Here is a 71,568-nt window from a genome sequence, read left to right on the forward strand (position 1 = left end):
TCCCCCCTTCCTCCCTGCTAATTCTGGGTTTGCATGGGGATAGCCACCGAACCAAGGAAGCAGAGGCCAAGGCAGAGAAACTGCTTCTAGAAATCAAACAACTAAGAGACACACTTATTTGTCTAAGAATTAATTACCTTCCCAGTAGATGCCTAGGTACATCTAATTTTCAGATGGTGGATGGTGTTCTTTTGTATCCTGAGCGACAGGTTTATCCAGTCCTCACCATTGCCTTGAAGGTCATGTTGAACTGTCCACTCGGGCCTTGGTTCTGCTCCAAGGTTTTCTCTAAACCCAACTGTATGGTTTTAGAAAAGTCTTTTAACCAGTATCTCAGCACCCAGCCCATGGCATCCCATAGTCCTCTGGTACCATCCCTGCTTATTGCAATTAATCTGTTTATAATCAGTCTGCCTGGCTAGGCTGGCTCCCACATGCTTGTATGCTTGGAACTTAATTTTAACAAAGGACTTGGCACAGGCTAGGCTCTCTATAAATATTAAATGGGTTTAAAATGGAGATTTAATTCTTGGCTTGAATTCATCTCGCAAAACATTTACCAAGTCTGTACTATGAGCCAGGACATTATGATAAATCAGCCAGTCCTTACTTTCAGGGAATTAGTATTTGCTTCTAATAGATTTAAGGAAAAGAAGAAGAACTGGCTTTTCTTTTTTCTTTTTTCTTTTTTTTTTAGGATCAGGCACTGTGTTAGGCGCTTTACAAGTGTACCTGAGTTATTATCACATTTTACAGGTAAAACAACTGATACACTAATGGGTTAAGTAACTTTGCTGAGGTCAGGAGGGGCAGAGCAGGAGTTTTAGCTCCAACGATCTGACTCCAGGAACACTTGCTCAACTATTAGATCGAGAGGTGCCATGTAAATTCACAGTTCTGCCATTAACTGAGTGGAGGTCCTGTATCCAGGTTATCGAAATTGTGGCATTTATTTTAAAGTGGAATAAGTTAATATGACCAACATGGGGAATATTTATGTTCTTTATTAGCCAATGAGGATGGGGGAACAGAGATGCATTGGCTTTCAGTTAAAGCAGAAATGAATCTCGGTTTGGCTTTAGAGCTGAAAAGCATTCAGCCAATAACATTTTATTGGGCTCCCACTGTGCGCAAAACAGGTGCTCCCTCGACTTCCTCTGCTCCCCACGCCCCGGAGGAGGGAGTGGAAGTGAGGACGGGATAGAAGGCAGAGAGGCGGTGCGGGCTGGGCCGGGGAGCATCCCGGGCGCCGGGCCACACCCCTCAGCCTCGCCCTCGCCCCCAAGCCCACTTTAAACTCCCGCCCCCTCTAAATAAAGACCAATGCCCGGCCGGGGAGACCGCAGGAGGCTGCGGATTGGCCGGCGCCGCGGTTGCCGAGGTGACGGGTGGGCCCGGCAGGGTCCCAGAGCAGGGCGGGGGCTAGGGTGCCAGGCGGTTTCCGCCGCGCCCTGGCCCGCGCGCGCCCGGGGAGGGAAGGGGCGGCCCCCGCGCGCCCCCCCGGGCCCCGCGCGCCCCCCGCCGCCCTGCGGCTCCGGACGCGCCGCCCTCCGCCTCCGTCTCCGCCCCCAGGACCCGCGGCCGCCAGCTGCGAGCGCCGCTTCCCCGGCCGGCGGCGCGATGGGCTGCGGGAACTCCACCGCCACCAACCCGGGCGCGGGCCGAGGTGAGCGCGCTGCCAGCCGGGGCGCGGGGACGGCGACCCGGGGGCGGGGGGGGGGGGGGTCGGCCGCCTCGGCTCGAGAGGTCGGGAGGAAGGCGGCGGGAAGGAGGGGTGCAGGGAGCCGCAGAGGGAGGGCTTGCAGCCCCCCTGTGCCCGTCCCCATTTAGGGACCGGAGCAGACCGCCCGCTTTAGGAACCACTGAAATCTGGGCATTTCCCCCGCGCGGGGGCGGTCACGCCTGGGCGAGGAGAGCCTGCCGGGCGGTCCTGCGGACGGAGCGCGGGGAGGACCGGCGGCGGGGCGCCCCTGCGCCGGGCGGGCTGGGCATTCTCCTGGGGAGGGGTCCCCAGCGGTGGCCCGTGCCCTCTGCTCCAACACCAGCCCCCAGGCCTTGCCCCCAGCCCCTCGGGAGCCAGACGCTGCACCTGGGGAAGTGCAGCAGAGCAATCCAGGACTTTCTCGGTGGTGCTGGGGGGTGCGAGTGGGGTTGAGAGCTGCACGCAGGGCTCTGGAAACTCATCCGAGTCGGTCTCGAGGCTGAAGACCTGCCGGGCTGTTAGGGTTTCTCAGGGAGGCTGCAGTGCGAAGGAAGCTTTAGATGTGTGACAGAGTTTTAGTATTAGCAGAAATCTGTCCCTGTATTTTTCATTAAAAGATAAAAACAAACCGAAACTTCTTTTTACACCACTTCGTGTTGTTGATGGGCAGGTGAGGTCTTCTAGATTCTCCCAGCCACTCAAGACTTTGTATCAAGTGACTTATTCCAAAATTCAACCCGTCCCTTTGATCCAGCCAGTGCCTCCCCATTTAAGAGTCTGAATCTGTTTTGAATAATATCTGCTGCCCTATTCTAGTGTCCGTTATGATAAAGAACTTGTATCTCCTCCAACTGAGATCAATCAGATGCCACATCCTATCCCAACCAGCAAATGTAAACAGCGGTCTGATGCTGCAGTGTTTCCCAGGGGGGGCTGTGGGTGTGTGTGGATGCCCTGTCAATGACTGTGACCTTGGGCCTGTCACTTCCCTTAACTCAGACCTGACTGGAAGATGCAGTTTAAAATCCAAACCTTATTTGTTTTATTTTAAAGTTTATTTTGATGCTAATGTACTGGGATCAGATATGGAAATCTGCTCAGTTAATTGGCCAAGTTTGTTCTTCCTCTTTGGTTGTCTGTAATCAACACATATGGAATATTTTAAGAGAAGGTGCTAACATATGTGAGGTTCTAATCATAGAGCTGTGAATGAACCCAGGTAATGATTAATTGAAAAGTTTATCTCTTACAGGTAACCTTTATTATCTTGAATTAAATTCCTAGCCTGGTAACATGCATAGGGAGCCACCAGGAAACGAATCTTTTCAATTCATATCACAGCGACATACATAGGTTAGTTAGCGCCTGTGCTAAGGAGGCAAGTACAGGATTCTCACCTGAGAGTGGCCTATGAGCTCTGCATGGAAACCTGGAACAATGTCAAGGCCACATTCTGCATCGAATACACCCACTCTACTTTACAAAAGGGTTGAGGACAATTATCCACATTAGAAAAACACACACACCACTGTAGGAAGGATTTGTAACAGATTTTCCTTAAAAGTGGAACCAGTTTAGTTCATTTACATTTTTATTACTGAACTGCTTATCATGTGTGAGAACCGAGGGAGGAGTTCCACGGCTAAGTCAGAATAACAAGACAGCTTTGAAATGGTAATGTACGAAAATGGGAAAATCTGATTCTCCTTACACATATCTGGGTGATCTTTTCCCTCCTCTAGGAGCACGCTCCGTAATACATAAAGGGAGGTATAGTTATGTTGGAAAAACTCATGCCTTTTTGATGAGTAGCCTTACTTTTGTTTTTGGTGGACAGCTCATGCAAGAGCATGTTATTCTGTCTGCAAGCTTGCTCTTTGCTAAAAATTACTTTATGTTCAGAGAGGAGCAAGATAGCTAGTGCAGACTGTGAAACATTAAGAAGAAAACATCATGAACAGGGAGTTATTGCATCACCTCCTTGAAGGACCTGCCCTTATCTTTGAGAAGTCATTGTCCAAACATTTCCCTGTGGGAGAGTCCAGCTGTCTCACTCAGGGATTTGGTTATTGTTATTTTGAAATTTTCTGTTAGCTGGTGGTAGGCCGTTAGTTTCAGAAAGGAAATGCATTAGGATAAGAGATGTCAGGTTAAACAAATAAACCAGAGTGCAAACGTACTTCAGTTTCTTTCAGTTGTGAACTTAGACATCAGTATCATTGACCGAGCTGCAGACCTCTAGGACTCAACCCAAGCCCACAGAAATGTGTTAACTAGATGTCCCTGTGTTCCAGCGAAGATACTTACAATGTGCAACTTCAGAAATGTCCCAGGATCATACAGTTCAATTGCCATACTTAAGCTTTTCAGCAAAAAAAAAAAAGTAGAGAGAGAGATGGTAGGAAGAATCCTGACCTTGAGCCTGGAGAGTGAGGGTTAAGCTTGACTTTGGCACTGTGCTGGTTGTGTTACCGTGGTCTTTTCATTTCACCTTTTTCGGAGTTCCAGATTGAAAGCACTCTGTAGTGTAATCATGTTAGAGAAGTAGAATATTACCATGTTGAAGGTGAAATGGCTTTCCCTGAATATTTTTCTGTAAGAACATGGCAAATCCACTTTCAAAGGAAGTATTAGTACATTGTAGTAATGCTCCCGAATCTGAAATCTCCATTATAAGCCCTGTTTTACTCCCTAAGTAATTCAGGGAAAACCAGGTCATTGTTTCTCCTTTCCCTGAGCTATCTGGACAACTGCCTTTCTTGGCCTTTGTCTGGTGGAATTGGTTAATATGACACATTGGTATTTAGTAGTGTACTTGAGTAAATTTGATTCTGTATGTCCACTACATAGAGAAACGGATATGCAGTGAAATGGTCAACGGCCAGAAGAAATCAGCTCCTAGATCCGTCAGACCCTAGATCATTCAGGTTCGGTTTCCTTCACAGGAGATTTCTGACCGTGAACTTACCCCCCATGTGCAGAGCCCTGTACTCTACTAGGAATTTAGGGCGAGGGTCGGGGCAGCCAGCAATGATGGTTGTAGAATGAAATCCAGCTTTCTTGCTCTTGAGAAACTAATAATCTAGGTAGGAAGATTAACCATGAGAGAACAGTTGTAAAGCAAATAGAGTGCACATTGAACATGCATGTGGCCAGGAGACGTTGAATAATATAGTTCAATCAGAGAAGGCTTCCGGGAGGAGTTCGGCTATCAATCTAGATAGGACCGTGAGAACCATTTCAGTTACACAAGAGCTCTCTCCGTTTTAATGTTTTACTAAGATCACTCTCTCAATGGAGGAATTTGGTTTTTCCCTACGGAGAACCAAGAGCGGGAGGACTTCTTGTATTTTCCATTCAGCAAAGATTCAGTACATTTTCCTGCATCATCTGGAGTCTAGACCCTAAAGTATAGAGAGACATCTGGAATAAATAGTCCATTTTTAAAGGGTTGCATTTACTAGAAGTCAGGGAGCTTCTACTCTCTGTCCCCCCACCCCCACCTCTCTGTCTCAGCCATCAGATTCTCTATCCCTTTGTTTTCCTTTGAACATGTTCCCTAATCAGGCAGAGAAATGAGCCAGCCTGCATTTGAGCTAATGATTTATAACAGATCAGTCATTCCCTCTTATATAGTTATACATACAGATTGTTAAGTGAGTCTGTAACGTAAACCAGAAGTCCTTTAACAGTTTGGATGGTTCCAAATATCTACAATAGCCTATTTCCATGCAGACTAAGGCTGTAGAAATTATTTGCAGCACAATTACTTCAGACGTATTCTGCTCTTGATAGTTGACTGAATTGGTTAGTTGTAGTTTTTCTGCCAGAGGTATGTAACTGGCAGCTGTCTAACCATAACTTTGTTGGCAGTTTATTATCAGAATGTTTCTATCATGGGTCTTTTGCTAGTTACATAACAACAGTCTGAGGAGGAGGAGTTTAATAATTATTTATTCCATTTTATCAGTGTCCCCAGGGAGTTAAGATAATTCTCTTGGGTCCAATTATTTAGATTAGTCACTCTCATCCCCAATTAGATAGATAATTGCATTCTCCTTTGGTGTAGCTGTATAATCCAGCTTTAATATATACCTATAAATGCTTTGGTAGTATTGAAATGCTGCCACCTTGCTTAGTTAGCATTAGTCCAGGCCAAATAGTGGTGGAAATACTGTACAATTTTGTTGATATCATCAAGAAGTCCTGTTATCTTGTGCTGCCCAGTGCACTTAGGCCCCAGCCTTGCCATCCTTTCTTTTCTTTAAACCTGCTGAATTCTCTTGTTTTCTCTCTGAAACACTCTGCTGGAGAGCAGATTTGTCGTCTTTTGTGTTCCCCTCCGCCAAATGTAGGCCTTAAGAGAGCCTCATGCATCTTGTTCACAACTGTACCCTCAGCCTCTGGACCAACAGCCAAACTTTCAAAGAAATTTTTTGACCCTCAAAAACTTTTTGTTGTTGAATGAATGAGTATATTTGGGGGGGGAAAAAAAGACAATACAAAATTAACTCCTAAATTGTGTGGGGACACTGTGACTGATGTAGCCATTGCGAGAACAAAATAAAACCTCGGGCAGTCTGGGAAGCCTCCTTGGAAGAAGTTGGACTTGATTTGGCTTGAAAAATAGGTAAGAATTGGATAAGCAGAAACAGGAGGGAGGGCGTTTTTAGTGCTGTATGAAGTCAGAGGGACGGAAATGGGCCTGGTGCATTTCAAGGCACTGAGAAGTCTGGCCTGCCTGGCTTTCCTAGTGCATATTGGTTACAGGGTGTTGGGAAGGAGGTAGGAATGGTCAGGATTGGGGCAAGGAGTACAGAGAGGCTTTTGTTATAGTAAATCCTGCTTTTGTCATTGATCAGCTGCATGACCTTGGGCAGCTTGCTTCAACTGTCTGTACGCAAGTTTCCTCAACTGTAAAATGGAACTGACTCCAGATGAACTGAGCTAATGTATGTAAGTGCTTAGAACAGTGCTTTGTATATTGTTAAGTACTCAACATGCTATTTATTATTAATATAGGGAAAGACATTCGTAGCTGGGGTAGAAGGAGAGCGCGAACATACAGGGTGACATAAATTAACGCTGCTGTCTGGGATCAGTGACTTGACCAGGGCCTGGAGTGGTGGAGGCGGGGATATCGGAGACCCCCAGAGGACAGCCGGGCTGAGGGTGGACTTCATGTCAGGGAGGAAGGTGGAGGGCGAAGTGGAAGTAAACCCAAACTGTTAAAGCCTGGGCAACTGGAAGGAGATGCTGCTACTTCTCAAGGGGAGGTAGGAAGATGCAGGTGATCAGTATCCTCTTGGATGCGCCTCCTTTGAAACTGATGGTGAGAGACAGGAGATGTGGAAATACCTCTCTGAGGCATCACCCCTGGGCCCACAGAATCAGGAGGTTCACTCGTTCCAACTCCCAGAATTGACCTTGCAGCCACGCGAATGGTTCATAAAGGGGACCTGAGTGAATGATTCAGTTCTGCCATGAGCTCCTTATAGCTCAATACAGACATGCCTTAAGTTATAGCAGCTAAATGTCCATGCGTTGCTTTAGGTCTGTACTTATATGGTTGCGTTTCTTTATTCATTTTTACCTGCCTAAGGTGTAGCCACTCAACCAGGAACACCGGTGAGCAAGAGATTTCCTGTAAGAGCATGCACATTCATTAACATAGTTTATATTTCTGGGACACATTGACCTGAATGTGTTTTCTCCATTATTGAACAAGTGACTTATGAATCTGTTTCTTTTGTTGGCTTCTTGAAAAGTAAACATGGCTTTGGGTGAACTGAAGAGCTGCTGTTCTCCTTTGGGCCAAACTGAGACTATGACATAGTTTTAGAACTATTGTGGGTCAGAGGAGACCTAGCAGGCTGTCAGAATTAAAGAGAATTTTGTTTATTTTTCTGTAGTCATGCTTCTGCGGTTCTCAGAGGGGCTCTTTCATAAAGCAAATAAAGAGTAACACATTCCTGCATATTTTTATTATTTTCCATAAGAGCCATCATCATTTATGTTTCTTATCATTTATAGTGAAAGAAGACTGATTTTATAAATCTTGAGTACTTTTTAGAAATTCTTTATGTATATAATTTTATTTTTTGGTGTGTATGTTTAAATGATCACCACTTAGTCTGAAGAAAGAAATATGGTTTAATATGTAATTTAACAGTTCATTTATTTGTGTGAATATTTCTACTATGATTACATCAACTCTATAAAGTGCAGATAGAGTAGTGATGAAAAAAGGCATTAACAAACTATTCTTTCAAATGCATAAATGTATGAGATCTTTCTTTAAAAAAGATAAATATTTTTTTTATATTAGAACTTGGCATGTGTGAGGAACTCTTAACAATAAGTATATGAGTCTGAAAAATGTTAAAAATATACCGGGAAGTATGGCTCACTCTTCTTGACTTATAAGACTGATGAGCTGAAAAGGGACATCTATAGGAACCAAGATGAAAATTACTGACCTGATGTAGTATCTTGCAGCTGGCTTGTTTTATCATTCATTAGGAATAAAATTTTGCCTCTGTTTGTGGAATGTATAAGTTATATAAAATTTAATTCTCCCCCAAATATCAACTTTGTGACACATTTCTGTTCAAAAAGAGAATATGTTTCGGGAGGGGTGGGGCAGACAGGGCTAAGAAGGTCTAGGGGTTGAATGATAACCTCTGAAAAGGTATGGCCACGTCCTAATGCTGCAGTGGGTAAGTGTTATCTCTTTTGGAAAGAGGGCCTTTGAGATGTGATGGAGTTAAAGTGTTCGAGATGAGGTCATCTTCGATGGTCTGGGTGGGCCCTGCATCCGGTGGTGAGGGATCTTACGAGAAACCGAGAGGAGGAGACGTACAGAGAGGAGAAGGTGGTGTGAGGACGGGCCAGCGAAGGGGCGTAAGCTGAAGAATCTGAGGGGTGCTCACTGCCCAGATGCCAAGAGGCGGGGACGGGGTCTTCCCTAGAGCCTCGGGAGGGCCCGGGCAGCTGCTGACACCTTGACTTTGTCCTCTGGCCTCACTGACCGCTTAGTTTGTGGTGATTTGTCACAGCAACCATAAGAAACTGGTACAGGAGGTTGTTCTGCAGTTGTTTGGGAATGGAACCAAAGACAAAATCAGAAAATATCATCAAAAAACTCTTATACCCTGAATGTAAGTAATTATTTGTTGTAGTTCATACAGCACGATCGCATCTTGGTGTGATTCATAAAACACTTCAAGGTAGTTCAGAGCCTCACGTATTAAGATACCAATTTTTAAAAAGATTTTTAATTGATTTTTAGAGAGAGAAGGGAGAGGGAGAGAGATGGAAACAGATGTGAGAGTGAAACATCAAGAGGCTGCCTCCTCCAGGCCGTAACCGGGCATGTGCCCTGACGGGGAATCCAGCCAGCCACCTTTCAGTGCTCAGGATGACACTCCCACCAACTGAGCCACACCGGCCAGGGCAGGGGACCACCTTTTTATAAAACATGTTATAAGACGTGAAGAACATCCGAGAGGTGTTTTCCCTCCTGATACCACGCAGTCCTCCGACACCAGCTGGGTGTGCCACAGTTCAGTTCAGGTCTGACACTAACTCCATGCAGTGTCAGTCGCCACGGGTTTCAGGACTCGGTGCCACAAGATGCCCATACTCGAGACACCAGTCACAAGTATTGGGTCCCCAGGTAACTTGCACCTTTGGGGGGTTTCCACAGCCCCCTCCTCAGATTTCATAATTTGCTAGAAAGGCTCACTGAACTCAGGAAGGAATTTTGCTTTCCAGTTTAAACTTACCGGTTTCTTGTAGACACAAATGAACGTCCTGATTGAGAGGTACAGAGGGTGAGGTCTGGAAGGATCCTGAGTGCGAGACTGTTGCCACGGAGCTGGGATGCGCCACCCTCCTGGCACATAGATGTGTTTGCCAACTCGGACGAAATCTGGTGGTTTTTATGGAAGTTTTGCTAGGTCGGCATGGCCGATTAAATCAACGGCCATTGGTGATTAACTCAGTCTTCAGCCCCTGCCTCCCTCCTGGAAGTTGGGGAGTGGGGCCGAAAGCTCCAACCTTCTAACCAGGTGTTGGCTTTTCTGATGATCAGCCCCCATCCTGAAGCTGTTTGAGGTCTTGCCGAGAGTCACCTCATTCAAAGGAAAAAGGCTCCTATCACCCTTATCATTCAGGAAATTCCGAGAGTTTTAGAAGCTCTGAAAGCTAGGAATGGGGAATAAAGACCAAATATCTTTGTATGATTCCACAATATCAGATTACATTTTTGAATGTCTGAATACGTAGGATTTGCTATGTGTTTGTAAGTAACGGAGACTTTGACTTTGAGACTCATGGATAAAATATTAAAATCTTTTGAAGTGTGTCAAGTGAAAGGTGAAGTGGAGTGAAAGTGTGAACAACCAGCAGTGTGTACTACCTGTTAAAGAACCAGAACGCCTCCTTGCTTCCTTACGTCCCCTAACCATTTACAGTTACCTTTTGTCGCTACAACTGCATATGAGACTTTTATGAAAGCAAACCTCCCCCCTTCTACTTTTTAGGAAGATATTTAAAATTATGATGATCATTTATACAGTTGGAAAACAGTCATTAACTCTCTTGACCCACAAAAATTCTAATGGTCTGTATAATTTGTGGTGCTTTTATCCCACAAGAAACGTCATTACCTTGTTTCCTCTCTATTTCTTGGGAGGCCATTATGTTAACGCACCAAGGCTGTGTTTAAAATTGGAGTCATTTTGGCAGGAAATGAAGTGGTGCTAACTGGGATGATTGCTCTGTCCCCAGGGTTTGTAAAGAGGTAGACACACCACTATAAATATTTGTTTAATAAATGACAAATCACGTGAACCATAAACACAATTTAATGCAAATGGGATTTTGCCAACATCCAAACAGCTGTAATCAAAGTGTTTTTTTGCATAAATTCAAGACCTCCACCTGGTTAATTATGAACAATATTTAGGTGAAGTGTGATTAAAATGTTGCAGTGAGGGTAAGGATATTTTTTTCTTCTATTTATAATAATTTTATGATTTTATACTTTTTTTTTAATCCTTACCTGAGGATATTTTTTCCATTGATTTTTTTAGAGAGAGAGAAAGAGGGGGGGGAGGTGAAGGGGAGAGAGAAACATCCAAGTGAGAGAGATGCATTGATTGGTTGCCTCCTGCAGATGCCTCAACCGGGGCCAGGGATCTAACCAGCAACCCAGGCAAGTGCCCTGGACTGGGAATCGAACCCGAGACCCATCAGTGCACAGGCTGATGCTCTAACCACTGAACCATGCTGGCCAGGGCATGATTTTATACTTTAGCTGAGCAAAGATATTTCACATTTTATATTCCTAGATATTCTGAGAGTTTTGCCGAGGGTTTCCACCAGCTACAATTTTTTTTACTCTGAGAAGTTGTGTGTTGGAGAGTTATGTCCTACCTGCCCTTATAAACTTATTAATACCATGTTACCCTGTTTCAAGGATGCACATTTGCTATCCTTAGGAAAAAAAAATACAGCACCCTAGCTGTTTTGGCTCAGTGGTTGTGGTTAGAGCGTCGGCCCCTGGACTGAAGCGTCCCGGGTTCGATTCCAGCCAAGGACACACACTTTGGTTGCAGGCTCGATCCCTGCTCCAGTCGGGGCATGTGCAGGAGGCAACCAATCAGTGTGTTTCTGTCACATTGATGTTTCTCTCTCTCTCTCTCCCTTCCTTCCACTCCCTGAAAAGCAGTGGAAAAAATGTCCTCAGGTAAGGATTAAAAATAAAAATAGAGCACATATTACAATCATATGTGTGCACTTGATGTGGTGTTTCTGACTTCTTTGCACTCTTTGCCACTATTAAATAGATGGTGACCTAAATAAGGGACGTTTGAGAACAAAGAAACGATCTCTCTGACTTCCTTTTGGGGAGGTAGCGCCAGGCATCTGCCTTGGGCCTGCTGGGATGTTAGATGGTGAACCCGGCTGGGCGCCTGGAGTCCGGTGCAGTCTAGGTGGAGTGGATGGATGGAGGGCTCCTGGCGGCTGATTAAAATAAGTACTGATTAGACAACAGGTGCTGTTTTGAAACTAATTTCACACACATTATTGAGCTTTGTCTTCTCAGCTGCCTTTACCGGCTCCGTGTTAGAAACTGAAGCACAGTGATTTATTGGGTGTTAGACAAATAATGGGACAAGGACTTGACCGGGGCCTTCTGCCTTCCAATTGCATGGTGTTCCTTTCCTAGCACCCTGCTTGCTGCGCTGGAGTGGGATGGTTCCTGGCCCCTCCGCTCCCCCTGTGCATTGTCCTAGTGGCCCTTCATTGCTGAATGGACTCATGGTTCACGTTGTGGTCCCCTCACTCTTTCCCTTGCAGCCCTTCACGGAATCGAGTTGCTGACACATAATCTGCTCTCCCCTCCCCTGACCACAGCAAACCCTCAGACCTTCCCTGTCCTTTTCCGTGAAAATGAGAAAATATTATTTTCATTCTAGACTGTCTTCCAGAATCTCATACTTGTTTTGACTTTGAAATAAAAATGTTCATTTTCACGGGTTTTTGGTGGCACTAATCCTTTGTTTATTTTTTTCTTTCAAGATGCTCCGCTGTTGGCAGTGTTTCTTACGTTAAAGATTTTTTTTTTAACTTTTAGGATATTTTTGCTTTTATAATCTCAGATTCCAAAGCAGTTTTTATTTATACAGTATAATTGAATTGGTAGTTTGGGCACAGAAATATTACTCTTCTCTGAAGAAAGGAACTAAACTTGTTACAAAATTCAGGTTTGGTCCAAGCCTTAAAAGTATTTGTTTGAGACGTAGTCTTCATTATCTGTGTGCTCCGCTGTGACTCTGCAGATGACAGGTCCTGAATTAGGATCAGAGTTGCAGTGACTTTTCCTGCAGACTCGCTTGCTTGCTTTGTAGCACGTCTTTCTTTCTTTTCATATTTCTGTGACTTGTGCCAAAGTTATTTTAACTTTCCATTTCTTAGATACGGAAATTGAGATATTAAGTGAAATGTGACTGCTTATAATAACAACTGAGCTATTTTTGTGGCCAGACTTCGTGCTGTGTTTACATGTATGGTTTTTTGTTTTTTTAAATCTTCACAGCCTTTAAAAGAAAGGTACTCTTATTACCCTCATTTGTCATATGAGGGAAGTGAGGCTTTAAGAGGTGAAGGGACACTTAATGTTATGTGGATAGTAAAGTTGGAGGCAAGTTCTGTGGCGCTAGATGAGGGTATTAGGAGAAGGAAGCGTGGAGATCGGACTGTGTTGTGGGCAGGGAACCTGTGATGAGTTATAAGAATGGGGTCCAAAGGGGTGGGTGTTTCTGGCACATGAGTGGGAAGGGGAAATGAGAGGGTTCAGTAGCAAACAGGCGCACAGTTATGAACATGTGTAACTCCTTTTGGAACCAGGCTGGTGTCCTTGACGCTTCCTAATTCACCTAGGACATTACCTCCTTTTTGCCTCGTGACTTGGCTTTACTTTGTGACTAGTGCAGAGTGTGACATATAACAATACCAGGTGGACAGACACCAGCTTAGAAGGGGTATGGTTTAGCAAAGAAAATATTTCTCAGATGCATCAGTGTCTTTCTCTGTAAAATGAGAAGATTGGATTAGGTGATCTGCAAAACCCCTTCAGAACCAACACCTTGTAATATATAGGAATTGTTAAAAATGAGCAGAATATCCCGGCAGGCGATCATGGTTCGATTCCCGGTCAGGGCCCGTGCCCGGGTTGTGGGCTCGACCCCCAGGAGGGGGCGTGCAGGAGGCAGTTGATCAGTGATGACTCTCATCATTGTTTCTATCTCTTTCTCTGAAATCAATAAAAAAAAACATTAAAAAAAATAATGGGCAGAATAAATTCTAAATTTAAGATTTGAATTTTATGATCGTCTGGTCCTCCTTATTCTGAAATAATCTTTTAAAACACCATATTCTCAAGTTGTCTTGTAGAATATTATTTTAATTGGGTATTGGGTTTAAATCTTTTTGGGGGTGGTGCTTACAATATTTGTAGCAATACTATCACTTTAATACAAACCTATCTTTTTTTTCCCCCCTAGGCCCTGCAGGAGCAGCTAAAGATGTGTAAGTACTTAATATTATGATTTGCTAAACTCTTTCTGAGGAGGACACTGTTTTCCGTGATTATGACCTTTAGATATATGTAGGTATAGCCAAAGAGACATGGACATACTTTCTGTACTATGTACAAATCAAGATTATCATTTGGTTTATGACTAACATGCTGTTTGGAGAATATGATTATTTGTGACTTTTTCCCCCACACGGATTTATTGTATTGTTTTTTAGAGAGAGGAAGGGAGAGGGAGGGAGAGAGAAAGATCGATGTGAGTGCCAAACGTAGATTGGCTGCCTCCCGCACGCCCCCTACTGGGATCAAACCCACAACCTGGGTATGTGCCCTGACCGGGAATCCAGCTGGCAGCTTCTCAGTGCATGAGAGATGCCCAACCAACTGAGCCACACCGGCCAGGGCTATTTGTGACTTTTTATTTTAGCCTTTCAGCTGCCCTAGGCCTTTAACTGGGAATGTTAAGAAAGGGAAATGCCTGTGTTTCCATCCCAACTTCTGTCGAGATTTCTTCTGGTTAAAGGCAAGTGACTATGAGGCCCATAGCTCCTGGGATGTGTGGTGTCTCACAGGTTGCCAGGGGGCAGGGGGCCTGGAGCCGATAAGTTGGGAATTAGGTATTTGACCACTCAGCATAGCCAGTCAATACTGAGTTGTTCAGATTATAGGACATTTAAGAAAAGAGCTGCTCTGTCTGAGAGGTTCCTGGAGCTCAGGCACCCATTCAGTATCTCCATTCGCCCCTTCTCTGCATCTTCCTATCTCCAGTCTAAGTATAGTAAGGACTTTGCATTCGTTGGCTTTGTAAGAGCGCGGTTACTCCATGGAAGGTGGGGTCAGCCCCTGCCCCACTCACCCCAAACTGGTTTGATATCAAGACTGATGGTGCCGCACACACCAAGAGGGCATGAAAAGATTTACTACTCACATAATGAGCTTTTCAGGGAGGGCAGGAGAGGCACCCAAACTGGTGCATTCAGCCTGAGTGAAGGAAGGGCTGCGTGGCTTTGGTTCTGGGGGTTGGGGAGCAGGGCTGGGGTGCAGGCTCCTGTGCGGGGGCAGAGGCTCACACGGTTTGCTCTTCCCGCCAGCACAAAGGGAGGAGTCCCCGGCTTTCTCACCAGCTTGCACGCGCATGGGGCAAGAGGGGAATGGCAGGACTTGAAAGCTCTCAGCGGTCAGACACCAAAAATAGACTTTGTTAATTGTAAGGAAGAATTCAGAGAAGATTAGAACGGGGCTGTATAGTTTTTGGGGAATTAAGTGAGCATTTTATATGGGACTTTAGGTGCAAAGGAAGCAGCAGAGATTGCTTCAAACTCCTGGTTGCCGTGTCTGAGTTGATTATGAAAACATTTAGCTACAGCAGGTTTGGCATCCTTACCTTATTCCTGTTACTGCAGCGTCTCGGGCCCTCCTTGGGCTCCTTCCACTTCTGTATGTTGTTGCCAGACACTCTCCTGCCCTCCTAGGACCTCTGCTCCGAAACTCTCATTATTTCTCATCGCCCCCTGGATTGAGTCCAGAGTCCTTTGGGAACAGGAAGGTCATCTATGTTTTAGCCTTTGGTTGACTGACTCTGCCTGAGGTAGAAGGAAACACTGCGTCCAGGGGTTGAGCAGGGCCAAGGACAGAGGTGGGCTGATGTCCCACCCAGTGAGGTCACTCTCGGGCCAGTGTGACCTCACACTTTCTGTCTCGGTTCCTAGTTCTTTGCTATTCCCGCTTCCTAGAATGGCATTTCCCCCAGTTCTGTTTGTAAAAATCCTATCAATTTTTTAGGACCTACATCTTGTTCTTTGTGAAAAGAATTTCATATAATCAACTGGGTTTAATGTGTCGGTTTCTTCTGAACTTTTATAGCAGTTTGGACCTCTCTCATGATACATCATATTAGGCTTCTATTGTAGTTATTTATCTTCTTGTCTTGTCCCCTTGGAAGCTGAGGGAAGGGAAATGCCTTGCCCATCACAGTGTCCCCTCCAGGTATTAGTATTACGCTTTGAACATAGGGCTTAACAAGCACGTAGTGAATGAGTTCCACCAATTCTCTTCAAGCAGAGATTTCACGGCTTCCTCTTGCTTTTAGAGGCGTGGGGATTTCTAATAAAATTTAGTGAGGCCTTGTGGGCATTTTGTCAACAAAATTTATTCCAGGATGTGAGATGCCATTTAACTACTTTTTAAAATCCTGAATTCTCCAGATTTAATTTTTCTGTGGCTATATATGGCTCATTGTATGTCCTATAACTCTAAAGGTATAATTTTACTGAATAAATGATCCTTTTAAAATAAATGTAAATTTAATTGGAAAAAATTAAAGAATATTATAGTATTACTTTTCCGTGCACAGTTATGCTCAAACACTTTTTTTTTTAAAGCAGAGATTTATAAATCTTGATTATAACAGGTGATGCCATGAGTGAACGAGGAGCTAAGAAAGTAAGACCATTTAAACTTTTATGATGAAGATTAAAAAATTTTTCTTTTTAATTTAAAGAGAGAGATCCCAAACCAAAAGGAGTAGACAGTGTCACACAACAGGTGCTAAGAGTATAGAACCTCAAACAGGGCAACCACCCTGTTACACAGACCACAGAGTCTTTTGGGAGAATTATGGTTATTTTTAAAAAAAGATATCTTTATTGGTTTCAGCGAGAGGAAGGAAAGGGAGAGAGAGAGAAACATCAATGATGAGAGACGTGTCATTGATTGGCTGCCTCCTGCACGTCCCAAAGCAGTGCTGGTTGTGAGATGGGGAGGGGTGGAGGCACCGAGGAGTGATGGGGTGAGGCCACCCGAGGTCCCCAAGGGAAAGTCACCGTGGGAAAGGAGAAGAGGTGATGCGATGAAGGTGCACTTGGAGACAGAATAGATACGATTTGTTGATTGACCGAATGGGGAAGTAAAGGAAAGTAAAAGCTGAGGCTAATGCTGCATTTTCAAACTTGAACCAGGGGAAGGGAATGGCGGATGATCCATAGAGGTCAGACGGGCTACAGGGAGGAGAGGATCCATTGGGTGTGGCCTGGTGGCCATGCTGGTCACCTGGGGGCTGTCGTTTCAGTTGAGTGGTGTGACTCAAAGTGGAAGCGGTAGGAGCCAGGGAGTGTGCGTGGTCTTTCATTTCAGGTCTGGTGGTACAGGATGGAAGGATGCTGGTAGCTGAAAGAGGAAGCATATTTTTAAAAATATATATTTCTCTTATAAAAGGAATACCAAGAAAATTTGGAAGTACAGAAAAGTATTCTTTTTTTATAAAAGGGAAGAAAAATCAGCTGTTATCATACCACCAGAGACAACCATCATTAATTGTTCACGCTATTCCATTATTTTTTAGTTACCTCTGCCTGGTTGTGTGTATGTACGATTTTGTACATTGGAGTCTGCTGTTATTTAGTTTTAGCTCGGAGGAGATGCAGGTGTACTTGCAGGCTAAAGGGTAGAGACCAGTACAGCCAGAAAAGCTGAGGGTGGCTTGGGGAGGGAGTGAGTTATCTGTGGTGAGGGAGAACATGCTTGATGGAAATAGATACTAGAACAGGGGACAGGGTTAAAAATGTAGAAGATTAACCTTAGAAACTCGAGATAGAGAGGAAGGCATGGCTAACGATATATAGAAATTTAATTGCTGAAGACAGACTCGCATGCATATTAGGGAGTGAGCCTTTCCCTTTCTCCCTCTGTCTCTTCGAAATTAAATCACAGCGCAGTAACATGCAGAACAAAACAGAATTGGACTCAGCGTGATGACATTTGGCCACTTCCACAAACCTGCAGAGACCAGCTGTGCTTTTTAAAATTTTTTTCAATTCAGTGAATTATCTTAGCTCTTTGGCACAAATAGGTTGTGTTGGGATATTTTTGGTTGGAAATGGCAGAAGCCCAGCTTAAACTGGCTTAAACAAACAAACAAAAAGGAATTTACTGGCACGTGTAACGGAAAAGCTCCAGGGGTTTGGCCTTAGTGGCAGCTGGGTCCAGGTAATCAAATGACAGGAAGAACTTCTCATCTCTGCCTTCCTGTTTTTGGCTCCATCCTTAGGCAGCTTTCCCCAGGTGGTGACGGAGATGCCAGTTTATATCTTATCAGCTTAATAATTCTTGTGAGAAAAGGGCTTGTCTTTCCCTGTGGTTTGATTAAAAGTCCTAGGGCTAGGCTCTCCCTGGCCAGGACGTGGGGTCCAGTGCCTCTCTCTGAATTAATTAGTCGGTAGGCCAGGGGAACGAGAGCTTCTCACCGGCCAGACCTAGGTCATGTGCCCACTGCTGGAGCCAATCAATGCCATTAGCTCCACATGATTATATGGGCCAAAAAGTAGGAGAGTGGCCGTTCAGCCCCAAAGAATGGGGGGGGCAATTATATCTGGGCAGGCGGAATCAAAGCACGTTCTCCATGTAGGTCAAATTTCATGTTATTTAAAAAAAGAATCTCAACTTAAAATTTTGAGCAATATTTATAAGAATATTATAAATATGTTTCAAATGAGAAACAGGATTAAACAAGTTCACTCAAATTTAATATTTGCTGTTAAAAATAAAAGCCCATAGCCACCCAATGTAAGCAAGATAACCCAAGATAACTCAAGTTTCACTTAAAACTTGCAAAGCGACATTTCATTAAGATTCCTTTCTTGACAAAGCAATTTTATTGTTCGTGAAGGTGGCAACTGTAGAGAAAATTATCTTGGAATGAGTTAACATAACACACGGTGAAGCTCTGTCTTTTTTAAAAAATGAAATTCCAAATCTCTACTCTTGAGTTTCCTTGGAATCCTTTATTAATTTCCGTGTCTAAAGCACTTGTATCAGCTGAGCCTCTGTTCCTTGCTACAACCCTGAGGGTGTCTGGTGGACTCCTTTCTCCTCTGTGAAGTCTGGGCAGGGTGTGGATGGTGGGGCGGGGGGTGGCACTGAAGCAGCGTGCATTTGGAAGCAGGGAGACCTGCTACCATTTAGTAGCTGTGTGATATTATGTCCTTAGCATTCATATCTGCAGAGTTAATTGGGCCAGTAAGATAGTAATAACCGTGCAGGGTCACCATCCTCAGCATTCTCAGTTAGCAGCTCCTCTTGACTGAGGACTGTAAGCTACCTAGCGGTTCTAGCACTGCAGGTACATTGTCTCATTCTGCACCCATGACAGTCTGATGGGGACAGTAATGCTGTGTCATCTTACAAATGAGGGAGGAGGCATGGAGCGCTTACGTAACTGCTTGAGGCTACTGGTGCAGTAGATCCAGTACCCTAGGACAATCCTTGGCATATGCTTTGCCGCCCCCTGGAAATGCTGTAGAGTGACTAGGTGGTTAAAGGGTTGTTGAAAAGATTTAGCAGAGCCGCTGGTGAATACCTGGTGGCGGAAGACCCGCCGTGTCGAGGGCTTTGCCTTCATAGAAATCACACCGTCCCGGTGGGTGCGCATCAGCGCTGACACGGTTAGGTTTTCCTCGGGGAGGACCCCCTGGAATAGGAGCAGAAAGAGAGGAAGTGGGTGGGTGGGCTCATCCAGGGACACAGAGGGAGAGGTGGTGACCAACAAATGTTTCTGAAATGCTCGGCTGCAAGGCGGGGGCTCGAGAGAGGGGGAGGGACACCCGCAGGGGCTGATGAGTGGGGGGGCAGGGAGGGAGGTGGCCTGGAAGTGAAGGGGCTACAGGAAAGCAGGTGTCTTGGGGACGGGAACAGCAGAAGGAAGACTTTTTCCCCCCTTGCGGAGTGGGATTTTCTGCTCTGAAATGTCAGAGGTGAAGTGGTTCCAGGAGCAAAGCTCCACGGAGCAGGCGTGGGAGTCAGTTACTAGAGCAGCAGTTGCAATTGTCGGGACAGAGGAAGTCAGCGAATGGAAGGCGAGAGGTCGGCTGGGTGATTCTTGGGGATTTAAAAATCGGCCAAGATCATGATACTTAGCCAGCCAGAATCTTTAGTGCACTGGGGCTCTGCAGCGGGGCTCCTACACCAAGGGGAGAGGTTGTGAGTGCAGGTGGAGTTGGCCCGTGTGAAAGGGCTCTGTGGGGAGCTTGGGAGCCTGCTGGCTCCATCTCCTGCTCGGAGACTCTGGGACATGAGAAAACAAGCTGCATATGCTCCAGGTTTTGGAAAAGCAAGGTTTCTTTAGGGAAGGAGGTGGAGAGGACACTCCTGATTTACTTACGGCAAATGATACTTTTACAGCCAGTGATGAAATAACCCCCAACACTGTGTGCTTCTTAGAAGGAGAGCAGCAGAGGGGTAGGGAAATCAGAATTATAATTTAGCTCCTGATCCATTAGACCCATACAAAGAGCGAATGTTACTCGGATTCCCCAGGAGTACATCCTGGAAGAAAGAAAGGGACCAATATTGGCCAAGGAGGGAGATTTATAAAGGTCACTGTCCAAAGAAGTTTTAAAGAAGCGAATGAGATTGCATGTAGGCCAGAACAGTCCATGATTAAACATTAAATCAAGTGTAATTGTTTGGTAGACTTGCTCGGAACCACCCTAAAAATCGGGAGCCGTCATAAAAACATTATAAAGAAAATGAAATAATTTTACTCTATCTGGAGAACTGAGGTGTGACCAGAAGTCAACATTGTCAATTAATAAACGTATTCCGAAAGATAACAGCGAGTGGTAACTAAAAGTAGGTAGGCCACACGCAAGGTCTCCAGGGGTTTCCATATTAAATTTTTAGTGTTTACAAATCAAACTGAGTTAGTGGCACTGCATATATGGAAAAAGAAAAGACTGCAGGCTGTTTTTCAGCTTCTTAGATCATTGCTAATAAGAATAGCTCTAGATTTAGAACATTTTTCTTGATGAATAAAAAAATAAATCTCTCTGTTTTTTTTCTTCTTTTTTTGCCACATAACTATGTTAGGTCTGGAAAGCTGGGGAAGTGAGAACTGCATGCATTTTAAGGTGGGCGGTAACCAGGACGAGTCAGGAAATGCTAATTGGATGGCTGAGGGACTGCTGTCTAACATTTGTCATCTGTATTTGTTCCCGAGCATGCACATAATGTATCTGTGCTGTGGTTCCATTATTTTACCTTTGAAACCCTTTTTAAGGTCACTTCAGATAGCTATTTTATACAACCCAGAAACTAAGCAAATAGGTGATGAAAATATTTTGACTGCCGTGTTTTACTGAGGAAGGAAAAAGTAGTGGTTAATATTTGATATAGAAACTCTGGATAAGGTTTCTTTCTTTCTTTTTTTTTTTTTAAATCCTTACCTGAGGATGTGTTTTTCATTGATTCTCGAGAGAGGAAGGGGGAAGGAGAGAGAGAAGAACATTGATGTGAGAGAGAAACATTGATCGGTTGCCTCTCATATGCGCCCAGCTGGGGATCAGACCTGCCACCTGGGTGTGTGCCCTGACTGGGAATCGAACCTGCAACCTTTTTGGTGTACAGACGATGCTCCAACCAGCTGAGCCGCCCGGCCAGGGCTGGATAAAGTTTCTTTTAATTAAAGTGATAGTTATTGATAAGATGGAAATCAGAGTGGTATGTATAAACTGATGGAAAGGTTTAGGTGTTCTGTACGGATATCTGGTTTAAATGGGCAGGCACAGAATACAGTGATGGATAGGACAGACGGGAACGCCATCTGGCCCCAAAGAGCAACCACAGGCACGTAACTGGTTTTGAGGCTGCCCACCTCCTGGAACCTTGATTTAAAAGAAGCCAGAGCTATGGTTAGAGAGAAATTCAGTCTCTGGCTCCTTTAGGAAAGGGCTGCAGAGCTAGTATGGAGCAGATGGGTGTGCAGTTACCTGGAGAACCCACATTAGCATGGATGTTCAGTCTGAGAAGGTTAAGACGAGTCCCATGCTGAGCCCCACAGGAAGGAGGCGACAAGTTATTTGGTGAAACGCTGAGGTATAAGAAAGCAGTTTTGAAACCTGAAGTTATCCGACTGTAAGCTTAGTTGTGGTTGCCGATGGCTGGTTCCTTTCTTTTCTTTTTTCTCTTCTTTTCTTTTCTCTTCTTTTCTTTCTCTTCTTTTCTTTTCTTTTCTTTTCTTTTCTTTTCTTTTCTTTTCTTTTCTTTTCTTTTCTTTTCTTTTCTTTTCTTTTCTTTCTGACACGCTTATGTGAGGGTCAAGTGTTGGGCCAACTTTGGTAAGAGAAATATCACTTAACAGTATACTACTCTGCAAGGATGTGTCATTTTAAAAATGTCAACAGGATTTATTTATTTTAAGCAATCTCCAAAGTGGGGAAAATATTAGTGTTGGTGGTCCACCCTCAAACATTTTTTATGGATGCTGTGGTCAAGAATATGAGTCAGAGCCTGTGAGCACGTGATCTCACTCTAGGCTGTCATGGTAACCAGTGGATGACTTTAACCTTGGCACATTCTTTCTCCTTGAACACCTGTTCTTTGATCAAAGAAGCTAAATCTTTGCTAACAAAAAGAGGCCCAATTTTAAGCAAACGTCCAGTGTATTTTTAAAACCTGGTCCAAAACAGTTAATGCATGTTCCATGATTCTTAGGAAATGTTCCTTTGGTTTAAATAAGGTTTTCTTCTTAAGATGGGTAGTGAGCTTATGATTAAAAAATAATTGCACTATTACTTTTTTTCAAATACTACGTCACTTTCCACAACTTTTCCAATGATGTATATGGTCAGAAAGAAAGCACTCTCTTGATATCAGGGAAAGCAGTTTATCGTTAGGCTTTGGGTGATGCTTCCTCTGGGACAAACCCGTTTATCACACAAGCTTCCTCTGCAGAGTAAGTGGCTCACACATATCTAGAAAATGGAATAACTACTGCGCCGGTGTTAATGGAAGTCCTTTAGTAGTGCTGTGCTCCTTTGCTCTCTGGCCTATAGAAGTAAGTCTTCCTTCTAAGATTGGTCCTGAGCACAACTGTGAAATGGACGATGTTACCCCAGCCTTAGTTCTAGCCCCTTCCCTGGGGGTCTACTCCTCCTCCCTCCCTCTCTACCCCCCCCTCCCCCCCCCCCGGCACTGAGGCACACATAACTGATTAATGGAGAACTCGAACTTGTAACTTTAGCCAACAGGTACAATTAAACTATATTTAAATCTCATCCTGTCCAGACCCACATTATTCAAATAGTTGATTGCTTATACCTTCGAATAAAAAGAAGCCAACCTACCTGCCTCTTTAGCCTCTCCTTTCTTCCCATACTCTGCATGTCGTTGGGGAGGCCAGAAGTCAAGGTGGGCGGTGACTTTCTTGTCTCGTTGCATTTGGTTATGCTCTTGGGGCATTGAAACTGTCGTACATGGAAGGGCTTTCTCTGTTAGAGTTTTAGACTCAGGTCCATATTGCAGGGAGAATTTTGTGGCTGTTTAGTCCCTGGTTAGATTAGAGACAGCTGTTGTAGCCTCTTCTGTTTCCCATTTCCTCTCTCAAGAGTACGAGACTGGCCTAAATTAGAACTGAGGTGAAACTAATGACAGAGAGCGGACTTTCTTTGCCAGCCAGGAACTTTTGTGTTTTCCTCGTAGTGCCTTTGAGAAGGGGGGAGGCCATTTGGGTGAGAGGCATGGAATTGGGTCCCCTCACCTGGGGTGGTTGCCTTGTTTGGGGACAGTTGTCCTCCTCAAGACCTACTCTAGTCACCCCCGATTGCCACTAGACCCACAAATTAATTCAGATCCCCGTGTGCCCCAAAGGGACAAGTGCACATCTGACCTGTGAAGAGTGAGCTTCTACTACAAAATAATTGCAGGATTTTGTAGTTTGTATTACCAGACACCTAGGGAATGTGTGTGGGAATGGACCCTAAGGGTGTGAGACCAAGGAGGAAGGAGTATATACTGAATTAGACTGAATTTATTGTTATATCTACCTGAGATTCTAGATTTTATAACTTTGCTACATGGCTGGGACTCTAATGTTTCAGTTAACTTGGTTGATGAACAGAATGAGCTTGCACTCTAACCAGGGGCGGAGCATGCCAGACCCCCCTGGGTGTAACGGAGTGGGGAGTCCAGAGGCTTAAGGAGAGAGGAATGTCGGGATGAATTTCTGAAGCGAGACCTGCTCCCCACCACAGAGGACCCTCCTTCACTAAGACATTAACAAAGCTGAGAAACACAGTGCAGGGAGTATCCCGGATGAGCTCTGAGGTGGCTGTCCCCTGTAAGATGGCTATGACAGTGGGAGAAACTGTCCCTGAGATGGGCTCTTAGGAGCAGAGGCCAAGTGGGGGTAGAACTTAACCACCTGAAACAAGGTGGACAGAGGCAATGAACATGTTTTATTCTGGAAGGATCTTTGATCATAGCTAGTTGATCACAGCCTCCCCAGGGATGAATTAGATGGATGGCCTTCTCAAGGTTAATTTTCTCCCTCTGTTTTTTTCCATAAGAGGAAGACTCTGGTCTGGGAGTCAGGACCCTGACTTGAGTCATCACAATGGAAAGGCATAGCCTCAGTTGAGTTTCCGGACTCAAGTTAGTCTCTGAGTCCCTTGAGAAGGGGAGGCCATGCTCCCCGAGGGAACATTCAACACGGCTACAGGCATGTGCTGTGGATACTCCTCCCTGTCTTCCCCAAAGGGGCTCGTGTCCATTTATTGGCACAACTGTGCCCAGAACTAAAGGAAGTACCTGAACTTCTTAGAGATTTCTAGACACTGAGCTCATGTTAATACCCGAGGACCCCAAAATGCCACTCTGGCCCACCAGTCCATGTGTGAGCTTATGGTAGTCAGGTGAAAAATGGAATTCTTGCTACTGTTTGGAATTTCAATGGGTCCAATAGTCTGCAGGCCCAGGCTCTGGTTATTTTCTCAGTTCTTGCATTCATGATTGGAGTACACATATTTGGCCACTGGCTGAATCCCCACGTTGGCCCTCTGGCCTGTGAAGTAAGGCTATCGCGGTAGGAAGGGCCAAGCGGAAGCCAACGGAATTTCCCCTCCAGGATAATAATTAACAGGAATATTGGATCCCTCGGAGAATTTCAGAAATCAGTGAACTCCCAAAGGACTTGAGAAAACAAAGGCATGGAGATGCCTCTCATATTCCCATCCAACTTGCCTATTTGGCCTGTGCAGAGGGAGATTTCTTTTAGAGAGTGACTGTGGATTATTGTAGACCTCGTGAAGAGGTGATTCGAATTTCAGCTGCTGGTCAAGATGTGGCATCTTATCAAAAATAATCAGAGCTCAGCTCCATTATGCCCCCTTTGGTCTGGCAACTCCTTCATCCCTGTGCCAGTTTGCAAGGGCCACCAGGAGAGTTTCCTGGCATGGCCCACAGTACGCCAGCACAGTCTTGCCTGTGTCATAGACGCCCTGCCTTTCACATCCTGGGTTCTGCAGCATCTTGATCTTATTGATATCCCACAGTGCATCACTCGTCCACTATATTGATGATGTTGTAGTGATTGGACCTGATGAACAGAAAATGACACGCACTTTTAGATGCTTTAGTAAGACAGGTTCAGCGGGTGAGATAAACCCCACTCTTGCTGCCAAGTAGTGTATCAGTCAGTGCCGGGTCAGGGTGAAGGGAATCATAGGAACTATTTTAGCGAGAGGATTTCCTGTTTGGAGTTGGTTAAGCAGGTGTTGGAGGATTAGAATGTCAGAAAGGAACAGACTAGTGGCTACCTGGGCTGGGGCTGGAGTGACAAAGGAAGGAGGTCAGGGTTATTAAAGTCTGGGAGCTGGAGGAAGGGGGGTTCTGGGGCGCTTGGCCCAGACTTTTGAGGGGAATGTTGCCTGGCGCTGCTGGTATACCGGGGTCTCAGACGACAGGGCACTCCAGGCTGGGGCTGACGCATCTGACTTGAAATCCATCAGTGATCCCAGCTGCAGGCCTCTCCATAGCCACTGTCCCGGCCCCCCGCTTGAGCTGTTGTGACCGGAAAAGGAGAGCAAAGGGTCCTGTTCTGGACACTGGAGCCAGCTGCTGGGACGATGCTGACAGGGACAGCGCCCACAGCTGCAAAGAGCAGCCCTTTCCTCATTTTGCACTTTAGCATCCTTGGTGTGGACCCTAACAGGGAGCCAGCTGGCAGAGGGGAGCGTGGGTTTCAGAGGCCTAGCCCCAGATCACAGAGTAGGGTCGGGGATTTGGTGGTGAGGGACGGTGGCTTCATGTCCAGCACAGGTCCCCTAGCAAGAGCACGTTTTTGTCTTGATGTGCCACATAGTTGTTTCCAGATCACCCTTGACCCTTTGGTAATCGGTGCTAGTTTCCTTTCCCCTCATTGAGCCTGGCCTTTGGCTCCCTAGTGGTGACATCGAGGCCGGGCCAGGGGAGCGGAGAGGGAAAGTGGTAAGAGTCACCTTTCACTCTGTTTGGAGGGGTTTGGTTTGTGGTACCTGGCCCCTTACCCCCTGTGACCCTGTGTGTTTGGCTCTCTTGGTAGAAGCCCTATTCTCAAGGTTTATTCCCTGCTTGTGGTAGATTAAGGGGTGCTCACGTTGTCCCCAAATTTCTGCCCCCACGTTTCCCACGTTCAGCACCTCTGTGTGTAGGGGCCTGGCAGTGACTCCCGAACCCCATTTGGAACTGTTCTTCGGCTGGTGTGCATCGCTGGCTCCTTTGTCCGAGGAGCAGGGTCACGGGCCGCCGAGTGGCCGCGGCTCTCGGACCAGCTCCCGCCTGAGCAGCGTCGGCGGCAGGCGCACAGCAGCCTGGCCTCCTGTGCAGTTCACCTGCTGTGGGCTGGCCTGGTTCCCCGGGATCTGCCCCAGCATGGCTAATCCGTCCCGGCCCTCCCAAGGGAGGGTCAGGGCCCAGGTCGCCTCATCCCCCGCTTTGCCAGCTGCCCCCGCACAGGCAGGAGGTGGAGGAGCGACCCCGTTCCTGCGGGCCTTCTAGACTCCGCGTGGTCCGGTCACTGCTCTCCCAGCGCTGGGGACGGGTGGCCTGGGTTCCCGTCTCCCTCCCTGCCGCCTCCCTGCTGTGGGGCACAGGCATCCCCGCTGCAGGCCACCCGGTGGCCTCCCTTCTCCCACTTCAGCTGCAGTGCCAGGAAGAAAAGCCAGCCAGTCCGCAGGGGACAGCCGGGCTCGTCCCCGGGGCTCTGCCTGAGCGCGGTTTCCCGGGGACGCTCTGGGCCTGAGGGGCCACAGGCTGATTTCACTCCAGAAGCGCAATGGAAACCTGCGTGTTCCCGCAGTGAGGCCGGAGCTTACTCGCCGCTGGCTCCAGTCCCATCAGCTCCCGGCGGGACCCGTGGGTGTCCCACGCACATCGGACGCTCCCTTTGGGCCCTGTGTGTAAAAGTCAGAAACACTTCCAGGGACAAGCCAGCGAGGTGGCTCCCCCCGAAGTGGGAGTGTGGCCCTTGCGTGCTGGTTTGCACGCGTGTTACTCACACGGCTCTCGGAACCCATCCCTCGGGCCTGAGCGCTCGGGTGGCCGTGCGCGAGGGCCCGCACTCTGCCCGCACACGGGAGGGACCCGCTGAGGATGCCATTTTTACCCGTGTCGTCTTTGGTCCCCGGTCATAGATGGGGGCATATGTGCAAAGGCAGGCGCGATAAATTATTTGAAGGTTTAAAAGAATAGACATCTGATAAGTCTTTATAAATGGTATGTTTCAACATATTGCATTGCATTTGAAGCTTAATTTATTATCCAGTAAATATGGCAGCTACATTATCATTTCCTGTCAGTTAGATGTGTAAGGTTGTTGATTAGTTTTTTTAGAATGCATAAAACTTTTATTTTAATACCATTACAAACTACTGACACATATGAATACAGATTGAGTTTTAGGATATTAAATAAAAAATAAGGTATAATAGATTAAAACAGTTTATGATTTTCTTATATTTGGGGAAGTTAAAATATATTTTAAAACCTTGACTATATTCTTAAGCAGAATTAAAAAGGGAAAGAATTAAAATAAACAGACATGTAATTGGATATGAAAAGGTTAGCTGTGGCAGAAAACCTGAGACTGTCTATGTCCAGAACTGCCAGTTGTATATAGCTTCAAAAACAATTTCATGATAATGTGAGTCACTCAGGACCAAGGTGAACTGTTCTAATAACCTCGAATGAGTTTGTCACTGTGATTTTCTTATTACCTACTAACAGGTTATAAATCCATTTTAATTACAAGGAGTAAACAACACTTTGTCAAACCACTTCAATAAGCCTAACACCATTTTTACTACAGTATGACTTTGACACCTTTGAATTAAAAAACGACCCGACTTTAGCAAGAGAGAAATGAAGTTGATAATTACCTGGCCAGTGTAGGTTATGTGCTCAGTTGGATCCATTAGACCTCCCAGGGATTTTGCACTCTGTTGACTGGAGTATTAGCTGTGGGCATGGCCAATGTTCTACAGATAATTGCCACCTTTATAGTCCCCTCCTTTATAGATTTGGGACTTACGGGCTGTTGCTATGAAGCAAAATCTCATGTACATATACATTTGAAATACAGCTTTGAAATGAGTGAACTTACAATTAGTCCCTAGAACTAGAAGATTCAGTGAAGCTGTTCAGATGTTTTCAGTCTACGTTTCTTCTTGACTGAAGCCCCTAAGAATTCCATGGTGACTTCAGGCAGATATATTTGAATCTTGTTGAGTTTTTATTTTGTTTCAGAAAGGTAACTCGTGTATGCTAACTAGTGCTTCAAGGAAAGCTTCCTGATCCTCTCAGAAATATGCCAAGGAATTTGAGCAGAATATAGATTCTTATGCAAGGAAAGGGGCTGTGCATTTTATAGTAGTGATTCCCTCTGCAAACTTCCCTTTAAACAGTTCCTCCTCTTTGCAGCAGATCATGTATAAAATAGTGGGAGTTTTTTTAGATTAAAAAATAATCTAATTGTTCATACTTGGAGTTGTGCCACTGAATTGTCATGAGAAACACAAAATCATAGTGTGCTAGGACTCTGGAAGGGGCCTTCGGAGTTATCTGGTCAACCCCCTTATTTTACAAATGAGGTACAGGTGGGCCACTTGCCCACAGCCTGTCTGTCACACAGGGGGCAGGGGCACAGCCAAGAGAAGAACCGCCTTCCTGATGCCTAATTTCTGTGCTTTTCCAATTTTGGCTGCCCTCAATTTTTTATTTTGTTTGCAGTTGGGCTTTTTGGCATTTGCTGGGTTTGCATATTTTGTTAAGTAGAAAATTACCAATTTGTTAGTGTATGAATGATTGGGGTAGAGACAGAACACTGTGTTACAGAAATACTGGATGGGAGAACGTGAAATAAAATAGACTGTAACTCAGAGTCCCTTTTCTCATAACCAAAAATGAAGTCTCTATGTAACCAAACACCTCACAGCAAATGTCTTTGACCTTTTAGAACAGAAGAATCGTTAACAGAAGATGACAAGAGGAGGTATGTTCGATATTGAAGCTGGCTTTAGTTTGAATAATTTTGGCCACATCTCATGGATTTAATTTAACATGGCTTAATTTAACTCCAAATTTAATTTAACACTGTAGCACACTACCAATGTAATAGAGAGTCCACCAGCAAAACTTTTGGCATGGAGTATGTGGTCTGAAAAAGAACTTGCCCAGGGTTCATTATCTTAGTCTCTTTTAAGCAAGTTTGTCCTGTGCATGTGACCTGTGGTAGTTTTCCATCCTGTGGCCTTTGGGTGTCCTGTTCTCCCTAATGGGATGACTTCCCTTCATTTTCTCAGCCTGCCCCGCCCTCCCAGTCCCCCTCTGGGTAACTGCTCCCTGAATTTTATATTTATATTTACCTGTAGATGAAATGTTTTCGTGTGTCCATAGCATTGAATATCACATTGGCTGCTCTGAAGTCTTGATAAATGTTACATGTCACTCTGCTGGTATTTATTTCTATACTAAATTACAACATTCTAACTTTTCTTCTTTCTTATTGTAAGTAAAATATCTAAAATTTCTACTAACTCAATACAGCTTTCCTATCTATCATATCTATCATCTATCTATCTATCTATCTATCTATCTATCTATCTATCTATCTATCTATCATCTATCTATCTATCATCTATCTATCTATCATCTATCTATCATCTATCATCTATCTATCTATCTATCATCTATCTATCTATCTATCTATCTATCTATCTATCTATCTATCTATCTATCTATCTATCTATCTATCATCTATCATCTATCTATCTATCTATCATCTATCTATCTATCTATCTATCTATCATCTATCTATCTATCTATCATCTATCTATCAATCAATCTATCATCTATCTATCATCTATCATCTATCTATCTATCTATCTATCTATCTATATCTATCTATCTATCATCTATCTATCTATCTATCTATCTATCTATCTATCTATCTATCTATCTATCTATCTATCTATCTATCTATCTATCTATCTATCTATCTATCTATCTATCTATCTATCTATCTATCTATCTATCTATCTATCTATCTATCTATCATCTATCTATCTATCATCTATCTATCTATCATCTATCATCTATCTATCATCTATCTATCTATCATCTATCTATCTATCTATCTATCTATCTATCTATCTATCTATCTATCTATCTATCTATCATCTATCTATCTATCTATCTATCTATCATCTATCTATATCATCTATCTTCTTTTTAACAGAAAACATTACATTTCCCAGGGCAATAATATTCTGAATTCTATTTTTGAAAAATCATGACTTATTTTAATAATTCTGTAACTGTTGGAAGTACTCCATGCTTCTATCGCTTTCTTCAAATATATATGGTACCACTGAGATTGGTCTGCTTTTTCCATATCTGCTTCTGGAAGAAACTACGGAGGAGTGTATGTTGGCCTCCCATCTGAAGCTGTCAGTATGGTATCCAGTCAAACAAAGACTGTTGGAAAAAGTAAGTAAAATCATGTGATATTTTTCTCTAAAGATTTATGTTTTGTGAAAAAATATGAAATTTATATTTCAGCTTGCTTGACTCAGCCTACATATTACTGAGTGGCAGGGAACCATGTATCTGTTCTTTGTAATCATTTGTTAAAATTACCACCCATATGATGAGAGTCCTAATTTTGCTTCTGTTTGTGGTTCTACTCCATGCGTGTTGGTATTTTAAATTTTTTATTAATTTCAGTGGTGATCAGTGTGAAAATGGAAGCTAATGTGTCTGTCAGTTTATGGGGTTTTGTAGGACCTAAAGGTAAATCCCTATGGTGTATTATAAAGACGACTAGCTGATAATCAGTTTGGTGGCTCGAGGAAAAGGGACTGCCTGTTGTACAACTGAATGAAGTGAGGCTCCTTTTTCTGAGTTTAGTAATTGTGGCGTGAATGAAGCCCTTTTTACAGAAAATTTATAAATTTTTTAAATCCTCACCTGAGGACATGCTGAGAGAGAAGGCAGCGAGAGAGAGAGCCATGGGTGTGAGAGAGAAATGCTGACCAGTTGCCTTCTGTAGGTGCCCCGACCGAGGATCGAACCCGAAGCCCAGGTATGTGCCCTGACCGGGAACTGGAGCGGCCACCTTTGGGTGCACAGGATGGCGCTCAACAAACAGCCCCGCGGGCCGAGCTGAAGTCCTTTTGCTAACTGGCGTGACTGCACCTTGTAGATAGCTTCTTGCGTAGGTAAATTATTTATGTGAGGGTTATGGTAAAAGGCGTGCTAATGTACTAAGTACTGTACAGCTTTCTCATGCAGAGTTTTAAAAAATGATTAAGATGTCTAATGTGCACACAAGGCTGTATTAAATTAAACATCCTTTACTTATTCGTTCCTCATTGCTATTTCTCTACTTTATGATTTGAACCAGCAAATAATGTATGTCATGACTCTCTGGTTTTGTAAGAAACTAGAATGTGTTCCTTATAATCTGAACATTTAACTTTTCTTAATTTTCTCTTTAAGATTAGAAGAAAGTATCATGACTCAGTAATCAAGAGGTACTGTATATTTTTTCTAAATAATTGTATATATTTAGCCTTGATGATGAACTGTAGATATTATTTTGCTGTGTATTTCTAAGAAACCTTGGACTTCAGGATTGGGAGGGGGTTTCATTTTGTGGTTAAATCTGTAGAACCAAACATGTTTTATTGTAAAGAGGTCTTCAGTTTTCTTTGCAGGTTTTAAAATTTTTTAATTTTATTTTAAATGCAACTTAATTCATTTAACACGAGCAGGCCAAGTGTTTACCAAAAACAGTGAGGTTTCACTCTTCATTACCAAAAACTTTAAGGGGCTAGGACCTTGGAAATGATGGGGAGAGACTAGAGAGGCTGGGGCTGGGAATTAGCTTAGGATCAACATTATTTGACAGCAGCAGAAGTTAGTTAATGAGGAGACGTAGTAGTACCAAAACTCCAGTGGAGAGGGGCACTACATCAGTGCCCAGTTATACAGGAAGAAATAGTAAAACCATAGGCCAGGTTTACTGGTTGGAGATCATAAAACATGTTCAATGTGGACAGAAGAAAACATTGTTTAAAAGATGCACTGACCTGGGATCCTGGTGAGGAGCTTGGCGTCAGAATTATAATAAGATGATCAAGATCGGAGAAAATAGCTTTCATTCGTTACCTACTCCCAGTCTCTAAAAGATACCAAGCAGCCTTTCCATAGAGGCAGAGAACCTCAGCTCACCTGGTCCAATGGCCCACTCAGTGCTTGGCTCCCACTGTCTTTCAGCCTTGCTGAATGACATCTTACCTCTTTGAACCCCCAGTGACCGGGAATGCTCTATCTCCTGAGACTCCTGAGATAGCCCATTCTCCTTTGGGAGCCATACAACCTTGGATTTGAATTCAGGCTCTTCCACTTATGAGCTGAGAAATTACCTCCCCCCCTTTTTTAAATCCTCACTCGAGGATATGTTTTTATTGATTTTTAGAGAGAGAGGATGGGATGGGGGGAGGGAAGAAGGAAGAGAGAGAAGAGAAACATGGATGTGAGAGAGAAGCATTGATTGGTTGCCTCCCTGTGCGCTGTGACTGGAGATCAAACCCATAACCTAAGTGTGTACCCTGACCGGGAATCGAACCTGCAACTTTTTTGGTGTATGGGACGATGCTGTAACCAACTGAGCCACCCGACCAGGCTGCTTCCCCTTTGTTGCCTCCATTTTTTACTCTATAAAATGGACTAATGCTTAGCTTGAAGGTTTGATGTTAGGATTAAATATGAAATAGATGGTAGCTTCTGCCGTCACTGTCATCATCATCATCATCACTCTTATCATCATCATTATAATACTCTTTTTGTAACCAGCACCCAGCCATTGGCAGACCCAAAGCAAGACTAGTTTGCTATTGAACCTACTTCTTGCTGAAGGACAGTACTGGAGTTGGTGTTTGGGGCAGGGAGGGGTCACAAAATAAGCTCACAGATGGAGTCAAATAAGCTTTCCCACTGAGGGATGGAGACACAGAAACTGTAACTAGTTTTTCCCCTTTAAGAAACATAACAATCTTGGGTAGCCACTTCTTCGAAGATTTTCTCATCAAGGCAACAGCATCATGGAGCTTTGTTCCCTAGTGCTCATGACCACATTAGGGTGTTTGAGTTTCTCTAGGAATTTGATGGAGATTTTCTGTTTCTAGTATTTTTAATAGAGTTGTAACCCTGCATGTAGGTTTCTAAATTCCCTGCCAGGTTTCCCTTATTGCAGTAGTACTTATTAACATCAAATAAAAAAGATAATGTAGTTGGAAGAGAGCATATGTTACTGTTTACCTTCCTGAAAACAGGAAGCATGGGAATGGAGTGGGAAAAGGTGCCAGGTGGACAGATGTCAGGAGACTCGGCAGCTCTGTTAACACAGGGCCTATGATGAATCCTTTACCTTCTCTCACCTTCTCTCAGTTTTAGTTTTCTCATGGGAGACAAGATGATTGCTAAATTTTGTATGTGGATCTAAAACGCCCTGGTAAGCCAGCCCACATAACTTGATAGACAGCTGGCTAAAATATTTCCTTACTGCTCATGGCTGTAAATGTATATTATTTTAATGCATCGCCCTCTCTCCTCAATTTTCCCCTATTTCTCCACAACTGGTTTGGTCCTGATCTTTCTTTTGCCTCCTTTGAATTACCCGCAAAGTCTCCTGAGTTGAAAGGCTGTCCATTTTCCCTGGTTGCTAAGCGCCCATTTGGTACTTATCTGTAATTCATCTGAACTCATGGCTTTGCGGGCTTAAATTACTGGGCAGAAATCCTGACGAGAGCACTGTCCTTTGGAAAGAAAGACATTTTTTTGGAAAGGAGTGGAGATACCTTTTTTGGTCTCACATGTAAAATCTCTTGAAATAAAGCCACAGAATTCACTCACTGGCTAAAGTTCAAGGTTGACTTGGGTACTTTTTGAATCAAATCGAGGAATGATTTCGGAATCTTTTAAAATTACTTATATCACGATACAAATGTGTAGTTCCTTCTACAGATGACTCGAGGGTGAAAGTCATGCCCATTTGGATGTGCGGAGTTCTCCCAGCACAGAGGAGCGTAAGGGATGGCTCTGACGCCAGTGGCCTGACTTAGCTACATCACAGTCCCCCTCGACATGATGCGGGTGGCTCGGCCCGTCCCAAGTAGGGAAGGGTGGGGTTGTGGCCAAGCAGCCGGTACCGTTAACGTGGGTGATGCTGACATGCCGCTGGGTTTGGGCATTATTATGTGGTGTTTTAATTGTAAGTTTGTAGTCTCTTTTTCTATCTGACTTTGTCTCTCTATACAAGTCAGTGGTGAGTGCTGTGCCAGCCATGCATTAAGTCTTAAATAAATAGTAAGTGAATGTTGAATGTGTGTTTCACTTAAAAGAAAATCAGTAAATAATTTATAGGCTTAAAGTGGATATATTTTTATTGATGTCACACCTTTTCAAGCCTGCTAATTATTTTCCCTTTGTTATCTTCGTAGCTTGCTCATCAAGATTTAGAGGCGTTGTAATGTGCACAGGCATTTCCAAGGAAATTCTAAACAGTCAGCTGTCCCCCAACCTCCCCAAAGTTCTTAAGTCTGTGGTTAAGCCGTGGGTGCATATTGAATGGTGTGGCACTACAAAGGAACTGGTTAAACAATACACCTGTATCTGGAACTTTCCGTGGTCCACCTACGAAAGACGAGCTCACAGACTGTTGTTGCCCAGCGAGCCTGCTCTGCGCAGCAGTGTTTTCACCCTGGCCATTCAGCGGTTCCTGAAGATGGTATCTTTTCACTGATACTCTTTTGATAGTTTTTATATAACAAAATCCTTATTCTATTTGTAACTGAAGATAATGAGGCACTATAAATGAATTACCTGAAGTAATATATTGTCTGTTATCTTTCACTATTTCTACTTTGTGTTAATTGTTAGCTGTAGAATTATTAAATTGATTCTTACTGTTATCTCTTTCCCTTTTTTTTACAAATATTTGTTTTTCAGCTTTATTTAAGTGTCAGAGAATTTCCCTTATTAGGAGCAATGTATGACATCGCAGTATTTGAAAATAAATTACTGAAACTGGCATGCCATGTACACATTTTGATTAACTTCCTGTTTCCTTTATTCCAAGGCTCTGTAACTACAGACATTTCATAGCAAATGAGTCTCCCATTGTCTCTTCAAGTGATCACAGCATCTCCTCATGTTAATTCTGTACTATTTCAAGGACCTGTGACAGATGGTTAGTGGGAGATTTGGAAAGATTTTAGTCTGATAATGACCATGTGTATCCACTTAGTATTGCAATGTAAATTACTCAGTTTACCAATGTATTTCAATAATTAAAACATTTTTATCCCTCTTTACCTGGATTTCTTATTTTTCAAAAGAACACTTTCAAGGAGGTCATACATGTCATTGTGATGTATAGATTACAATATGTCAATATGTGAAGATGATACATAAATAGATTTCCATAATAAACCAAAATTTTCACAAGAATAAGAGCATTATCTTATATATTTGGTCCATATGACAACTGTAGGGACATCAAGTTGATTTAAAAATATATCGAAGGTAGGAAACACTAAGAAATGATTGTGACACATGTATGCCTGACTCATACTGACAAATCCACAGTGGTATTGATATTTAGGTGGGCTCTCAGCAGCTTATCCCATTAGGGATGTCGGATAGAGTCCTTTTTAACAAACTTTTCATTTTAAAATAATTTTAGATTTATAGATGCATATAAAGGTAGTACAGAGTTCCTGTATACCCTTCCTCCAGCTTCCTCTAATCTTAACATCTTACATAAACATGGTACATTTGTCAAAACTAAGAAATTGACTATTGGTACAGTGCTATAAACTAAAGCACTGCCTTTACTTTAATTCTATTAGTTTTTTCATTCACATTCTTTTTCTATTCCAGGATCCTGCCTCCATAGTCTCTTCTTCCTGGCATTTTTTCAGTCTTTCCTTGTTTTTTATGACTTTGAAGCCTACTGCTTAATATTTTGAGGCATTTCCCTCAATTTGGATTTGTTTCAGGTTTTCTTATGATTAGACTGGGGTTATAGAGTTTTGGGAAGAATGTCCTCATTACATTATATCGTAATATGATATCAACGTGACTTTTACTGGTGATATTAACCCTGATCACCCGGTAGGGGGCGCCTGCCAGGTTTCTCTGCTATAAGGTTTCTGGTTTTCTTTTTCCATCCTTTGTTCCTTATGGGTGAGTCACTAAGTTTAGACCACACTCCTGTAGGAAAGAGTATCAAGGAATTTTTGGACAATGGTTAAAAGCACCACGGTAATTAGTATTTTGGGGGAGATACTTTGAGACTCTGCAAATGTCCTGTTTCTCTTCAAAGGTTTGCCCACTAATGTTAGTGCCCATCCTTGGGTGTTGCCTGAGCATCTATTCCTGTTGTGTTCCAACGGCGACTTTGTACTTTCCTCATTTCTTCACGCGTATTACTTGGAATTCTCTAAGCAATATTTATTTGTTCTTTTCCCCTATTTATTTATCTATTCAATCATGTATTTATATCTATATGGACTCACAGGTATTCATTTTGGTTTTTAGATTATAATGCAATCACCATTTTATCACTATCACTATTTTTTGCTCAAATTGTTTGAAGTCTGACCATCGCTAATTTTTTCAGGTTGGTTCTTGACAAACTCTATACTTTCTCACCTTTAGGTTGATTTTAATAGCAAGTAGGCCTATAAAATTAAATTCCAATTCAAAAGTAAATTGAAACATTCCTAAAACGTCACCAAATTTCATTAATAATGAAGTGTTTTCCATATTATGACAAGCCTTGACATTTTCCTTCCACTAGACATTATGTAAATTTAGAACCGTGTGATTATTGTATGTTAATCATACTTGCCACCCACCTACCTATATCTTAAGACTAATGATTATAATCTTTATTAAGTACGACGGAATCTTGAGTGAAAGACTAAGAGAAGAGTAACTTAACACAGATCTTTCAAAAGGAAAGGGAGAGATTTAGGTATATTTTCAACTGATATAGGTACCGTTTGGAGCTAAAGAATGGAAACTATAATTCGGGATTTCCAAATTCCCTACTTAGGTGGCATATTGAGAAGGAGTGACCAAAGGAGGATGTGTCCTTTAGGAACAAACTATTCTCCCATCTGTCTTCCGTGTTAACACTTGGGGCTGGGGGACAGCTATCTCTCCTTCCCCTCCATCTCATCCCACAGGCCTTTCTAGGTACCCTCTTCTCATTTTCCAAGGGCAAAAGGACATTCCATGCTCTGGAACCTTAGTCCAGAGTATTTTTTCTTCTTGGAATATTTCCCCATTTCTCTCCATCTGCCTTGCAAGCTCTTTTTCATCTTAAAGCTGAGTTCCAGTGTCATCTCCAGGCAGAACCGGTCGCTCCCTTTCCCGCACTCCACCTCTTGGCTCTAATACAGCACTTATCACATTGTTTTCCAAATTCAGTTTCATCCAGTTGCTCCAGGTATATACTGAACCTATCCACCTTCCACCGTCCCTGTTGCCACCACTGTAGACCAAGCCACCACCACCTTGTGCCTGGACCATCTCTAGGATCTTCATACAGAGTAAGGGTGAGTGCAGAGTGGCACCATGGTGTGGTGGGTCCTTGTCTCTCATTGTTCAGTGAACGTCATGCCTGGTACACCCCGACCCCCAGCAACAGAACAGTGTCTGGCTCACAGGAGGGAATAACAACCGTTAATTGAATGTTGATGGAATGAAGCCCTTTTATTTGCTTGACAGTTTACCAGACACTTTTACATATATAATATTTAATCCTCACAGCAGTTGCCTACACTTTAAGGTAATAGGAAAATAGAAAAGTAGTTTGGGTTAATTTCTTCCTTAATCCACATAAAATAATACTAAAAAACTTTCAGTGTTTAACATCCTAAAAAAAAATTCCACGGGCTAGTGTCATGCCTATGTAATGCATGCATCTACTGCCCCCAGGTGGAATTAGCTTCTACTAGCAGCTTTTTCCTTCTGTATCACCAGTGGGAGTAACCCCTATCTTAACTTTCTTTAATATATTCATGGATTCAAGGATTCTTCAGCAGTTTCTTCACAACAGCAGGGAGCTTATATCCTGCTTATTACTTTATAATTATTATTATACACACTTATTACCTGTGTATCTTGAGCATTTTACTTCTCTGTGTCTTAGTGTCCTAATTTGCCAAGTGGAGACACTAACAGGGGGGACTCTGCAGATGTAATTAAGTTATATCCTAAATCCAATGTCCCTGAGGTCCTTATAAGAAGACCGAGACCCACAGGAAGAAGGCCATGTGAGGACAGAGGCAGTAACTGGAGTGATGCGGTTACAAGCCAAGGGATGCCGAGGATCGTTGGGAGGCACAGAATCTGCAGAGGCCAGAGGATTCTTCCCCCAAACCGTCAGAAGTGCGGCCTTGTCGGTACCTTGATTTCCCGCGTCCAGCTCCCAGCATTGTGAGAATTAACTTCTGTTGTGTTCAGCCACCCATTTTATGGCCCTTTGTTACAGCAGCCACAGGAAACTAATACTCCAAGGAGAACACGGCTTTCTGTTTGCGAGGAAGAGGGTTTGTGCGTCCCTCGCCCCTGAGGAGATGGGCTTTCCCACGCAGCCTGCGAAGCACTCCCCACGGGTGGGCCGGCCCGCCCCGGAAACGGAAGGAGCTCGGGGAGCACGCGCAGCTCCCTCCGTGAAATGCACCAATCAGGAGAAAGACGGGAGGCTGGGGCCGTCTCGCGGATATTCCTCCCACGGGAAACATGGAGAGTGGGGAGCAAGAGTTCCTGCCTCAGAGTGGACTGCAGGTGGCAATGTGTCTGCCGGCACAAAGTTTTCCTAGACATATTTGAATCAGTTCCCAACGTTTAAAAAGCTGGGAGATTTCATATAAAACCAGATTTCAAGCTCCTCTTTGCAAATGGAAAATCTGGCCACGCTGGGCCCCATTCGCACGGAGCTGCGCCTGGCAGCTGCTGCAAAGCCGGTGCCTTCTTCAGTGGCCGGCGGGCTCCTGCTCAGCGCCGCCTTCCACTCCCCGGGCCTCGCCCGCCCGGCCGCTCGCGTCTGGTCCCGCCCGTCGGCTTTGGACATTTTGGTTTAGGATTCCCAGAGCACAGGCTCTGGAGTCAGACACGCCTGGGTTTGAATCCGAGCTCAGCCACTTCCCAGATGCGTGCTCTTGGGCGATTGACTCAGCGACCCCGAGCCTCGGTTTCCTCATTTGTAAAATGGGAATAATAAAATCTATCGAATGGGGATGTTGTGAGAATTCAGTAACGTAATCACGTGAGTCTTTTTGTACCTATGCAAGACACCTAAGTGCCCAATAGGTGGGAGCTGTTGTTACCATGTGAAAAGCAAAAACTGGGCCCTGTGAGGGGAACCTGGAAGAATGGGAGTGCCTCTGGCTTCAACGAGGCTTTGTTTGGTTTTAGCACTGCCCTCTAGTTCACGGATTTTTCAGAAAAATGTTTTACTAAAGCCAGCTTCCAAGAAGTTCCCTTTCTGGAGCAAGGAGTTCAATAGCAGATTTGGGAATTGGAGGTCCAATTAAGGTGGTTTTTCCTCCTGCCCCACAATTTGATTTTTTTTTCTGGAAGGGGGGTTGTAGGGAGGTAGGAAACTCTGGAAACCATCCAAATACTTTGATGTCTGGGTTTAAAAATAGCTGCGATCTTAGCTGGCTTTGCAGACTTCCTAGTGGCCCTCAAAGGACAGCTTCCACTCTGACTGATCACTTCTGGGCGGTCCAGAATGATGGACGATGCAGAAGGAACCCATTGACTTCAAATAACCTACTTCCAGGTAGAGGTGAGAAACCAGATGTAATTGGGAAGGAGGCAGGGTGACAGGAAAGTTATTTTTTAATGAAGAACATATAAACTTCCGTGAGAAGGAATATCCAGTTAGGAGGCCATTGGCCCCTGAAATGATTGTAAGCTACAGAAATCAATTCAAGCCAGTCTTTGTAAAAAAATGATTTATTTGAAAGGATACTGAAGTATTTTATAGACACCCTCCCTCCCCAGGACAGCAAGACTTCCTCAGGGACTCAAACAAGGAACTGGAAAGTTATCGGGTCCTATGTGTAAAGTACTGATACAACTTAGTTATTTTTACAGTGGATGGCTATCCAGTTGTTCAAACAGCGCGTATTGAATAATACATCTTTTCTCAACTTGTTTGAAATGCCACCTTTATCATATTCTAATTTTTTTGCATGTATTTGGGTCAATTTCTGATAGAAATCGACGTCACCTGTTATGCATGGTTGTTACGGGTTGAACTGTGTTAAAGTCCTGACCCCCAGGACCTCCGAATGTGACCTTATTTACTTAGAAATAGAATTTTACAGAGGTAATCAGGTTAAAATGAGGTCATTAGGGTGTGTCTTAATCCAATATATCTCGTGTCCTTAAAAAAGGGGGGAATTCAGACATAGGCAGATGTGCACAGAAGGAAGACATCCATATGAGAAAGGAGGATTGGATGTATCTGTGAGCCAAGGAATGCCAAGGATTGCCGGCAAACCACCAGAAGCCAGGAAAAAGCAAGGACGGATGCTTCCCCAAAGGCTTCAGAGGCAGCATGGCCCTCCCAACACCTTGATTCCAGGACCGTCAGTAAGTTCCTCCCAGGTTGTGGTACTGTGCTGCCCTAGCAAACTAGTACGATGCTCCAGTATCAAACTGTTTTCATTATCACAGCTTTCTAATATTTAACAATACCTGGTCACATTCATCCAGGGGAGAGTATTTTTAAGATGGGAAAGATTAGACCCGAGGTAAATGCCGAAGACTATAATCTAGAACATCATTTAAAAAAGTAATTATTTAGAAAATGCATAAAATATACCCTTGAAATGGGTACATTTTATTGCATGTTAATTATACCTCAATAAAGTTGATTAAAAGAACTGTAGAAGCAACGCAGACTCAGATGTATTATATACCACAACATAGCAAGTGGGGAACACCTCCCTTTTGCTTTTCATGCATGTTGCATGGTTTATGCAAACTTTGGACCAGAGCTCTGCATATATTTAAAATTCTTGTGGAAGTCTCGTTGACTTGTGGGGCTGGGGTGTTACACTAATATTTAGAAATAATTGAGGCCAGCACTCATCTACTTGCCTAAAACTGCAAATGTATACATTCTTCTAACACATGTGCAGGCCATTCTCCAGTACAGGCTGGGTGAGGCTCTGTCATAGCTTCATAGATCAGCTGGGTAGTAACAGCAGAACATAAAACATGCTGAGTTGTGACAATATAATTTCATAGGTCATTTATGTATTTAAGTTTTTGTTACAGCTCTGGCTTTCGTTAGTAAGCAGAATGGTTTCAATATGGCAGTGTGGGGCTCACACATCGCCATGCCTGTAGGAACAGCTAAAGCTTCCTTAGGGTAATTGAAAGATTACATTTTGGGCTCAACATTCAAAACAGAATAGATTGGGTAGTTTGGAGTCTTGTGTGGCTATCTGACGGAACAGGAATTGGGAGGTCTAATAATTATACATGTCGGTGAATGTTTAGGGATCTGGTTTCCCAAAAGGAGGACAATTTAAATTGACTGAAGACCTTGTTCATAAAATCCCTCCTAAGGTAATGGTTAAGAAACATGAACAATTGTTGTTGTTAGTTATTTATCGTTAGACCCCAAATTCCTGCTCGCTCTCAAGGTCTGGATTTGTTCCATTATATACCGAGATTGGAAAGTGAGCTGTTCAGGCTGTTAAATGTGCGACTACTTCTGTAAGTTAAGTGAGCTGTAGTAGCTGTGGGTTTGTCCGCCCAGCACATGCCCTTTCCCCCTTGACCTGCCGACAGGAGCTGTCTTCCCTGTGGGAAACCCTTTCCTCGCGGATGGGAGGGACTCATGGCATATTCTCCATCACGGCCAAAGTGGCAAGACGACCCTAACCCGGCCGATGGGGGTTCCCCATTTTCCTTCCCTGCAGTCATCTCTTCTGAGAAGGACATGTGTCCTAAGACCGCCCTATCAGCATCTGCCCTGGGATTTTCTCCAGAACCTCAGGGAGATGAAAATCATTCTTTTTTTCTTCTAGGATCAGGAGCTTTATAATATAAGCCTAGAGCTGCGGGGCCATCTTCCCTCCGGTACAGGGAAGCTCTCTGAGAATAAAGCCGACTTAGAGCAGAGCTGAGGGGTGGAGGGCGAGGAGGTGGGGGATTGCTGTGGCTGAAGCTCTTCAAGCCCTTGACTTTTCCTCGGGTGAGCTGATAAATGCTGCCCTCCACTCCCTCCTCCCTTCTCTACTCTCCCCTAATTCTAACTTGAATTGAATTTTCCCCTTTTGCAGCATAAAGATTACAAGAAAATTGTAATTATAGTTACTGGCAAATGGCCTGATTGTGAAAAGCAGAATTTTCTTGCAACTCTGGGGCAGCAGCAGCAACAACAATTAGATGCTGAAGCTAATATAGGACTGAACTGTTCTCCATTAAGCCAAATTCTACAGTATGATTTGTTGGATCCATCAGAGGAATCCCAATGAAACTCATTCACAGATAACTTGAAATTAAAATGATGCACTTCTATGAAAAATATGACTCTGTCTCCCCATTTTCTGTGTTAGGGTTTTGGATGAAAATTTCAGTTGACAAAAGTGTTCTCTTGCTAAAAATTATTTGAAAATGGCTATATATTGAATGATCTCTCAGAGCTCTCCTAACCCTGGATTGAATGGAAAAAAATCTCAGGGAGATGGAAATGTTAGTCTCTCTCTCTCCCTTTTTTTTCCTGAACTAACCAGCCTATGTTGGTTCTCAGCTGGACTGTGAAGCCAGGCAAGAGGTCCCCTTCAGGGGACTACAAGGGTCCACTGGAGCCTGAGGCAGGGATGAAATGGCCAGAATAACTTTTCACAGGATGTAAATGATTAATGAGATCCTCTCATTTATGTCGCTTCTTACTCAGGTTGCTCAAAGAGCCCTTCTCACCGAGAGTACTTTGGTCAAGGACAGGTGTGCTCATTGGTTCAGCACTAGTCCCCCCCCCCCACCAATAAAGAAGAAAACAAACAGGTTTCCTCCCATTAGCAATAGCAGGATTTACCTGAAAACTTTCTGCATTGGCTCCATTTAAACACACGTCCCCTCCATTGGCTCTCTGAGAGTTGCCCTCCCACCCTCAGCAGCCCTGGGACAGGATGAGCCACAGAGATGCAGGACAGGAGTGGCGTGTTGAGCAGGAAACGTGGCATCTCTACTCTCGTGAACCCCAAGACTGACATCTTACTGGGCTGAATAATGGAAGCAGCGACCATTTCTAGAGCTCTGGCCACATGCCAGGCACACTCAGGCCCTCCATCTCATTTAACCCTCACAGGCATCGCCGAGGTAAATGCAGTTATCATCCATGACCTCGCCAAGCTAAATCAGTCTCGCCCATACTCTCGTATCATATTCTGTGACTGCCTCGGAGCATTTGCCTCGACTTGGGATGATATATGCCTTCCCCTGGGAGTGGAAGCTGGACAGTGGCAGGAACTATGCATGGTCATTACGGATGCCCAGACCTAGCACAGTGCCTGACATATAGCAGGCACTTAGTTAACATTTGCTGAATAAATAAACCCTCATTTAATATGGAGACACTAAAGCTCAGAGGGACTAAGTATCTTGCTCAAGATCACACAGCTAGTAAGCAGGGCAGCCGGTGTTGGAAGCTGTAGTCTTAGCACTGCCTCTCAGCAGGGAAGCCTGCTCTCCGGGCTCCCTCTGTTGATGCCTCCTCCAGGCAGGGAAACAATTGTGCCCAGTGTAGTTTAGCAGCAACGTTATGTTACTTGAGTAACCAGGGTGAGAGTCCCCTACGGAGTGATGGGAATCTGTAGGACCAGAGTGGAAAGAGTAGACCTGGCAGCATTGTGAAAAAGATGAAGTTGACGTTCAGAATCCACCCACAGCAGCCCTTGATGTTTGACTTAAATTGTTCCTGAAAGATAGTCACCGAATATATCATTTTCCCCCAAAAGTACTTGAATCATAATAGGGGGTAAGTATTTAAATCACAGGAGTGGCTGTCTTGAATTGAGATCTCTAGCTCATTAACTGATTCCCCAATTTTACCTCTCCTAGTGGCCTGGGAGGACTCTCTGCGGTAGCCTGGGGGACTCTCTCCTAACCCATGTCCATTTAACGGCCTTGCCAGAGGGACTGGGGGATGTGAGTACATCCACAATTCCCTTTTTCTCTCTGAAATTCGCTGACCGATGCCTGAGGTGCACTAGAGAGTCACGGCTGTTGGGCTATTTGACAGAACCCCATGCTTTCCCCCCAAGTCATTGTGTTCTTCCCAACAGGGGATTGTGTTGGTTTCCAAACCTGTTCAGCCAGTTATACTTAATGCAATTAAATGATCAAGAAAGTACGTTTTTAAAATGTTAAAAATTGATGAAACATGAGTGCAGAAAAAGGATGGTTTTTATCAAAATTAGACTGTTTCAAAAAAAGGAAAATGAGATGCTTAGAAATCCTGCAGTCATGGCATCTGTGGAATTGAAAAATGCATTAGAAATTTAGAATTTATTTACAAGCAGCCTTGAGCCATCATTCTAGTTTAAAGAAGAAGAAAGGGTATCTCAGGTAATACAGAGCAGTTGTGATTTATGCCAGGAAGAAAATGCGGAGCTCCAGTCATCAGATCAATATTCAAAGGAAAACCCTTGGCCCAGACATCATGAAATTACACTCCTTTCTTTCTCTTGTTTTTTCTTAAAAACAACAACAACAAAGAACCTTTTAGTAGCAATAGTAGAATATTTCAGGAATTAAAAATTTTTTTTGCTTGTTTTAAGTTGAAATACTTGAGGTATAAAAGCATCATTAAAAAATAATTCCCTGTTTTAACTATCTTTTTTTGATTGACAATCTCTGGAGTCATTCCAGTAACAGGATCTTATTGTGTATATAAAGTTCTATAAGAGATTTCCATACCCTTCCAAGATGGTGAATTAGCACAAGCTTCCAGCTCCACTTGTAACCTGACCCTCAATCAATTCTGGAAAAATTATGCAGGAAAGCATGGAATACAGAAAATGAAAATTGAAAACTAAAACAAGACAATAGGAGCCAATCAACCAAACAGACAAACAATGAAACACTGCCAGAAAGCTCTGGGGAGATGGAAAGCTACTTTGAGCTGTAGGTTTGGGGTGGGAGGTGCGTGGGGGTGGAGGTGGCTGTAGCCTGGGTCACAGGGCCGTGTGCTCAGATAAATTAGCTAAAACTGGTCACTTTTCCGCCCTTGTCTCCCCCCACCGTTGACTCAGGGCAATTGTTGCATGCCCCGCAACTGTGGAAACAGGGTGCAGGTGTAAATTAGGACAGAGCAAAAGCCCTGATGGAATGAAGAGTTGAGGAACCAGGTGGGTGATTGACTTTTTATGGGTTTCATTTCTCCGAAACTCTTCCCAACATTGTTTGTCTTTGAAGGCATGAAGGTGAAGTCTTGGCCAGAAGAATTCCTTGGTGGGTGAGACCGAGAGGAGTGATGCGAGCTCTCCATCCTAGGGCTTGTCTCATTCTGTCTCCTAGAAGCACCCTGGCTGACACGCTAGGGTTTGACCTTCGGTCCCTTTGTAGGCAGCTTAACAGATATCCTTGAGGACTATGAACTCACAGACCAAAATAAGAAGACACCTAAAGGGTACAGCCTAAAGAGCGCAATGACCTCAAAAAAATAAAAGGTAAGAAAGCGGACTAAACATATACACGAAGCCAAATGATTAGAACAGACACAGATGTTAAAATAAACACAGAAAAGATCCCAGCTTAGATAAGGGACTGGAATAGAAATGAAAGAGAAGAGACTCATGAAACAGAATCAGGTGGAAATAATAGCTTTGAAAGATACATTGGTTGAAATCCTTGACTAAAGTAGATGAGATCCAGTAGAATTGAAACAACTGAAAAACATGAGTTGTGAGTTAGGTAATCATCTTGGCGAACCCTACCAGTAGGAGGCAAGGCTAATAATAATAATAATAATAATAATATGTAGAAAGTTAAAAAATATGGAGGAAGCAGTTTATTTTGGCTTTGAGATCAAGGTTGTGTTTTTACTAATTGGTGGCAGGAGTAGCGGGGAGGCCTTGGCTGTGGAGACTAGATTCTTCTTTGCTGATCTGTGGAAAGTGCCTTTCCGTTCCTGGCCAATGCCTTCTCAGATGGCTTTTTAAATGGTGTTTTTTCAATTAAGGATGTGTGGTTGAGAGTCAAGCTGTTGGAAAAGGCTTTTGGCAGACTTATGGGCACTCCAGTGAACTCCTGTCCTTCCTCCTGGATTTTCGGCAGTTACCCCGTTGAGTTCTAACGAACGCCCGGAAATGTTTGCCTAAGTTGTTCACTTCGACGGTTGGGAATATTATGTTCATTAGCATCAGCACTTTTGTCCCACCCCAGCCTCAACATCTGGACTTTTTTTTTTTATGCGAGGAGTGTGTCGGTTCTAATCTCCAACTGATCTTGAAGTTTCGCTTTTGATGTTCTTGTTTTTGCGGCTGTGATGGGCTCGATCGCTTTCGGTGCTAAAATGCTCTGTGTCTTCCAATGAAAATAAGGGCCGTCCTTTACTTCGTGTTTACTCTGGGTCAGGTACTAAGCTAAGTGGAGTATCTGCATTATCTCACTGAGCCCTCCACTCCTCAGGGGGTTGAGGACCACTACTGCCATTTGGTAGATGGGGCCCTGGCGCTCTGGCCGGTGAAATGACTTATTCAAGGTCATGTAGTTATTTAGCGCATGGGGAGAGAATCGACCCCAGGGCAGTGGGATTCGAAAGCTTGTTTGTTTAACTACAGTGCTAGGAGGCCCCCCTTCCATGCCAGCACCCTTTTGCCAGGACAGCGTCTAGAAAGCTGAGGGCAATGGAACAGAGGCTGCCTGCCGGCCCAAGCCCCCACCTAGGGTTTTTGGGGCTCCCGTTCAAGCATTGCTTTCCCACCTGGAAGAACTTAAAACACTGATCATTACAACCAGGACTTCAGTGACAACAAAAACACAGGCTATTCAACAAGCTCTGCCTTTCTCCAGGAAGGTCTATACCGAGGAGGCTTGATACAGTCCATCCTCTTGAGATGTATCAACTGTGTGTGTGTGTGTGTGTGTGTGTGTGTGTGTATGTGAGGGTGCGTATATGAACCCTTTATTCAAATACCCCAGGCAGCTCTCCTGCTCTCCATTCCCGGCCCTGGCATCCTGGGTACAATTGTCCTGGTGGTCATTTCTACCTGCTGTAGTGCCCTGCATCCTGGGAACGTCAGCCCCTCCCAGTGGATGTTGCCGATGCCTAACTCTCATTCTGCTGACAGGGCATTGGCTTCTGAGGCTTCGAGTGCATTCCCTGTATCGATGGCCCCGCTGGGACCCTCTCACAGTTAGCCCACCTTTTTAGAGAGCGAGCGCCCGTCTTCCAGGGGAAGGGTGTCCCGGCGCTTCAGTGAGGAGCTGTGGCTTAGCTGCCCTTGGTGGCTCTCCTGCTTTACCCTCTGCTCACTGTGTGTCCCTGGGCGTGTTGCCCAATGTCTCTGAATTTCAGAGACATTCTCATCTGTGAAATGGAGATCCTGCTACCGATCCCATTGCTGGCAGTGGAGAGTAACAGATGATATGTTTAAGCCTAGTAGATAGTATCTAGGAAACTGAGGCCTTTTTAGCTTTTCCCTAATTCAAACATCTTTTTTTTTTTTAAATATGTCTTTATTGAGAGAGGAAGGGAGAGGGAGAGGGAGAGATAGAAACATCAATGATGAGAGACTCATTGATCTGCTGCAGCCCGCAGCCGGGGCATAGTGCCCTGACCGGGAATCGAACCCTGGTTGCCTGGATCCTAGGCCGATGCTCAACCGCTGAGCCATGCCCGGCCGGGCAGACATCTTATTTTCTTTATTCTCATCATGCCTTGAAGTCACTGGGGATATGTTCCAGCAGCTGAGGCTCCTCAGGGCTCTCAGCTCTCACAGCCTGGGGACAGGCCGGGGCCTCAGTAGAACCCAGGTGCTTTGTCTTTGGGGTTCTCCTTTCCGTCACCGGTTTCAGGGTCTAGATCAGCATTTGAGGACTCGGGATGCTCAACGCCAGTTCATGCTCCTGGTGAGACTCTCACCCCTCTCTGCTCTGCCCGGGAAGCCGAGGCTTTGACATTGACATGTCACCTTTGGGGCACCTGTGTTGTGCTGGCTACATCATCTTCTGTTCAGTTTTACATGTAATTAGCCCAAGAGACGAAGTCGTGCTTGTGACGGGGCCCAGGGAACATACACTGCCCATCTCTTCCCCTTGGCTGGGAAATTGTGATTCTGCCTGAAAGACACAAAATATGGAGGAGCATGGAGTGTGACTGTCACAAAGGCCGTAAGTGCCAATTCCATTTGACGGAGGAGGGAACCGAGGTCAGGAGAAGGGAGATGCCTGCATGTGTTTTCAGAAGACAGTACTGTGTAGTCCTGAATCTCAGTTCTTTCCCATATTTGATATGTGACCCTGTGCAAGTCACCAGGATGTCTCTAAATCTCAGCCTCCTCACCTGCAAAATGGGAATAATAATGGCATTATTATTGAGTCATTGTGAGAGTTCATTGAGAGGCTTAGATGAGATTTGGCATGTGCGTGTTTGTAGGCATGTGCGTGTTTGTGTGCACGTGCGTGTGATGCTCAGCCCAGCTCCTGCCTGAGGAAGTGCCCTCCTCCCCACTCTCTCTTCGTCAGCACCCTCGCTGTGGGGTGCCCTCTGGAGCACCCAAGGACTCTGCCACAAAAGCTCACAGCTTCCTCTCCACAATGCCCACATCTGGAATCTGGGGACCTGGGAATTGCCCCCATTTTGTTTGTAAGGTTTCCATAGAACCCATGGTCACAGAAACCCTGGGGACAATGTTGGTTTCCTTACTTATAGTCATGCCATAATAATCACAATAATAATAATTATAGAATTACATTTCTTATAAGAGTGATGGTGAACGTCTGCGGGGTGTGTACAACGTGACTCTTCACAGCCACCCTCTGAGGCATGTTCTAGGTTTATCACCCTCATACAGATGAAGAGCCTGAGGCACTGAGAGGCTAAGTAACTCACTCAAGGTCACTAGCTCCTCTGTGGCAGTGTCCTGACATGGCCCCAGGGCTGTCTGATCTTGGGGTTACAGTTCTTCCCTCTATAAACTCAACAGACTTCTTTACTCTCAGCTGTTGCCTTCTTTAAAGAGGATCTTCCTTCTTTCTTTTTGTCTTTTATAATCCATGTCAATTTTCCAAGTTTTGCAGGCAATTAGAGTTTCCCAGTTATTGGTTGTGGGGCGTGGGTGAAGGGCTAATCATTTCTCTTGGGTTGAAACTGGAGATGGCCAAGGTCGACCAGTTAGCTGCAGACATTTGGTATTCTCGGCTATGTTTTCTCTTTCCATTTCACAACTTTTGTTTCAGATGGAAAAGTTTACAGTTTTTCTTTAATGACTTTTAAAAAAATGTGAGGGTTGGAGGTTGTGGGTGGAAAAACAGGCAGGGCGAAGGAAAGGGTCTTTATTTTTTAGTCTGGTCTCATTTAAAAAGCTCTTTTCGCTCTGTTCTTAGCATTTTGGCTTTCCAATTTTTCTCTTGTTAGTGGTTTTTCCCTGTCTCTGTTTATTTTGTGACTTGTGCCTGAAGGGATGTTTTCTCAAAAGGGAATTATCCACGCCACCTCTTGTTCTGGCCACGTGTTGGCCACTCTCTTGGTCAAGGTCTCCTTTGTTCAGGGGAGCGGAGAGTTTATTCTGGTTAATGGGGACACCATATAGAAGCAGCCGTTAGATGGGGCAGGGACAGAATGAACTGCCATTAGAATAAGCAGACATTTGAGTTGTAATATCCATTACATGATGTTTTTCCTGGCACCAGAACCACTTAAGCAGAGGGTTAGGACACAGATTCTAATGCGGGTGAGTGAAGCACGTCAAGATTCCTGTTGTTTTCATCAGAACTAAAAACAGGAAACTTTGCTCAAACACAGGGTGCTCACTCAAGGGCTACCACAGGTAATTTCACTGGAAAACAAAGATGCCAGGGCCTCACAGGAACTGGAGTTGGATTTTAGGGCCACATCACACGCTCTGGCTTTCAGGCAGTGCAGGGGCTCCCTCCTCCCCCCATTTCTCAAGGCTGTGTGATCTCTGAGCCTCAGTTTCCTCATCTGCACAATGAATTACTCACAGAGTGGTTAAGAGTTCAAGCTCAGAGGCAAAATGTTGGTGTTTGTTCCTGCCATTTCCACTTCCCAAACTTTTGGCAAATTATTCTGTGCCTCAGTTTTCTCATGGGTGAAGTGAGCATCGCCAGGCTCTGGGGTTGTGAGATTTCAGTGCTTGTCAAGCCCTTCCTTTGCACAGTGCCTGACGCTGGGTGGTGCTCAGTCCATGCCGGTACTAGTTGTCTCTTGTGACTGGCTTCCCTTGCTCTCATGTGGCCAAACACAGTCATAGCCAAGGGGAATATTAACTGCACTAGAAAAGATCATAAGAGCTCATAGTTATTGAACTTTTAATATGTAAGTAATTTATAAATATTTTCATTTATCCTCATGACTCACATTGATATAGTTACCTTTACCTTCCCCACATTAAAGATGGGGGAACTGACGTTCAAGGAGACCGAGTAACTCACCCAAAGTCATGCCCGTAAACTGGGGCCGATTCACATGCATATGGTAGGAATACATGGCTTAGTCTGTTCAGGCTCCTGTGACAGGATCCCATAGACTGGGTGGCTAATCAACCATAAAGGTTTATATCTTACAGTTCTAGAGACTGGACGCCAGACATTAGGGTGCTGGTCAGGTCCCAGTGAGGGCCCTGTTGTTGTTCTGATGAAGACACAACGGGAAGGTAGCAGACTGCTGACCCATTGTGTCCTCAGGTGGCAGAGAGAGGTGAGGGAGCTCTCTGGGGTCCCTTTCGGAAGGATTTATGAAGACTACACCTTCAAGACCCAATCACCTCCCAAGGGCCCTATCTCCAACTATCATCACACTGGGGATTAGGTTCCTCATCTGCACAATGAAGTACTCACAGAGTGGTTGAGAGTTCAGGCTCAGAGGCAGAACGTATGAATTTGGTGGGAGGGAGACACAAATTCAGTCCATTGCGATGACCTCCCAAGTCCAAAGCCTCTGCTTCTGATGGTGTGGTTTGCAGTTCTTAATCTTGGTTTCTGAGTTCACTAGTTCCAGTTCTTGAGGACTGTTCTGAGTTCACTAGTTCCAGTTCTTGATGCACTAAGCTTGGTCTCTGAATTTTTCCCCCCTTGGGTTAGGTGTACATTCTTGGATCAGTCAGCTGTGGCCAAGGGGTGGAGTCATGTGGTTTCAATATGGTGCCTAAGCCACATAGAGACTGAGAGCTCTTCCCAGAAAGGGAAGGTAGGCAACCAAACCTTTCTATTATGTCCAACCCCATTCAACCTGGAGATTGTCTCGCTGCTCTCCCTGAGGGTTAAGGCGCTGCAGGACTTCTGCCTGCCTTTGTCCCGTCGAGTGGGCTGGAGGCCTGGGAGACCTTCACTGGCAAGCTCAGTCGCTCCCAGTTCTGGAATTAATCTACACAGGGTTGGCAGTACATTGAGTGCCCTGTGTCTGCCAGGGGTGGGGTCTGGAAATTAGTCTGACAACCATAAACAGCAAGTGTCTATATGTCTACCATGCTGCGCCCCCCCCCCCCCCCCCTTGCTAGGCCCGTCTGGTTCTTGGGATTGTACCGCAGTATTAATGCTGTTTGTTAGCCCCCTTCGATGAGCCTGGCCACTTGCCTAGCACTTCCTCCCCGCTCCCTGGGGTGGCAGCCACTGGCTGAGGTCCTGCCCTAAGCCAAACATAAGGCTCAGAGGCACTAACTTTTTCTACCATCACCCACTCCTCAAATCAGGCCCCTTTGTGTATTTTTAACTTTCATTGTGGAAAATTTCAAATATTCACAAAAATATAGAGACTCATATAATAAATCTTCATGTACCCATCACCCAACCTCAACAAATGATCAAATCATGGCCAAATTTGTTTATCTATACTTCCATGTAATCTCTCCTGATATTATTTATTGAAGCAAATTCCCGATCAGATTAGCTGCATCTGTAAATATTTTAGTGTACATCCCTAAAATATTAGAGCTGTTTGTTTTTATCATAATCCTAATCCTACGATCACACCTAAATTATTAACAATGATTCCTTCATGTCATCAAATAATCCAGCCAGTGTTTATAGTTCCAGTTGTCTCATAAATGTTTTAAAGGTTTTTTCATTAACAGTTTGCTTGAGTCAGCATCCAAATAAAGTCCACATATTGTGGTTTGTTAGTAGAATCTCTAGATTTCTGTTCCCATATCTATTTTTTTTTTTCCCTTTGTAATTTATTTCTTAAAGAAGTTGAGTTGTTTGTCCTGTAGTGTTTCCCAGTTGGGACTTGCTGATGGGACATCCCTGTGTACATTAGTATTTGATTAGAAAGTCTTAATCGTATTTGGATTTGATTTCTTTTTTATATATGTTTTTATTGATTTCAGAGAGAGGAAGGGAGAGGGGAGAGAGATAGAAACATCAATGATGAGAGAGTCATTGATTGGCTGCCTCCTGCACCCCCCCACCTGGGATTGAGCCTGAAGCCCAGGCATGTGCCCTGACTGGGAATCGAACCCTGACTGGTTCATAGGTTGATGCTCAACTACTGAGCCACGCCAGCTGGGCTAGATTTGATTTCTCTTGGCAAGACCACTTTGTAGGTGGTGTTGTGCTCTTTTATCAGAGGCATGAAATATGTGGTCGTCTCTTTTTGTGGGTGCAGCAGCTGTTGGTGCTCATGCTGACATTAATTTATTAGAGCTTGCAAAACGGTTAGGTGTGAATTCTCTGATTCCTTCTTCATTTATTAGGTAGAATACCTTTTAAAAAGAAACTTCGCCTCATCTACCATTTGGTCACCCAATGGCATAGTCCATGTAGAAACAGCAGAATAAATGCTAATACTTTTTCTTTATTTTCCAGCTTTATGAATATAGAGTTAGTTCATGAGCACCCTCCAATGCTGAGCAATTAGGGTTTTTGAGAAGTATCATTAAAACTCATAGGATTAAATATACTTGATGGGCTTCCATTCATTTCAGTTATTATATTTAATCATGCTCAAAGTTTATCATCTTTGACCAGTGGAAGCCTCTTCAAATTGGCTTCTGGGTCCTTTCAACAATCCCCTTCCTGCCCCTGGCATACTGATAGAAGCCCAGAATGAGCTCAAGTTTTTTAGGCCATTTGTATGTTTAGCACAATGCCTGGCACGCAGTGAGTATTCAACAAATGGTAGATGTGAATGTTATGATTATTCCATAGAAATTTTAACCTTCCATCCAGGGCCAGCGCCGTAACTTGGAACAGCTGCCCTACCACTCATGACTTTCGGAGAGGGGGCTGGAGGGGATGCCATCTCTCTCTTCTGATACACCGATGTCCTTACCTCCACTCCTCTTACTAATCCCTCTCCTGGGGGAGGGGGGATGTAGCTTCTAGGTGAGGCTAGGACCAGGGGAGTGAGCATGTACAGGGTAGCCCCTCTGATGCTCTCAGAGACGGGCTTCGTCCACATGCGGTGTGTGTTCTATGCGCACCTGCCTCCTGCACGAGTGAGCAGCTGGGGCAGGCCTAGCATCTGGAAGGGGTTGCCTGGAATTGGTGGGTGAGGGAAGAGCACAGGGAAAGCTATAGTTATACCTGAGAATGCGGGTGTACATTTAATTCAGGAGGGAAGGAATAGAGTCCTGCTTTTGGCTTCATATCTGAGCTGTATTATCTAATCCATGGCAGCCATCATGCTGATAACATCGGTCCTTATCGAACTCCCCTTTCTGCTTCTCAAATGGCTTGTCATCCAAGGGAAAAAGGATTGTGCTAAATCAGCCCCTCAGAAATGCCACCACGTGCCTTCCTTTACCCCCAGCATTGCTGCTGAGGTCCCACCCTCCCTTGGCCAACCTTGCCCAAGGTGATACAGAAGGCTCTTGCTAAGGTGCAGATGACACCTAGAAGAGCTGCCAGGTATTAAACTCGACAAGCAAATCATCCGGCACATTTCTTAAACAGGTGTGGCTGAGGCAAATATTCTATTAAGGAGCAAAGAGAGTCTTTCCGTTTATAAACCTTTAGAATTCAGGAAACTGAAGACTGTGCAGCTTGTACTGTGCTTGCCAGCCAGCCAGCCCTGCAGCTGGTGCACGTGTGTGCACATGGACCCTGAAATGGTTAGTGTCACTTACCCGCCATACTCGATGCCCCAATTCTGTTTCTTTTAGGTTGATGTGAAGTAAGCTCAGGGCTGATGGTTAGGTTATGTCTTAGTCTGCTTGGGCTGCTATAACAAAATCCTGCAAACTGGGTAGCTTATCAACAACAGAAAGTTATTTCTCACAGTTCTGGAAGCTTGCAGTCCAAGGTCATGGTGATAGCATGGTTAAGTTCTGATGAGGGCCTTCTTCTAGGCTGCAGATTGCTGCCTTCGCATTGTGTCCTCACATGGTGGAAGGAGTGAGGGAGCTCCCTGGGGCCTCTTTTATAAGGGCACTAATCCCATGGGTGAGGGCTCCATCCTTATGACCTAACCACCTCTCCAAAGTCCCACCTTCTAATACCATCACACTGGGGATCGAACTTCAACATATGAATTTTTGGGGCTGCAGCATTCAGCCTTAGCAGGGTAGATATGAAATAGACCCCAAATAATGACATTAAATTAGATAGAGCTTTTTTTCTCTCATAAAAATCTGCACTGCCATAGTGATTCTGCCTCACACAAGCATAAGGAGCCACAGCTCCTTCCACTTTTTGGTTGAGAATTGAATCTCCTTTGGCCACAGGAGACGAGAATTTCTTTACATGGGGCCAAGGAGGCTCTTGTGTGTTTGCACTTAGTTTTTAATTGACTAATAGTCACTCTCAGCCTTTTGTTTTCCTTTCCCAAAGCATACATTGTTCTAGAGTAACAGCCATTCAGTTCCATTGCCCTTATAATGATGATTTCCTCCATAGTTTTCAGAAGCTTGATATGTTACACCCTCTAGTACCTTTCCTTCTGCCAGCATCCCATTCCATTTTACCACTGGTGGCAGTTTTACCAACTTCAGCACCATCTTCTAAACTCCTCATATCAGCAGGATTGGGGTTCTCATTCTCTGGCAGCTGGCAGGTGGTCCAGCCCCAGTTCCTGTTAGTATCTGCTTTCTCAGACTTCTCCTGTGTCCTTTGGCAGGTGGGGGTCCTCAGGGAACAGCCGCTGGGACAGTGATCAGACCTCAGCAGGCCTCGTGGGGAGGAGTGTCTTTGAGCGAGGTGGCTTTCTTCAAGAAAAAGTAATTTCTGAGAGGGCTGGCAGTTCAGGGCCCTGAGCCAGCAAAACTCCCAGCAGCTGAGGGAATAAGAAAAAAAGTGGCCTCAATAATTTGTAGACCCGCCCTTCGAGAAGCGTAGTCTGTTTTTCCTTCCCTTGACTTTGGCTTGGCCTTGTGACTGGCTTTGGCCACTGAGACAGCAGCACTGATGATATGAAAGACTCTGGAAAAGTGCTCGTCCATTGGGGTTGCTATTATCTGGCATATGAAGGAGCCCAGGCCCTCTCCCTGGGGAGGAGAGAGGCCCTGCTTACCCCAGGTGAGCCCCAGCCACGTGCGTGCGGCGTCCCAGCCATCCAGGTCTGGCCAAAGGGGCCCAGGTGGACCCCCAGCACACCCTGGGGATCATGGGAAATAATAAGTGTTTATTGTTTTCAGCCACTAAGTTCCAGGGGTCATTTGTTACAGAGCAAACATTTATTGATGAGTAGGCCAGCGTGAACCTGGGATTTGGTCTGAACAAATGGGGAAAATGGTTTGGGATTTGGCAAACTTATATAGTTTTATTCCCCCGTCCCAGGTTTCTAGATTTCTAATAAAACTCCAGCCAAACCCATGTTTTCTTCAGAGCCTTTACAAAGCACCCTTTCAATTACCCTCCTCGGCTCAGAAAGGGGAATACAAGAGGCCTTTACCATTCATATTTGCTAAAGAAAATAGATGCTTTCAGAGTGCCAGTGTTACTAAACAGAAAACACAGTTACCACTGCGAAAACCAAGCATGGCTATTGGTCATAAATGCTAAAGATAGCCGTGCGTTGATTGTTAGCTGAACCGAGTTTCTGGAGGAGCATTTGAGGACCTGATGCAGTGAATTACATTGAAATTTGCTAAAAAAATAAAATTAAATTAAAAAATTGTGAATCAAGCACCTTTGTGTTGTTTATTGGAAAAATATTTTCTTAGTACATAGTTCTTGGCTCTTCAAAATGTTTGTTGAATGAATGAATGAGTACATGAATGGCAGGAATATGTGCTACTATGCTTGAAAAACCTGCTACCCTGCTGCCCTGCTTTGAGGTCTTGGGAGCATTAAAAAGGAGCTGGGTTTAGTAATCTTAAAGAGTTGTCTTCCCAAATCCCACAGAGCTCTACTCAAATTCTAGAGCCACCACTTCTGTAGACATGCTGCTCCCCTCTCTATTTCTTTTTAAAAATATTTTTATTGATTTTAGAGAGAGAGGGAGAGAGAAACATCGATGTGAGAGGGAAACCTCTATCAGCTGTCTCCTGCACGTCTCCTCCTGGGAAGGGAGCCCACAACTCAGGCATGTGTCCTGACTGGGAATCGAACTGGCGACCTTTTGGTGCACGGGACGATGCTCGACCAACTGAGCCACACTGGCCAGGGCCTGGCTCTACGTTTTGATTTTCCCTTCTGAAAACAGAGGATTGGATCATCTAGAAAGCCTGGGAGAAAGAAGCGATCTGGGTTTACTTCCTCACTCGGCCTCTCGCCTGGGCTGGGTATGTGACCTTGGGTAAGTTACTCACACTCTCTGTGCCTCCGTTTCTAAATCTGTACAATGAAACAGTAGCACTCCTTGCAGGGTTGGGAGAATTCGGAATGCTGTATGTAAAGTGCCTGGAATGTAGGCGCTAGTAGCTGGAAATTATGAATAATGGGTAGGCCGTAGGCTGGCGTGGAATGGGGGGGATAAGATGTGCGTATTCTAACGGACTCGGGGAGATCTAGCGTTGCTGATTTTGTCGCAGTTGCCTAGCCTTGGGGGAGGCCCCTCGGTGCTGTTGGGCTCCGCACCCCCATTTAGGATGCTGAACTCTCTCTCTGACCATTCCCGCTCCGAACCCTGGGGGACAAGCACGTTTCTCAGGCTGCTAAATGGAATGACAGCTGCCTTTTATTCCATATGTTTCTCATTCCACAATGATGTTGTTTCGAATATTTTCAGCTACTAAGCGCAAACTTATAATTTTTCTTTCTTTGCACATTTCAGATGCCGGCCTTTGGGTTTCGCATTATTCTGCGGTTTCCTACCCCTTTCGTTCGCTCCACCCTTTAATTGCTCCACCAGCGCTCGGTCTCCCGCCTGCCAAGACCCGGCTCCCTTCTCCCCATTTTCCCCGGCTGTCCCCAAGGGCCGCCCTCAAGCCAAGGAGCCCTGAATGCTTTGCAGCATTGAAAGTCCTCTGTTTACCCTGCTCCCTCCCGTCCATGTTCAGGGCAGTTATCTCACTTGGGCTCCCATTTCCTGCTCTTATTCTTGGCTCCCTGCCAGTCATCACACATTCCCATGAAATCCTGCCTCTCCTCGCAGAAGGGAGAGGCTGTTTCCATTCATGGAATGCTCATTGGCCACAGGGATGCTGCGCCCTCGCCCGGGCAGGGTGTTCTCAGGTTTCCTGACATGCCCAGGGCAAGGTTTGGGGGGGGGGAGGGGCTCTGGTCCGAACAGTTATTTACAATAATGGCAAGTGGGGCTAGAGAACAGTGTGGCCTTTGTGGCGATGGGGAGAGAGCAGGGACTGTCAGTTCTAACTGACCTGGAGGTGGGTCCATGTGCCGTGACCGAATCTCAGTTTGCTTCTCTGTGAGATGGGAATCAGAATGAAACCCCCTCCGCAGCATTATTGTGAGGCTTGTGAACGGAAAGGGCTTTGCGCAGGGCCTGCCAGGAAGATGGCATTTGCTCGGTGTTTTATTTTCTCCCGCTCTTACTGGTTGCTAAGCCCTTCGGGTGCGTCAGAATCCCAGCAAGAAAGAGAAGGGCACCTGGAAGGGTTTAATGCAGACTGTAACGGAAGGCTTGTGTGTGGGTTTGCAGAGGGGTGGGCAGGGGGGAGAAGCACCTGGGACCAGCACGAACCGGAAGCCAGGGCACGTGCCGAAGGGCGGTGGAGGGGTGTGCCACCCACACCCGGTGAGGGCCTGGCCAGGATGCAGCCAGGGCACGCTGGTGCTGACAGTGTTTTGGGGTCTTAGCAAACTTAGCTCATTTTCTCCCCTCTTTCCCAGGATTCTAGATTTCAAATAGCAAATCCAAGTTTTTTTTTTTAAATTAAGGTGGTTGAGTAGGGACTGTGGCTCAGGTAGAGGGTTGCCCCACTACTAAAATGACAGCCCAACAGAGAGAGGGTGGAGACCTAATAGCCCCCTTTCTGTCTCCCTGCCCACGATTTCTGCTGGCTGAACCCAGCAGGAAGCCAGAGAGTGAGGGGCTTGGGTGATGGACCCCAGAATGTTGATCTCCCAGGCACAGAGAAAGGCAGATAAAAGTGGAGAACGGACCTGGAGGAGCAGAGAATCATCTTGTCATTTGCCACTTATTAGCTGGTCACTTTGTGCAAGGCCCTGAGCCTGTTTCCTATAAAGTGGGCATAAGACTAACCCGCTCATCTACCTCATGGGGCTGTCATGAAGAGCGACTGAAAGTGTCCTCATCAGCTACTTTTCAGGGTGAACCTTGCCATCTTCTGCATGATCTCGCTCAGTTCCCCAACAACAGGTCAGATACCAGACAGAGGGTCTTTGGGTTCGGTGGGCTGTCCGTGGTGGTTTGGCCAAGCTCTCTAAGTGTGGGATCATGGGCAAGTGACTTAGCTCTCTGAGCCTCGGCTGCTGCCTTACTTTGGGTTCCCCCAAAAGCAGACTCCAAGACAAGTATTTGAGTCCAGGTGGTTTATATGGGGGCTGATTCCAGGGAGCACAGAGTGGGGAGGGAAGGGAGGAACGTCAGCTGTGGGTCTCACCAGCCTCCTGGAGACTGTGTAGGACCCATCCCTGGATTATACTCTGCAGGGGGAGGGGGCTGGGTGTTTACCCACCGGCTCCCACCCCTCACTGGCTGAGGGTTGCTCCTGGGTTAGTTAACCCCCTGGCCCTTGCTGGCTGCAGGCAGAAGAGACTAAAGCAGCCAGAGAGACAAGGAAGCCACATGGATGCCCTCCCGTGAGCCAGGAGGAAATGTCTGGGAGACGATGGCATCTGCTTTGGTTTCCTAATTTGTATAATGGGGAAGATATCGATCACACAGGGCAGTTGTGAAGATTAAATAATTAATGATAAAATGATTAAGTGTCTGATAAGTGCCAGGCCCATAGTAGGTATTCGATAAATAGGAGGAACTCATAATAAGATGGGTAAATATTCATGTCTTGCAGATAGAGGTAAATGGGACTCAAAGAAGTTAAGACATTTGCCCTGAATCAGACTGTTGTTAAGGGGCCAAGTCAGACCTGACTCTGAGTTTGTTCCCCTCCACTCTGCCGCAGCTACCTCCTGTTAATGGACTCTGCGTGTAGAGTGTTTTTGCATCATAAAGTGCGAGAAGCTCCATAAATATAAAATGCTTGTAGTCCCAGCCCTGCCAGCTCAGATCCCACTTAAATTGACTCTGAGTAGCTCTTCCCTCAGCCCTGATCCTCATAAGCTCCACTATATATTTTCTTAGTCCCCTGGGGTTTTCCATTCTGTGCCCCAACAATCCCCAGCCTTTCATTAGTGATGCCGAGGTGTCTCCACATAGTTCAAGGGGTGCCAGAAAGTCTCCAGACAAAATAAAATGCACCATAAAACACCAAGGGCATAAAACTCTAGACACCTTGTTCTCTGTGTAATGTTTCCTTTTAAAAACAAATATTTTGAAATGCCCTCTTTACTATCCTGCTGATACACACATAAAAACTAATAGAATGCGTAACTTTAAAAAATATTGTAGTTAAAAAAAAATAACACAAAAGTTACCATTTTAACCATTTTTAAGCATGTATACAGTTCACTGGCATTGAACACATTCACTTTGTTCCGCATCCCTCACCACCAGCCATCTCCAGAACTTTCCCCATCTCCCCAAACAGAAATTCTGTACTCATCAAACAGTAATTCCCTGGTCCCTCTCTGCCCGGCCTTTGGAAACCAGCATTCTACTTTCTATCTCTGTGAATCTGACTGCTCTAGGTACCTCATGTAAGTGGGATCATACAGTATTTGTCCTTTTGTGATGGGCTTATTTCACTTAGCACCATGTCCTCAAGGCTCATTCATGTGGTAGCATGTGTCAGAATGTCCTTCCTTTTTAAGCCTAAATGATATTCTATTGTATGTCTGTACCACATTTTGTTTCTCCATTCATCTACCGATGGACACTTGGGTTGCTTCCACCTTTTGGCTGCTGCGAACGATGCTGCTATAAACACGGTGGACAAACAATCTATGCGAGTTCCCGTTTTCCATCCTTTTGGGGATATAGCAAGAAGTGAAATGGCTGGGTCATTGCTAGTTCCATATTTAATTTTCTGAGGAGCTTCCATACTGTTTTCCACAGTGGTGCACCATTCTACATTCCCACTAGCATCACTGTTTTATAAGGGAAGTCCCCGGTAACTAAATAGTATGTAGTCTTTCAGAATGTCGAGGCCGGCTGACTGCACAGAGACCAAGCAGTGGCTGGGCGTCTGCCCCGAATGCCACAAGAACAGGCCGATGCGCGGGGCAATGCAGCCCACATTCTTTACCGAGAGCATCGGCATCAGCCATTTCCCCCCCAAAATAAGCAAATTAAACACAGTGCCATCTGCATTAAACTTGTTGAATTTCTAGAAATTTGAGTGTTTGTTAAAAATGTACACGAAGCACCTTGGTATTTACTGTGAAACAAAATTATAATCAGAACACTTTGAACAGGCATTTCATCGACATGTGTCCCAGCAATACATTTGCAAGTTGTGTGGGACAGGGGTAGATTTTATTGTGCAGACTGTCCTATGCCTCGCTTACTAATTTCCAGTAGCAGCCCTCCCCCCACAACCCTGCAACAACAACAAAGATGCCCCTACAAATTCCCAAAATGCCTCTTAGGTAAAGAGATTGGCCCCCAGTTAGAGATGCTCTCGCAAGCCCACCTAGGGTCTTAAATGTGGAAGGTGAGTGATTTTGGGCTGCTTGACAGTAAGAATGGGAATTGTGGGAGTAAAGGCATTTAAAAATGTCCAAGGGTTTGCAGATCTTGGTCACCAAATTGAGTGCCGAAAGTTTCTTCCACTAGTTTTTACATCCCACAGGACCTCAGTTGTTCTCCAAATCTGTTTCTGGTGTCCAGCCCCACAGACAAGAAGGACGGAGGAAGGGCCTGAGCATGTGGGGCCTCTGTGGGAAGGAACAAGAGGGCAGATATTTGAGACCTTTTCGAGGCTGACTCTCCAAAACTAAAGTGACTCGATGTGGGGAGTAAGGAAAAGATGAACATCAAAGGTAGCTTAGTATTTTGAGATTGGGTGCTGGAGATCTGACATTCCATTGACATGGAGAGATGGAGAAGTATTACATTTACAGCTGTCCCCAAGTACTGCAGGTGGGGACCTGTGAAAGGTGAGGCCGGAGGAGAGCTCTGGAAGGTGACAGTGAAACTAAGAGAGAGCTGGTTACTAGTGGTTCCAAGATGTAGCAGAAAGAGCAGAGCATTTTGGAGGAGGGGGACTGGGATTTCCGTTTCTGCTCTACCGCTCTGAAGATGTGAGATTTGGGACAAAACCCTTTCCAGGGCATTTCCTCATCTGTAAAATGAGGCTCATTCCAGCCCCCACCTGCCTCCCAGGTACTTGGGTATGAGCACTGTATTCTTGGCTTCACCATTTCATCCGAGACCCGATGCTCTGCTCACCTTGCACCTGAAACGCTGTGAATGACCCTGTGCATTGGTCAGGGTCCTCCAGAGAAACAGAAGCCATAGAATGTGTGTCTATATACACAGAGGGGTTTATTTTAAGGAATCTGTGGAGGTTGGCAGACCTGGTCTGGAGGGCAGGCTGGCAGGCTGGCAACTCAAGCTGGAGCTCCACGCTACAGTCTTGAGGCGGAATTCCTTCTTCTCTGGGAATTGGTACCTTTTTTTCTCTTAAGCCTTCAACTGATTAGATGAGCCTCCCCGGGCCCCCCTTTGCATCATCAAAGCTAATCTCCTTTTATTCAAGTCAACAGATTGTCGATGTTAATCATGTCTACAAAACACCTCACAGCAACATCTAGACTACTGTGGGACCCAACAGCTGGGCACTTCAGCCTAGCCAAGTTGACCCGCCATGCCTTGGACACATGGAAAGACATGTGAGAGGGGTCTGATCCATGACCAGAAATTGAGACCTTGGGAGTCTGCTCCACTTGTCACATGACCAAGAACATACCCTAGCTGCGGGCCTCGTAGCCTGTATCAGTAAACTGGCCATTAAAACACAGTCCTTCCAAACCCCGGGGAGAACTTTTCACGTGGAAGTGGCCCTGGCAGGAGCAGTGCTCAGCATCTTCTGGGCTGAGTGTGGCCCCAATGCCATTTCCAGTGCTTTTGTTGCCAAGCTCTGCATTTCTCCGACAGCACTGCTCACGTCTTGCCTTAGTAGACCAGAAGCCTCCCGAGTGTGCCTGCCATTTGCGTAGAGAGCAGGGCCTGTGGCCCTTTGCAGCAGCTGAGCTGTGGAAGAAACTGTTTGCCAGCTGCCCGAGCAGGGGCTCCAGGTGGTTCCTTCCCCTCCCGGGGCTGTGGGCACCTGTTGTCTGGGACTATTTGGATTGAATTTTCTAGGTCAGGCTGCAGGGAAACTAAGGGGCCATGGAGATGATGGCTTTCATGAAAGGTGTGCCCAGGTAGCCTGGGCCCCCATGCCTCTCCAAGACTGCAGTTTAATCGCCCCCCCCACCCCCCACCCCCCCACCCCTCCCCAGCCACCTGCACAGCCTGTGAACATAGGCAACTCTTAGCAAGATTTTCACCAATTTCGAGGACATAAACTCTTGTGGTTTGTATCCAAAATTGCTGTCTGTTTTACTTGTCACCTTAGGAAGGCTAAACGCAGCCGCCTCTCCGGCTTTCACAGGAGATCCTCTCACGCCAGCCGTTTTGTGAATTTTAGTGGAATGTCCTCCGAGCTTGGCGGAGGGGGTGGCTGGAGTTCACCTGCACCATCTCCTTGAACCCCCATAGCTGCCTGCGAGGCAGGCGTTATTAGCTCTGCTCTGCTAGGTACCCCAACCATGGCCACACAGTCAGTACGTGCTTTCGTTCATTCGCTAGGAACGGTGTCCTTAGGAACCTGGGACAGAGGAGCAGGGTCCACCTGTAACTTAACAGACCAACTGGAAGTAGCGATACTTTCCATTTATTTCTTCATCGCTTTATTTCTTCATTTACCCCTCACGTGGCTAACTTGCAAGTGCAAAGCTTGCTCCAAGGAGTGTGCGGCCTAGGGAAGGAGCCGGCCGAGTTGGCCGAGGAGGCTCGAAGGGGCGTGCGTGCTTTTACACGTGGCAGTGGCAGGAATGCGGAGCTGGGCAGGGAGGCGTGACACAGTGCTGACTGTGGGCTCAGCCCGAAGCGGCCTTCCCTGTAGTCCCCCAGTGGGAACACGGGTGTCACGGAATGTGTTACTCTGAAATTCCATCCCGGCTGCGTGACCAGCCCTAGCCCCACCAGGCTGGCAGGGAAGGGTGGGCTGGGAGAGCCTGTGAAGGGACAGCCATCCTTCCAGCCCCACCTCAGTGGCGTGGTGGTCGGGCGAATGCATGGGAACGTCTGGAAAGTGTGATGCAGCTGTAAGGAGCTGTCTGCCTGGGGCTATGCCCACCTCCCGGCCTTTGGCTGGCTGCCCGGGTCACCTTTCTTCTCCCCCTGTCTAATGGGACGTTCTCCCCATTCTCCTGTCCCTGGGCAAGTGCTTTTAGAGGTCTGGTAGCCACCCGGGCGTTTTCTCCTTCCCACAGAGCCCTGGGTTACTTAGCTGCCTGCACCCTGTGTGATGAAAAACTCCTCGTTAAGCTGCAGAGGCCTGAGATAGCCGAGGCGCCTCTTGGCCTCCTCCACACATCCCTCTCATTAACGCATTGCCCTCGCTTCCTTTTTCTGATTCTTTTGTCTTCACTCAACAGGGCCCCAAGGGAATGGGGCTTCCGGCAGGTTCCCAGGCAGGCCCTGTGCTTTCTTGCCTTTGCTGGTCCCCACATTTGCACGTGGCAGGGTCGGGAACGTGGAGCTCCTCTGCCTGACTGTCTCCCTAGTTCAGCGATGGCTCCCTCTCCTAGGAATTCCAGACCCCTTAACTCCATTCCCTCCGTGGCGTTTATAACAACAGCACTAACTAACCCGTGTCGGGCTAGTTTATCTTGCAAAGCACTTTCCCCTATATGATCTTTTCTTCTTCTTACCAAATGATTTTGGTGAACAGCTGCCATGCTTTTCATATTTGCTAAGAACAGGTTCTTTACATACATGTTACTTTGGATGGCCACAGCACTACCACGAGATGCGTGTTGGTGAGCCCATTATACAGATGAGGAAACCGAGGTGCACAGATGCTAGATCTCTTGCTCAAGTTTATCCAGCCCGGGGTGGAGCCCAGGTGGGCCTGACTTCAAAGCCTCCTTACCTGCCACAGCATGTGGCCTGTGGTGAGAACACGCTGTTCTGTTGGTCTCCATTTATAGATGTGGAAACCAAGGCTAGGAGAGGGTGTGTAGCTTGCCCAAGATGGCAAATGCAGGACTCTGGTCCGGGCCATCTGATTATAAATCCCAGACTGCTCCCTCTACACTGCTGCTGCTCCTGGATGTTTATCCTTGCAGGTAGTCATTGATGTTCACGACTAACCTCCTCCCCTCAATGCAAGCAACAGAAGGTCGGACCAGTGTTTGATTCACCTTGATGGATCCCCAAATGACCCAGGTTGATGCCTGACCACTGGGGCATTTGATCCATGTGACATGGGTAGGTCAATGGAAGATGTAAGATCTAGTGATGGGAAGGGGGTGGGAAGGGAGGTGAGAACATCCCATAGGATGAATTTCTGTGCCAGGTGGACAGATCCACTTGGGATTCCACACCTGGAAACTGATCAGCAGGGACCAGCACGAGGAACTGGGCTCTCGCGTAAGCAGACTGTGGAAACAAACCCTGCTCTCTTCATAGTTTTGCCAGGCCCATCTCATGTGGGGCAGTGGGAGGTGGGCTAAGAATCCCAGAGCCTGGGGCCTCCACAGGCAGTGGCCACCCCCTAGTGTGAGTGAGTGGTTTGGCCCTGGATGTTCCGTGGGCCCCTCACTAACTCCTGCAGCACACGTCGAGAGACCCAACATTTGCATTTTCTTTTCTTGACACTGTGCTTTCAGAGTACACAGGAATTAACAATAATTAGTGCTGATGGCGCCGTTGAGGGGAAAAGTGCTCTTGGATGATCAGAATTGCTAATGGGATCAGTTTGGGTCCTCTGAGAAATGGAGATGAGATGTGGCCTTAATTTATGGGAATTTACTGGGGATAACAGCTGTGAAAGATAAAGGCGGAGGGAGCAGGAGTGGGCAGGGACCCTCAGACCACAGTGCTGCTCTGACACCTGCCAAGGGAGAGCGGGAAGGAAGGGGGACTGGGTAGGAAGAGCTTCCTACGGCGGTGCACCGATGGGGGAGCCTGGGCCAGGCCGACGGGGAGTCTCCAGCAGAGTTAGAGGCGTCCCGAACTGGCAGAAATGGCTGGGCCCCGGTCTGGCCCTCGTGCCCAGTCACTGGCTGGGAGAACCCGGGTGCAAATGCTGCAGCTGGAGGCCGGCAGGGAACTGTGCCCCCTGCAACAGTCTCCTGAAGGGGGGTGTGGGAGGAGCACCTGCATGAGTGACACAGGGGTGAAGCCAGTGCTTTGGATCTAGAAAGATCCAACTTACTGCTTGAGAGACTGCAGGTAAGTAAATGAGTTTTATTTTTGGTTAATTTACTTACCTGATTGACAGATGGATTAAAGGAGGTAACGTATGCAATGCCTGCCACGGTGAAGTTGTGCGAAAATTGTTATTGTCTCTTTCCGGAGGCAGAATAAAATAGGGGCTAGCAAGGTAGACACTGGAAAGAGACACTGGGTTCCAGTCCTGTTTCTGCTACTTGTTAGCTGCGTGATGTCGAACAAGCTACCTAACCCATCTGGGATTCAGCTTTCTCTTTTAAAAAAAAGGAGGTAATAATAATGCTTAACCTCCTGGGATTGTTGTGAGAATTAAATGAGATAATCCATGTAAAGGAGTCAGAATATCACAGCTGTTATTATTTGCTGGAATCCTAGTCAGGCTTCTCTTAAAGAGCCACCCATGCCAGTGGCCTGCAGAGGGCAGCATTTCCGCAGTAATCTGACTATTCGGGCCGACGTGACTGGGCCTTTCAAGTTTAGGGCAGAAAAGGCAAGGTAAGCAAAGCGCGGCCGAGTGACCAAATGACAGAAGGGATGCGATGGCACAAGGAAAATGGGCAGAATTTAAAAAATAATGTTTATTGATGGGTGGCTGCTATGAAATGGAATGGGGAAACTTACCAAGAACTGAAAGTTTAAAGCCCACACAACTTAAGGTGAGCAGGTAAAACAGAAGCTTCTTATTGAAGACAACACACCTGCTCTCTCTGGGCACGTCTTGGGGGCCCCTGGAGTCTGCTGACATGGGCCCTAGCTTGTTTATACAATTTGTGGCAGAGATTGAGACATTCTGAAAACACTGGGAATGCAACTTAAAGGTCAACAAACCAGAGTTAGCTGAGTTGAGTGGGGCAGCTTTGAATTTGCAGGACATCTGGAGTCTGATGACAGCTCAGTTTCTAACTAGCTGGGTGACTTTAAGCGACCATTGGGACGTCTCTCTGTGGGATGCAGAAAACCTTGTAAACAGTCAGGAGCAAAGGGCCAGCGTGAGGGTTGTTATTATTCCGTATCCCATGCCACATCCCCCCAAAGTCCTTGATTTGCACCATGCTATCCTGCAGGCCATTCTTCTAGTTTCTCTAGCATCTTGGATAAAGGGGGGCATTTTCCTACACTCCCAGTGTGCCTGTCACTCTTTTCGCTCCTGGTGACTATTGGTAACATCTAGGATCTGGCCTCTTAGGAGTCTCTTGGGACATCATTAACGATTGTTAAACACAGAAATCTCTACTGCTATTTGCCAGGGAGCCTTGCTTTGTGTGCAGAAATACAGCTTTGTTTTAACCTAAATGCTTAAGTCCCTGCCTTGTTTTATACATAGAATTCTGCACTTTGCCCTTTTCACTAACCCCATACCTTAGAGAATTTCCCACACCACATGTAGAAACTGACTGTGTTCTCTATAGTGGCCTGATGGTGATCCACTGTATTGATGTGCCGGAGTTAATTTAAGGAATCCTGGCTGGAGTGGCTCAGAGGGTGAGCATCGACCTATGATCCAGGAGATCCGAGTTTGATTCCCGGTCAGGGCACATGCCCAGGTTGTGGGCTTGATCCCAGTATGGGGCGTGCAGGAGGCAGCCGATCAATGACTCTCATCATTGATGTTTCTCTCTCTCTCCCTTCCTCTCTCTGAAATCAGTAAAGACATATTTAAAAAAAGAAAAAAGAAAAAAAGAAATTTAGTATCAATGGACATTTAGAGTCTTTCCAATTCCCCTCTTTCAAAAACAGCAATGCAAGGTTGTCCATATCTGCAAATCTTTCACTAGGATGGATGCCTAAAAACGGAATTGCCAGGTTACAGGAGGTGAGCATTTGAAATTTTTACAGATACTACTGATTTCCTTCCAAAAGACTGTGCCTATATTCCTGTCTCTTTTGAACACACTGTTGGTTATAGTCCACAGGTGACAGGTAGGTTCTATGTCAAGAACTGATGAACTAGAGAGGCAGTATATATAACCTAGTGGTCAAGAGCCTGATATTGCATTCAAACCTTAATTTTCAGCCCCATAATTTATGTGAACTTGGGCAACTCGCCCTCTTGTGATTTGTTTTTTTCAGGGGTAAAGTGAGACTATGAACGGTACTTAATTCACAAGTGGCTGTGATAACAAATGAGTTAATGTATGTAAAGCACCGGAACAGGTGCCTGGTGAGCAGCGAGCCCTAGTCCATCATTTTGTGGCATCATTAACCAGCTGCTCTGAACTGTAAGAGCCTGGGGTGTTGACTAGTGAGCTAAATGTATGAGAAATCACAAGATGCAAGTGGCCCATCCAGCCAGAGAATGAATTTCCCTAGTAAACTTTGTTGAAAAAGTGAAGTACTTCAATTGATAAGCACCTAAAACATTTTTATATGCAAACAAATAGATATATTACCAAGAATAATGCAAAATTCACATGAATTTGAGAACATGAAACTCCAAAAATAGACTGCCTATTGAGGGCTGTGATGGAGAGATACGTCAACCCCCAAGGAGTGTGGGCTCATTTTAGATTATTCTGATGGGAAAGGTTGAATAAGTAGAGAAATTCACAATGTTTTGCTTTCTGAAGCTGAGGGTCTTCATGGGTGTGGGTTTGCTTTCCATGGTTTCCTAGCAAAGAAATGCAAATTATTCTTACGGAGGGCCAACATCAATGTTTCAGCAAATCAGTGAACAGATATTATGCTTGAAGTGATTTCTTTTTTTAAAAAATATCTTTATTGATTTCAGAGAGAGGAAAGGAGAGGGAGAGAGAGAGAGACAGAAACATCAATGATGAGAGAGTCATTGATTGAGCCCGCAACCCGGGCATGTGCCCTGACCAGGAATCGAACCCCGATTGCCTGGATCTCAGGTTGACGCTCAACCACTGAGCCACGCCTGGCCGGGCTTGAAGTGATTTCTAATTAGTGCCCTATAAAGAGGTGGAGTTTAAAATAGTCAATCAGGTAATCAAAGTCATCCATGATCTTCTATCCTGCTGAGCCGCGGGGAGAGACGGGACAGCCGGAAAAATCTCAGATTTTCAGAATCGTCAGAATCATGGGCCCTTGGACCTCACTGACAATGTCCTTCACTCTGTCCTTCCTTCGCTCCTGTTTTTCTGTTGTGTCTCCTTTCATATAGCAGTCAGTTAAAAATCTAGTTTGTCTCCCCATGTCCTGTCCCTCCCCCACCCAGCAGCCCCTTTTGGCAAAGGCAAAGAAGTGACTTCAATTTCGCTTGGTTACCTAAAAACATGTGCGCTTTGCCAAGTGAGCCAGCCCCTTGCAGCCCCGTTTACCTCGGCAGGAAAGTGGGGATCGTTTCTGAATCAGGCAGGCATCCTGTTGCAAATGCTAGAAAACTCCTTCTGACTGACTCACCAGCTCACATAAGTGGAAAGGCTGTGGGTTCCCATTTTAGGCATATTTTGATTCACGACGCAAAGGCTGTCCAAGGACCCAATGTCCTGCCCCCCCTTTGGATTCTTCAGGTTGGACTCCATCCTCAGACTCTAAGTGGCAGCCAGATGGTAGGGGCTCCACTCTCTCGGGCTTCAATCCCAAAGGCAGCGTCCACCTGGGTCCCAGCATTTCCAGCAAAGGTCCCTCTGGGTCTCACTGAGGCTGGCTGGGTCTTGCGCCTACCCCTGAACCAGTCCCTGTGGCTGGGCGAATGGGAGGCGTTGACTGGCTTAGGCCAGGTCACGTGACCCACCCCTGCCCTGGGAGGGGACCCCCCCGGACGCCTTAGACCCAGGGTGGGAGGTGATGCTCCCCGAGTCAAAACCGTTGGATGTTGCTAGGAAAAGAGAGACTAGATGTTGGGGAGCAAAAGACAAATGTTTGCTGTCATAGCCCTTCTCCAGCAGGTTTGTGGTGAGATGATGATGGCTGCCACTACCTGGCCGAGTGACACGCGCTGATCCATTGCCAGTTTTCTGCCAGTGTCTCCCCTCCGGCAATGCTTTGGCTGGTGCCGCTTTCTTTTTACTCTCTGTTCTTTGGAGGTGTTGTTTGCTTTGCAACAATTTCCTAACTTAGGTTTTTATCTCCAGTCCCAACCTTCCTCTGTCGTTTTAGTCCCAGGTCTCCAACTGACTTTTGACCATTTCACTTAGTCGTCTCACTGCAGCTTACAGTTCAACACGTCAAAAACCCAACTCGTTAGCTGTGGCCGGTGTGGCTCAGTTGGTTGGAGTGCCCTCCCGCGGTGCTCCAGGTCGTCGGTTCCATTCCTGGTCAGGGCACATACGTAGGTTGTGGGTTCGATCCCCCCGTAGAGGCCTCTATGGGAGGCTGCCAATTGATGTACCTCTCTCATATCCATGTTTCTCTCTCTCTCTCCCCCTCCCTCCCTCCCTAACATAAAACAAACATACAAACAACAACAAAACCCAGCTGGTCATCTCCACCCTTAAATCGGATCCCCATTCCTGTTGCCCTCACTTCTGCCCTTGTGTCCCAGACATCCATCAGGTACTAAAATTGCTTTGGTTTTGTCATTTCCATTCTCGATGCCAATGTCATTGAAAAGACCTCTGTGTGCAGGCTCACCCCTCTTGTGCGTCCCGGGTCACCAAGGGTGAGGCTTGGAGTCCCGCTGCCTGGGTGTCTAGCTTGGTTACAAGTCTTATAAGCCACATGAACTTGAGAAAAGAACAACCTTTCTAAGCGTCAGTTTCTTAAACTGTAAAATCTGTTTTGCTTTTTTTCCGATGTCTGTTTACAATTTAAATCACACGCCCCTGTGATAAAGGACCAGCCTTCAGAGCTGTGCGTGGGCAGTCAGGTTTGTGGACGTGGTCTGCTGGCCTGAGCACCCTGTTCAGTCTCTCCTATCTCATTTTATTCTACTTTGGGCCTCACTTCGCTCTCTCTCTCTCTCTCTCTCTCTCTCGTTTTTTCCGGCAGCAGATATTTTTGATTTACAGAGTGTTGGCCAACCCTGTAGAAATGCTACTTTCACACCTGTGGAATATCACGTTGCCTGACATGCAGTCCTGGAGCATTTCTAATCCTCTCCGGCTCGGGGATATGTAATTATATACACCCCTCTCGGCTCCGGCTGCTGGGTCCCATCACTGGATTACTTGTCTGCTTTCCCCTCACCTTCCAGTGACCCCTAAAAGGGTTGTTACCTGGGAGGTGGATTTCTCAAGGCGGAGGTGAATGCACTCAGCGTGATCACGGGCTCAGCAAAGGAGCCCACGGGGGTGCGGTGAGTTACCTGTGGGGCTGAACTTCACGGCGAGTGGCTGAGCAACCCTCGGCCTTGCAGCTGAGAGGCGGGGAACACACCTGGGTGCGCATGCGTTA

General features: G+C 45.5%; 1 protein-coding gene across 5 annotated transcripts; it reads left to right on the plus strand.

Annotated features, from left to right (window-relative positions):
- Positions 1–1,407: 1,407 nt before the first annotated feature.
- LOC308551499 (overexpressed in colon carcinoma 1 protein) lies at positions 1,408–35,488 on the plus strand. 5 transcript variants are annotated; one of them, XR_013998043.1, is made up of 8 exons: positions 1,526–1,666; positions 13,777–13,801; positions 29,068–29,103; positions 30,520–30,599; positions 31,162–31,194; positions 31,611–31,645; positions 34,616–34,902; positions 35,254–35,488. XR_013998043.1 is itself a non-coding variant. In XM_081126055.1 (7 exons), exons 1-6 carry the CDS (start codon positions 1,621–1,623, stop codon positions 31,613–31,615), a joined length of 225 nt encoding a protein of 74 aa, XP_080982181.1. In that variant the 5' UTR covers positions 1,526–1,620; the 3' UTR covers positions 31,616–31,645; positions 34,616–35,488. The 5 variants fall into 5 exon arrangements, 2 of the variants coding, with proteins under 2 accessions (XP_080982182.1, XP_080982181.1); XR_013998042.1 differs by having other exon boundaries at positions 1,414–1,666; positions 31,162–31,330; positions 34,616–35,488; XR_013998044.1 differs by lacking the exon at positions 31,162–31,194.
- The last annotated feature ends 36,080 nt before the right edge of the window (positions 35,489–71,568 follow it).

Source organism: Miniopterus schreibersii (genome assembly GCF_964146895.1).
Source record: "Miniopterus schreibersii genome assembly, chromosome: 2".
Classification (NCBI taxonomy): Eukaryota; Metazoa; Chordata; class Mammalia; order Chiroptera; family Miniopteridae; genus Miniopterus; species Miniopterus schreibersii.

Bases quoted from the DNA above. Each gene is read 5' to 3' on its own strand.
- LOC308551499 (XM_081126055.1), top strand. From the start codon at position 1,621: ATGGGCTGCGGGAACTCCACCGCCACCAACCCGGGCGCGGGCCGAG. The intron at 29,104-30,519 runs GTATGTTCGATA...TGCTTCTGGAAG, and splicing joins ACAGAAGATGACAAGAGGAG to AAACTACGGAGGAGTGTATG. The intron at 30,600-31,161 runs GTAAGTAAAATC...TGCCTTCTGTAG, and splicing joins AACAAAGACTGTTGGAAAAA to GTGCCCCGACCGAGGATCGA.